This window comes from Gigantopelta aegis, chromosome 10, assembly GCF_016097555.1.
Source record: "Gigantopelta aegis isolate Gae_Host chromosome 10, Gae_host_genome, whole genome shotgun sequence".
NCBI classification, from domain to species: domain Eukaryota; kingdom Metazoa; phylum Mollusca; class Gastropoda; order Neomphalida; family Peltospiridae; genus Gigantopelta; species Gigantopelta aegis.
Window position 1 is genome coordinate 61,827,426 of NC_054708.1, and position 72,089 is coordinate 61,899,514.

General features: G+C 35.6%; 1 protein-coding gene across 1 annotated transcript; it reads left to right on the top strand.

Annotated features, from left to right (window-relative positions):
- The first annotated feature begins 14,929 nt into the window (after positions 1–14,929).
- On the top strand, positions 14,930–59,075 carry LOC121383736 (glycerophosphocholine phosphodiesterase GPCPD1-like). The gene is made up of 17 exons (XM_041513833.1): positions 14,930–15,099; positions 21,890–22,050; positions 23,175–23,213; positions 34,917–35,068; positions 36,761–36,832; positions 38,791–38,901; positions 39,365–39,533; positions 41,026–41,155; positions 44,628–44,682; positions 45,509–45,601; positions 46,456–46,530; positions 47,666–47,702; positions 48,453–48,571; positions 51,933–52,063; positions 52,386–52,521; positions 53,544–53,710; positions 54,806–59,075. The coding sequence occupies exons 1-17, from the start codon at positions 14,930–14,932 to the stop codon at positions 54,909–54,911; spliced, it is 1,923 nt and encodes a 640-aa protein (XP_041369767.1). The 3' UTR covers positions 54,912–59,075.
- Positions 59,076–72,089: the final 13,014 nt, after the last annotated feature.

Sequence of the window (72,089 nt, forward strand, 5' to 3'; positions counted from 1 at the left end):
ATTTAATGCTGATTGTTGAATCTTTTCAGAAATATTTCTTAAATAGACGATATGTGAATGTATTCTGAAAATAACAACGTACTGCCTGTTCTGGTGTACTTTTTAAAAGACTGTTAACCAGGTTGTTGTTGTTGTTGAAATCATTTTAACGTGCATATATACCACGAAAGTTTCATGCACGCCTGTCCTGGGCTCAATCTCTGGCCTTTGCCAGTTACTGAGTCCAGGCCAAGGGGGGGGGGGATGAGTTTGAAGTGGGCAGAATTTTGAATAAGTATTTAGTAGTGTCCAGCGACTGCGCGGACCGACTAGTAGACACCGAAAATGGGCCGTGTTCTGACTGGCTGAATTTCGATTCCTTCGGGTCTAACTAGAAAAACCTAAGTCTACGGAGATTACCTGCACCTAACATCATGTCCGGACTAAGAATTTAAACCCAAAAATAAGTTTGATTGCTCGGCCGAAAAGGTTTTAAGGTGATTTGAGCAATTGAACGGGCGCCAAAGTAAAGTGCGTTGGACTATTTATAAAAAAATAAACATACGAATTTGGAAGCTCGATCGAAACGTGTTTAAAGTCCAACTAAGCCCAAAAAGGAGGTTACCTGTCCTAGTTAAGGTTGGCGCAGCAGGATTCATGGCGAGTTGATGGACTGTTCAGGCTTGAAGTTGGGGAGTCCTTCGGTCAAGACCTTGATGTTGCGGTCGATGGCTCCTGGGTAGATGTCTCGTAGGACCATCTTTAAGATGCGGTGGATGGTCCCATTTGACATCGTTGGCATCAGGAGCCCCTGCCTGTACAGTCCATCCTGCTGGGCTGTCACGTAAAGCTTTTCTGAGTTTAGGGCACCTTGCAGCTGGTACTTCCCTTGTCCGGTTGGAAGTTGGCGCCAGTACTTGTCGTCCCAAGGTCCCTTAAGGTATTTGTTATCGGTGAAGTCGCCGATAACCGCCCCCGTGTACTTGTGTGGCAGTTTGTCACAGACGAGAATCCAATCGGAATCATCAGACGACATCGGCACGGTGGTCGATGACATCTTCCTCTTCTTAAACTCTCGCTGGTCTGCCGCGGTGTCAGCTACAACAACTGCCGGAGGTGGTGGTGGGCTCGCCGGTGGGTCATGAATGACCACGTGGCCCGTATCCATGGTTGTCGGTTCCTCAACAGAAGGGACCGCCACTGTCAGTGGAGCTGACAGCTTTGGTCCCCCCTGGATGGTTCCTGGCGGGTGCTTCGGTTTGGTTACTTGGTGCTGCGCAGACTGAACCGCCCCCGGTGGTTTAGCCACCGGGTTTGGATCACCCCGCGTCACTCCAAGTCCAGTCCTCCTCTTCGGAACAGGTGGGACCGCCCCTAGCGGTTGAGCCGCCAAGTTTGGTCCCCCCTGTGAAGTCTTGGGTCGCCTCCTCCGTCTTCTGCTGGGTGCGCGGTTCTTCCGGTCACTGCCGTACATGAGCATGACGGTCGCCGAGTCGCCATTGTGTTCGATCCTGTACTTGAACAAAGGCCCAAGCGATCGCAACACAGCCCCTAGGGTGGGGGGGGAGAGTAATCTCCACGTTCTCCAAACACAACTTCATCTCACGAGAGTCAGTGCAGAAGTTAACCAGGTAACACAAATATTCAGTCAGGCATGACTGTTTAAAGGCGGTCAGTCGCTTACAAAAGAAAGAAGTGTTTTATTTAATGACGCATTCAACTCATTTTATTTACGGTTATATGGCGTCAGACATATGGTTAAGGACCACAGATTTTGAGAGGAAACCCGCTGTCGCCACTACATGGGCTACTCTTCCGATTAGCAGCAAGGGATCTTTTATTTGCGCTTCCCACGGGCAGGATAGCACAAACCATGGCCTTTATTGAACCAGTTATGGATCACTGGTCGGTGCAAGTGGTTTACACCTACCCATTGAGCCTTGCGGAGCACTCACTCAGGGTTTGGAGTCGGTATCTGGATTAAAAAACCCATGCCTCGACTGGGATCCGAACCCAGTACCTACCAGCCTGTAGACCGATGGCCTGCCACGACGCCACTGAGGCCGGTTTCAGTCGCTTACATTACAATTTTTTGTTTTCATACCCACAAGTGATCATTCAAGCAGTTAATAATATGAAAATACTTCTTCTTATAAGTGGACTTTCTATTTGTTAGCCATATAAAAGCATGTATATATAGCCCAGTGGGTTGAGTGCTCGCTTGGAGATGCTTGCTTCACCTCGGTGGATCCATTAAGCTGACTGCATTTATTCCATCCCAACCAGCCATTTGAGAGAAACTGCATCTAAAAGATCCCGTGTTGCTAATGGAAAAAATGGTTGATGATTAATTAAACAATGTTATCTAGTGTTGTTAAACAAAACCCCAAAACACCCAGTTTTGACCATATGACCTGTATTTCGCAAGTAATTGTGAACCAAAACACTTCAATTTACACTGTGTGCATTCAGAGGATATTAAAAATGATAGACAGCAAGTAACAAAGTCAGTACATCAATATTTAATGTATTTAGTGAAAAAGACAGAAACTGTAAATATGTATGAAAAATGTATGGTAATAAACTATAAAGATAAAATCACACTGGTATGTTGTTATTAGTAATTTATTCAAGCCATCTCGGTAAAAACACAGTAGTTCTAAAAAATGTAAAAACTATCCATGTCTGGTACACGCACCATCAGCAGGAAAACGGCTTCTAGGAAGGAAGGAAGGAAAAGTTTTATTTAACAACGCTCACAACACATTTTATTAGCGGTTATATGGCGTCAGACATATAGTTAAGAACCACACAGGTATTTGAGAGAGGAAACCCGCTGTCGCCACTTCATGGGCTACTCTTTTCGATTTGCAGCAAAGGATCTTTTATATGCACCATCCCACAGACAGTATAGTATATACCACAGCCTTTGTTACACCAGTTGTGGAGCACTGGCTGGAACAAGACATAGCCCAATGGGTCCACCGACGGGGATCGATCCTAGACAGACTGTGCATCAAGCGAGCGCTTTACCACTGGGCTACATCTCGCCCCACGGCTTCTAGAGACATGTTTAATAACAATACAAATGAGGTGGTGCTTGGTTACATTTTAGGTGTATACACTAAATCATAAGTCCAACACAACTTTGTTTCCCAATTATCCTTTTTAAATGTACTTATTTCCATTGCTTGTGGGATCTGTATTCAACGACAGAATGAAAAATACATTCAATATCAACAGCAAATGTACTTTATTGGTTTAACTGACCACAAATGCGTGTTAAGTAGTACATATCATTTGTTACATAGCAGTTGTAAAAAATAAAACAACAACAAAAAGAGACATGTTACGTCTAATCCTGTGCATTAAGAAACGTTCGTATTGGTCATATTTTTGGAAGTAATTTCTTCCCAGGTGGTCCAAGGTCTGCCGGTCTCTTCACAACAGGTTTTGTAACAGAAGGAAATTAACTATATTTTTGTGATGTAAAGTTATTGTAAATAACTGAGAGATGCGTTGGTCATCCTTGGTCTCGGTCATATGATCATCCAAATTAAAAAATTGATGTTGCGCGCATTAAAGAAATTGTCGTCATGTAGGTGATGTAGGAAATACCTTTCACAAACTGGACTTGGGGCATGATTTCACGAATAGTGTCGTAAAGCGGCTACCACTCTGTGTTACACCATGTGATGTTGTTAGGTGTTGGCTTGATGAGTCCTTTCTGGAGTATTTGATACATAAACATAGTCTTCCCACAACCACTCAGGCCCACAAAAGCAGCATTAGATTGTATTGTAAATGGAAAAGGTTCTCCATATTATTCAGTTGGTAATCTTGAGGTTGTTAACTATGGGAATGACAAAGACCTTTCAGGAGGAGGGTGAAACTGAGGAGTTTCTTGCTGGTGCATCTGTTGCCAGTGTCTTTGCATATTATCATATCTGGAAAAACTGTTCCCATACTCAAGGCATGATGTTGATCCCATGATGGATATTGGTCAAATGAAGTCTGAACAGATTCAATCCACTTAAAATCAGATGCTCATATATATTGATGACCGTAACCTACAGTTGTCAAAATGTGCAGTTAGGTGTAATGTTGGTGTAATGTTTCTAAATAATATCAGTTTTGCTGATGATATGTCACTTCTTTGCATTAAGAAAAATGTTCACGATTTGCGAGAAATTTGCAGAAGATTATATATTATATATAATACAATGAAAAATGTTTTATTTGTATTGAGCCAGAAACTGAAGTTTATCGATGTGCCTTCGATATATCTGTGTGGTGATGTACTGAAATTTGTTCACAACTATAAATATCAAGGACATATATGCAAAAACATGAAAGACGATAAAGACATTAAACGACAGTATAGAGCCATTGGTTTACGTACAAACATGTTGTTGCGGTGATTTGCAAAATGTTCAGATTCTGTTAAAACACAATTATTTGTGAGTTATTGTAGTAATTTGTACATGGGTGCATTATGGGTGAAATTTACGCAAGATACCATGAAGGATCTTAACATAATTATGTTATAACAATGCATACCGATGGATGATGACCATACGACGACCATACAGTGTAAGCAAGATGTTTGTCAGTCATCGAGTAAAGGGGCGGGACGTAGTAGCCCAGTGGTAAAGCGCTCGCTCGATGCGCGGACGGTCTGGGATCAATCCCCGTCAGTGGGCCCATTGGGCTATTTCTCATTCCAGCCAGTGCACCACGACTGTTACATCAAAAGACGTGGTATGTGCTATCCTTGTGCTATAATGCTTGTGTCAGCTTAGAAATATGTTTTTAATATGAAACTTGCCTATTTTATTTTTGCTAAGGTTCGTTGGAAAGTCTACTTGTTATCGGGCTAACATTAGGTTTTGTTTTACGCCAACCTCTAGATTGTTCTTTACGGTAGTTTTAATTCCGTCTACAGTTGTCTCCCTTAACGGTACTCATTTGTTTATGGTATTTTTCGGGCATTTCTCGGACTCGTCACGAGGCAGTCCGTGTCTAATTTGTTGAAAAATGGCAGTTACCCAGGGTGTAAGTTATCATATATGTTTTATTTGTTTCCCGATATACTAGAGGTTATAATCGATTACATTGTTTTACTACGAATTACGTATTTTAGCATAACTACTCGAAATAGAATTTGAAATGTGGATGTGAGTACCCGGATGTAGAAAGTACAAGCGAGCGCTTATGCTTTTTAGCATATAATTAAAAGTTAATGTTGTTTTAAAGGTAATTTGAATTATTTTAGACATTCCTAAGTATTTGTACATGTATGTAACTTTGAGTGCAAAGTGTTAGATGCATTTCTATAATTTGGTGTTGAATTTTACTTTCAGCCTTTACCTCTTGATTCTTCTTCATTAGAGGGCTATCGTGAAATGATAATTAAACCTTACAGAATTCAAACTGGAGTTTTGTCTTGAATTGATAGCCCGGGGTTATCTGCATGTCACCTCCAGGGGCAGGGCATGACAGTAAAGGACCCTCGACAAACTGAACAGGACCGGATCCAGTATCCACAACAGGAAACACAATATTCACATTGTGACAACAGGAAACAGTATTCATAACAGGAAACACAGTATTCACACTGTGACAACAGGAAACAGTATTCATAATAGGAAACAGTATTCATAACAGGAAACACAGTATTCACACTGTGACAACAGGAAACACAGTATTCACATTGTGACAACAGGAAACAGTATTCATAACAGGAAACACAATATTCACACTGTGACAACAGGAAACAGTATTCATAATAGGAAACAGTATTCATAACAGGAAACACAGTATTCACATTGTGACAACAGGAAACAGTATTCATAACAGGAAACACAGTATTCACAACAGGAAACGGGTTTGGAACAGAAAACACGGTAGTATCATGTCAGACACCTTCAGCATTGAAGACGTGAACCAGTTGGCTTACAACATAACAGAACAGGAAGACCCAACACCCAGGTCAAGTCGAACTCGAACATTAACTGTTAAAGGAAAAGAACCGTACGCGAATCAGAAAAGTGTTTTGTGACAAACTAAACCAGGTTCAAAGTGAGATAAGTATTCAGGTGGCTAATTGTGAAAAATGTACAAATGACATAGTGTTACTTAATCAAGAAAAACAGAAACTTTCATGCAAGTTCAGTGATTTTCAGGAGATATTCAACAGGTACGTCACTTTCTTGACTAAGTACAGAACAAAGGATAGCAACGATGAACGGGTTTTCCATACGTCTGTTGTAGAAGATTATAGACTAATGGTAGAGAATGCTGCTTTAATTGTGTTAGATCGTATCAAAACATTAAACGCAAACAGTTCATCACAAGAAATTCGAGATGGAGAACAGGTTGTTATTGACTCTCATCATTCGGGTAGTATTAAATCTTCACATCATTCGGGAAGTGCTAAATCTTCACATCGTCCAGCTAGTGCCAAGTTTTCACGCAGAACTCGATCTAATATTTCTTCTGTCAGTTCATTGTTGGTTCAGAAAAGAGCTGAGGCTGAAGTGGCTCGTACATCTGTTGAATATGCAAAAAAGGAAGCAGATATACTTAAACAGTGTGCTCGGATACACGAGAAAGAACAGTTGGCAGTCGCACAGAGTATTCGGGGAAAAGCTGACTTAGATGCAGACTTGAAAATCTTGAGACAACAGAGGGAAGCAGCCTTGGCAGAGGCTGAAGTCAGAGTTCTGCAATCTGCCTGTGGATCTGATGATGTGTCCAGGTATTCTATTGAGATACCCCAAGACAATCCCGAAGATCGTACAAGAAAGTACATTGTTCAGCATTCCCAAATAGTTGACCACAAAAGCACCCTTGCTTCAAATGATCAGCCAACCACTAATCCACCACCCCAGCCTCAAACTGTTTGTAACATTAATATTGAGGATGGAATTTCTTCGGTTAGTGACAGGATCAGCAACGCTAAAGAGGTTTACCCATCACAACTCAACCCTAGGGCTGCAGCCTATATTATGCCTACAGAACAATAGATATTGTACGCCACAGAATTTTCTCGCTTTTTATTGAAAAAAGAACTTCTCTTTTCAAGACTGACAAACTTCGATGACTGTCCAACTACATATACAATGTGGAAGTGTGGATTTCTAGGCATTACCAAGGAACTACAGGTCACCGCAGCAGAAGAGCTAGATCTGCTGGTGAAATGGCTGGGACCAGAATCGTCTAAACATGCTATTAGTCTCTGTGTTGCTAATACCCAAGAACCTAACAGAGGGCTCAAACGTGTTTGGCAAAGACTTGATGAAAGGTATGGCTGCCCAGAAATGGTAGAATCTGCTCTAAAGACTAGACTTTCGAACTTTCCGAAACTAACCAACAAGGACAACAAAAAGTTATATGAGCTGTCAGACCTTTTGTCAGAGATTGAATCTGTGAAAAGACAAGATAGTTATAGAGCGCTTTTGGGTTACCTTGATTCTTCATCAGGAGTACGACCTATCATTAGCAAGTTGCCATATGGTCTCCAGGAAAAATGGACTTCTCATGCGGTAAAATATAAACAGTCTTACAACGTCGCGTTTCCACCATTCGCAGTACTAGTCAACTTTGTTGCAGAAGCAAGTAGAGTTAAGAATGACCCAAGTTTCGTGTACGATAGTTCACCTCTTAGTTGCCCCAAAAAGGATGTGTCAAAAACTGTGCCACATTTTCAGTCAAAACCAAACTTTGTGTCAGCTCGCAAAACCGAGGTACCACAAAATGTGGTGGATAGATCTGCAAAGTGTTTAGTGCATGGAACGAATCATTCTCTTACGCAGTGTAGAGTTTTCAAAGCAAAACCCAGGGAAGAAAGGGTACGGCTACTAAGACAACATGGAGTGTGTTTCAGATGTTGTGTATCTAGTAGTCATATGGCGAGTAATTGTAAAGAAAAAATAAAGTGTGAAAACTGTGGAAGTACCAAACATACATCAGCTATGCATGTTGATAACTTTGATCCAAAAAGTGTTCAGTATTCTAACAGCAATAGAGATGTTGGCGGGGAGGGAGAGACGGTCAATAAAGAACTCCAGAAAACCCCTGTTGCATCTAAGTGCACCCAAATTTGTGGGAAAAACTTTAACGGTAAATCTTGTGCAAAGACGATATTGGTTAAAGTTTACCCAGAAGGTAAACCAGAACAGGTTATCAGGACATATGCATTGCTTGACGATCAAAGTAATGCATCGCTTGCTAGGTCAGATTTGTTTGATCTCTTCGATGAACATGGTGAAGAGTTTCCGTATATTCTGTCATCATATGCTGGTGAAGTCAGTTCCACTGGTCGCAGAGCCAATGGCTACATTGTAGAATCCATGGATGGTAGCACTGAGTTGGAACTTCCACAACTTATCAAGTGTAACCAAATTCCGAATATAAGGGATGAGATACCCATGCCGCAGGTAGCATCTCATCACAATCATTTAAAGGACATCGCCGATACATTCATCCACTTGACGAAAGAGCACAAATCCTGCTCTTAATAGGTAGAGATTTAATGGAAGCGCATCACGTGCTTGATCATCGAATTGGGCCGAACGGATCTCCTTATGCTCAGAAGCTAAGACTTGGATGGGTGATCATCGGAGAAACGTGTCTAGGAAAGGTTCATAAACCTGAGTTTGTGACTGTAAGCAAAACTAACCTGCTTGCTGATGGCCGAATGTCTATTTTCACACCCTGTGCTAACGCATTTGAGGTTAAGAGAACTTCTACTATTGGACTTGGGAGCACAGTGTTTGAACAGACTACACATGATGAACAAATTGGCATGTCTGTTGAAGACAGAGAGTTTCTTGATATTATGGACAAAGAGATGTTTAAAGGTGTAGAAGGAAATTGGGTGGCACCCCTCCTTTCCGGTCATCCCGACCTCGGTTGCTTAATAACAGGTCACAGGCTATGAACAGAGCTAAGACATTACATTATAGTCTAAAGAAAGATCCCGTCAAAAGACAACATTTTGTAGATTTTATGGAAAAGGTTTTTGCTAATAATCATGCAGAGATTGCTCCACCTCTGCAGGAAGATGAAGAATGTTGGTATTTACCAATCTTTGGTGTATACCATCCCAAGAAACCAGGCCAAATACGCGTCGTCTTTGATTCATCGGCACAGTTAAATGGTGTTTCTTTAAACAACGTGTTGCTACAAGGTCCTGACGTGATCAATAGTTTGTTAGGTGTGTTACTTAGGTTTCGAAGAGAACCGGTTGCCATGACAGCAGACATTCAGCAGATGTTCTACTGTTTTCATGTTAGGGAAGATCACAGGAATTTTCTAAGGTTTCTGTGGTATAGCGACAATGATCCTGATCAAGAACTTGTTGAGTATCGTATGAGAGTACATGTGTTTGGTAATAGTCCCTCGCCTGCTGTTGCTACACATGGACTTAGGAAGTCTGTGAGACTTGGAACAGTGCCATCAGAGGTAAAGCAGTTTGTAGAAAGAGATTTCTATGTTGATGATGGTCTCATATCTTTGCCTACAGTTGATAAGGCAGTGAATCTGATGAAAAGTACTCAAAAGGTCTTGTTGGCAAATGGTAATTTGCGTTTACATAAAATAACCTCGAACAGTGACAGGGTTATGAACGCCTTTCCGACAGATGACCTTGCCAAAGATCTTAAAGATTTAGACCTTGGTGTGGACTCTCTACCACAGCAACGTAGCCTTGGTTTGATTTGGGATCTTGAAACAGATACTTTTGGCTTTCAAGTGTGTTCAGAAGAGAAGCCTTTCACTAAATGGGGGAATCCTATCAACTGTTAACAGTCTCTTCGACCCTATTGGATTTGTTGCTCCAATTGTAATTCGAGGAAAAATTCTACTCAGAGAGTTGATTTCTAACAAGTGTGATTGGGACAACGAACTTCCTATCAATAATCAACATGAATGGACTAGATGGAGAGATTCCTTGAAATTATTACAGGACTTGCACATTCCGCGTACCTATGTCCCAGTCTCTCTGGAGGCTGTTAAAAAGAGAGAAGTACACATCTTTTCTGATGCCTCAGAACAAGCTATAGCAGCAGTAGCTTACTTAAAGACCACAGACTATGAAGGGAACCACCATCTTGGTTTTCTTTTAGGTAAAGCGAAGGTAGCCCCTAGAAATGGTCACACTATACCACGTCTGGAGCTTTGTGCAGCTGTGTTGGCTGTCGACATTGCAGAGTTGTTGTCGGAGCAGTTGGACATTCCACTCGGTGACTTCCATTATTACACAGACAGTAGAATCATTCTTGGTTACATCCACACCAAACTAGAAGATTTTATGTCTACGTCTCAAATCGAGTACAACGCATTAGGCTGTCTTCAAAGCCTGAACAATGGAGGTATGTTTCTACAAATTGTAACCCAGCTGATCAAGCGACTAGATCGGTACATGCATCTTTAATGTATAGTTGTGATTGGCTCAATGGCCCATCTCATCTCTTGGGAATCGAGTAGACAGGAGAAAAAACATATCCTCTCCTGGAACCAGAAGTGACAAAGACATAAGATCCGTGGTCATCCCACTTGCTACCACTGTGAAAGAGACATTTGGTTTACATAATTTTGAACGTTTTTCATCTTGGAAAAGATTGGTAGGAACTATCGCACATCTCAAACAGATTGCACATAATATTCATGAGAAGAAAGTTACGAATCTCAACTACAACGATGTAAACTCTTATGTTGAAGAACAATTCATCATCAGAACTGTTCAAAAGAACTAAATTGTCTCAAGAGAAACAAACCACTGCCAAAGGTTAGCTCCATAGTCAACCTCTATCCATTTATAGACGAAAGTGGTCTACTTAGGGTAGGTGGTCGCCTTAACAGGGCAGAATTGACTGTGAGTGAAAGAAATCCTCTTATAATTCCAGGACACAGTCACATTGTCACTCTTCTGGTGTGGCATTTCCATGAGGCTGTAAAACACCAAGGATGCCATTTCACTGAAGGGGCTGTAAGGTCCGCTGGATATTGGATAACGGGTGGTAAGAAACTGATTTCTTCACTGATATACAGATGTGTGAAATGTCGTAAACTTAGAGGAAAGCAAGAATACCAAAAGATGTCTGATCTTCCTCCTGATAGTTTAACTCCAAAGTCCTCCCTTCACATACGTTGGAATTGACGTTTTCGGGCCCTGGTCTGTGCTTACTTGACGCACTTGGGGCGGTTCTGCTAACAGTAAACGTTGGGCCGTCATGTTCACTTGTCTTACTTCAAGAGCAGTCCATATTGAAGTCATTGAAGAGATGAGTTCATCAGCCTTTATTAACGCACTCAGGAGATTTATATCTGTCCGAGGAAAAGTTTTAGAATTTAGATCTGATCGAGGCAGTAACTTCGTTGGTGCAGCTAGCCTTCTGAAGGTGAATGTTGTTAACGTTGAGGATGGTTCTGTAAAACAGTTCCTTTACGACAAAGGAATCAAGTGGATTTTTAATTCGCCCCATTCTTCACATATGGGTGGAGTTTGGGAATGGATGATTGGTGTCACTAGACGTATTTTGGATTCAATGATGTCAGAAAGTAGTGCTAAAAAACTTACTCATGACGTACTTGTTACACTGATGGCAGAAGTGTGTGCAATTGTTAATGGTCGACCTATAGTGCGTTTCTACAGACCCAGAGAATCCTCTGGTGCTTAGTCAATCGACACTACTTACACAGAAAACTGATCATGTGAGTGATATTGGGATAAAGTGCGATTTAAAGGATCTTTACAGAGCTGAGTGGAAGAGAGTGCAAGTTCTTGCTGACATTTTCTGGAGTCGCTGGAAGCGCGAGCACCTCACATCATTACAAGTCCGTCGCAAATGGCCAAACAGTCGTCGAAATATTACAACAGGTGACATTGTCTTGTTAAAAGGACCAAATGTTTGTAGAAATGAGTGGCCTATGGCCATTGTGGTGGAAACTATTCCTAGTGGAGACAATATGGTTCGAAAAGTTGTAATCCGTGTCAGCAAAGATGGCAGAGCTTCGAACTATATCAGGCCAGTAACCGAGATGATTGTGTTGTTCAGTGACAATGACAGAAAATGATTCTTTGGATGGAGATAGAAACTGTTTATTGTTGATTATTCAATACCTTTTGAACTAAGGATATTATTAGTTTGAAATATTTGCTTAAATTTAGCTTTTTACTGATCATTGTTTGTGATGTCATGGATAGACATCAGACGGGGAGTGTGCTGTCATGCTTGTATCAGCTTAGAAATATGTTTTTAATATGAAACTTGCCTATTTTATTTTTGCTAAGGTTCGTTGGAAAGTCTACTTGTTATCGGGCTAACATTAGGTTTTGTTTTACACCAACCTCTAGATTGTTCTTTACGGTAGTTTTAATTCCGTCTACAGTTGTCTCCCTTAACGGTACTCATTTGTTTATGGTATTTTTCGGGCATTTCTCAGACTCGCCACGAGGCAGTCTGTGTCTAATTTGTTGAAAAATGGCAGTTACCCAGGGTGTAAGTTATCATATATGTTTTATTTGTTTCCCGATATACTAGAGGTTATAATCGATTACATTGTTTTACTACGAATTACGTATTTTAGCATAACTACTCAAAATAGAATTTGAAATGTGGATGTGAGTACCCGGATGTAGAAAGTACAAGCGAGCGCTTATGCTTTTTAGCATATAATTAAAAGTTAATGTTGTTTTAAAGGTAATCTGAATTATTTTAGACATTCCTAAGTATTTGTACATGTATGTAACTTTGAGTGCAAAGTGTTAGATGCATTTCTATAATTTGGTGTTGAATTTTACTTTCAGCCTTTACCTCTTGATTCTTCTTCATTAGAGGGCTATCGTGAAATGATAATTAAACCTTACAGAATTCAAACTGGAGTTCGTCTTGAACTGATAGTCCGGGGTTATCTGCATGCCACCTCCAGGGGCAGGGCATGACAATCCTGTCTATGGGACGGCGCATATAAAAGATCCCTTGCTGCTAATCGAAAAGAGTAGTCCATGAAGTGGCGACAGCAGGTTTCCTCTCTCAATATCTGTGTGGTCCTTAATCATATGTCTGATGCCATATAAACGTAAATAAAATGTGCTGAGTGCGTCGTTAAATAAAACACATTTCATTTCATCGAGTAAAACACTTTGGCGCTTTACTTCACTCAACAGCATATCCGCTGAAGAGTAGAATCGAAACAATGTCAAACGACCTACTTGCCCACCTGCGGTATACAAGTGTGTAAGTCAAATCTGTATGTGTAAATCGCTGGCACAAGCTACTGTATACTATGTAATTAGTTTTGTATGTGATGTTTAAGTATGTTCTATAGATCACTGATCTGAAATAAAAAATCTATTATTATTATTATTATTATTATAAATAAAATGGGTATTTTAAAAGTTGTGCAAAGAGATGTGACACGTGTGCACATTCTGTAGAAATTACTTCACTGCAGGCTCCTTGGGATAAAAGAATATGGAAGATAGGAGATATCTTTCCTGCAAAACCCCAAATGTTATCTATCTCATACGATACACTATCCACTCTGATACCAGCTGGTACATTGGCTCCACAAAGAATCTAAAAGCAAGGCGGGCAAACCATAAATTAGTTTATAATCTCAAGAAAACAAAAAAATGTACTATATCACAACACGTGAATACTGTTACCCACCCGAAAGATCCTAATCTAACATTTCTACATATCTGCGCTACTGACTTAGTTGACAATGAAGCACTTCTACTTAAAAAAGAGACACTCTGGATGTGTAATTTGGGAACAATTTTCAAGGGACTTAATTCCAGAAAAGAATTCTCGCACTTATGAAAAGTAATTTGGACTGAAACAGAATACATGCATAAACTGTTTGTTTTAAAGTGATTTTTATTATCATTACAGTTTTACCACCCCCACCCCCCACCTCTTTCATTCATTTAATTAGCTTTATTTTATTTATTTTGTTCTGATTTATTCACTCACTCATTCATTCATTTATATTTGTTAATTAATTCACTCAAACAATGTATTCACCCACCCACTATATCCGCCACCCCCCCCCCCCCCCCTTTGTATCACTATTATATGACCTTTGTTAATTTTACCAATAGTTTACTATGCAGTTTTTACTTGGCTTTTACTCACTCCTACATTCTCAGTTTCGTGATTGTTTACCTTGCATTAATTAGGTTTATTTCATTTATGTTTTCATGCAGTTTGGTTTGACTTCTTTTAGCTTCGTTTTGAAGTAAGTTTCTTTTAATGTTTTAAGATTATTTTATTAAATTTTAATAAATATATATTATTAGCTGAGCTAGCTTAGTAATTATTTTTATCTAAAGTTACGTTATATTCAGACCTAATATTAGTAAGGTTTTTATTTTATATATATTGTTTGGGGTTTTTTAATACTGTTTACATATTATATTCAAGTAACTTTTCGTCTTTACTACTTGTAAATTATCCAGTTAAATTCCTTTTATGTATCCAGATTGTTTTTGCTATTGGTTTATCTATTCATGCATTTCGCTGCTGCTAGTGAATGATATATATATATATATATATATATATATATATATATATATATATAGGCCCTACGCATATGGTCTATAATAAACCCTTATATAAATATCGTATTTCCCCATTCTATATGTATAGCATGGGTCATAACGTCCTCGCTACAAGATGGGGCAGGGTGTAACTGAAACGAACAGCTTCATTTCTATTACTGGTACTTTACTTCTAATAAAAGAAGTTGTTGGAAACGCTGGGGGAGCCGGCTGGCCTGCAGTGACCACTGCTCCACTGGTTGTTCGTCTGGTTCCGGCGGTTGAGAGGGGCGACTCGGCTTGGCTGGTATGGCACTCGGGGGAGTGGTCGCCTTCCTCTTGACAACAGCCACCTTCCGGGCCTGCGCCTCAACGGGTGTCGCCGGTTTAATCGGCGACATGTCCGGAAGCGCTTGCGAAGGATTTGGTGCAGGTGGCCGGTTGTACGGTGTGACGCAGATCTCTGTGTCGAACTCCGTCTCCGGCTCTTCCGTTGGCAGAGAAGCTGGAACATCCGGGGCCGGAACCTCCGGGGCCGGAACCTCTTCTTTTCTTGTCTTCTTGCTCGGGTGAGCGGTGTTCGGCGGTCGAAATATAAGTACATTAAAAATTTACACAATCTTGCAACCACTTAAAGGTGACATATCATAGTTAGTGTGAGCATCTGTTTGTGATAAAAATTCTCCAATAAAAATTTATTTTCTACATGTAGATACAATTATTTCCTATAATCATTTATGGGCATATAGTTAAAGGTGTCTTCTTTAAATGTTAAATCAAAATTTTATTAAGAAAATGATTTGCAATAGCTGTCATTGTGCAACATTGAGATAGCACTTTTAATACTGGTACAATAGATCACAAACTCAGAATTGTTCTTTACAGTTTTGCTGAAAAGTTACTTATAAATGACTACAAAGAATTTTGTTTTGGAGAGGGATATAGGGGTAAACCATCGTCAGAAACAGTCCCTCACATATTGTACATAACAGCAATGAAATTGATACATGCTGACAAAAATTTGTTATAGTCTCTTCCAATAAAGTTCACAAATCACCTGTTTACTGACATTTTCTTTTAATTTCAAGAATAAACACCACCTTATACATCAGTGAGAGCCCAAACAAGTAAATGCTAAATTAGGTAGAGTATCACTGAATAGATAATTACAAAATATTTATTTGTCAGTTTATTATGTAAGAAATAATCGATGAAAATCATTTTTATTCTATTTCCGACAGTACTTTAACTTACAGTAGACTCAAGCTTGAAAGTTTAGAACAAAGAACAGACGCAGCGCAAGAATGCGAGTGCTGTTGTTAGGTGCTTGTGCAAGTGCTGTTGTTAGGTGCTTGTGCAAGATTCATGCATGTGTTTTTAATCAACATATCACAAGTTAACAAGCTGACTGAAATAGAGCACCTAGAATAAAGAAGTTGTATATTAAAAAAGTAAACGATTAAATTAAAGGAGCACTATCATTTTCAGAATTACCTGAAAGAGACATTGGATTAATTAGGTATAATAAACATTAAAAACATAACATACAATAATTACCTGTAAATAACAATAATTATATTATACCGAATTGTTTATTTCATTTATATAATTTACGTTGTAACGAACCACCGAAGTTATATGTAAAAAAAAAAATCCATGTTACTGAGATATTACAATTAACAGCATTATTTATTTACTTATGAATGGGAACTCCTCCCCCACCCATTCCCTTAGAAAAAAACAAAAAACAAGAACATTTATTAGCATAAAGTGTACATGTATTACAGTTTAAGGCTTACCCCCCCCCCCCACACACACACACACACACACACACACACACACACACACACCATATTAGTAATTTTTTATTTGGGTACTTTGTTAAATTTATTTATTTCATGATACTGTGTTCCTACTCTCGAGTACCAAATAAACGTACACCTACGTTTATTAAATTTGTGAAAAAAAATTGGTGTCTACGCTTATTCAGCACCCTACATTTAATTACATCTTTAAAAAATGTAAGCTCCTACGCTAATTCGGCACCCAACGCTTATTACAATTCTTAATTTATCAAATGGTACCAATTTTCCGGAATCGCGGACGGAATTCCGGAATTCCCAATTTTCCGAGTTATCAAATAAAATGCCGACTTTTGTGGTCAAATAATACATTTATTTATTTATTTATTAATATACATACATTGTTTTTCTGTTTAATTGATCATTTGAACCATTAAGGCACAACGAAGTATGTTACTCTACGACAAAATGTAAACACACGTTTACGAACATTGTTGGCCGCCATTTTGTTTTTATCGTTTGGCTCGCTTCGGTTTTATTCGGTTGGGTAAATTCCAAGGATGCGTTCGATTGAGTGCTCGCCTGTAAATCGATGCAACAGTTCTTGCAAGCACTTTATTATATAAATTAATCAATTACACTTCAACACTTCATCTTTTCACCAAACACTGAAGATGGGAGTACCGAATTCTTAAAGGTAAATATGACTTTTTAAGCTATGTATACTAGAGTAGATAAAGTACAGTTCCTTTAGGATAAGGGGAACTGGCCCAAACTTGATCAACATTCTTTCCTCTTTTTATACATATATTTTTTTTTACATTACAAATTCCACTCATTTTAATTACAAATTCCACTCAACCTTTTTATTTTCAATTGCAAATAGAGTCTATTAGAAATTAGCGATAAAAATTAGAGTTACATCCCCTAACTGCTGGCATGGCCGTTGACCACAGTTGTTTGTGAATCTTCAGCTGAGATTTATGCATGCCAGCCCAGGCATCATAAGTGTCCCCACCTATGCTTTAAAAATAAAGAATGTTACAGGTAAAAATTAAGTTGATGAAATTATGTCTTGTTATAATTAACCATGTGTTAAATATAGGAGATGAATCTAGCGAGCTGTCATCCACCCTGATTGTTTTGGTTTTCAAGCCTGGAACTTTATGGATTTTTTTTCAAAGCTGCAATCTATCCTCACATTAATTATCATAATTTCATTTAAACGTACAAACACACAGTTTTAATTAATTGTGTGTGACAATAACACAGTTGTAACAGTTAGATAATAGAAACATATGTTTATAGAGAACACATTTTTTTATACTATGGAATTTACTACAGGTTATTTATTTCTGAGCCGCTTGTTTTCTAAATTAAATAACAATACTTGAATAGTATATTTTTGTTATTTCCAAAACACTTATTTTTATTTTTACATGAAACCAAATTCTGTCTTCATTACTAGTCAATTTTTACAATTTAGATAAATTTCCAGACCCTATGCTAATTCCGCACTCTACTCTTATTGGTTTTTAAAAAAAAATCCACACCCTATACTAATTCCGCACCCTACTTTTAATTGATTTTAGACAAATTTCCAGCCCCTATGCTTATTCAGCCCCTATGTTTATTAGGCACTCGAGAGTAAACTTTTAAAATATTTTTTTTGCAATTTATGTCATATTTTATAAATTAAATAAATAATTTAAACATTTAAAGTATTTATAAATAGTGACATGCAACCTTTAAAACTAATAAGACTGTTTACCGTTTTGCATATTATGGTTGCACTGTACTACTATTAGTATTAGTGTAAAAAACAAAATGGCAGCAAAACAATGAACTTTTGTTTTTCCAATGTTTACACTTTATAAAGTTACATAGGTAGGTATTTTGATGTCATGGATGGGTCAAAGAATACTGGTTGCCAACTATTTGTTAGTGAAATATTGCATGTGATAGCAAATTGAAAGAAGTGACACGTAGATGTTTCTTTTGTTTTTGTACGATAGTAGATTTTTTTTTTTTATTATTTTTTTTTTTTTTTGCACCACTTACCATCGGGATTACACAAAGTAACTTTTACTAGCCCGAATCCAAAAAACGCTGGCCTCGGGCATCAGCCAACCCCAGCAAAAAGTTTCAGTTTACGTGGCTTCAGCATGACGATAATACTGACACAATGTACTGTGCCTATTGTAGAAACATTAGCAAGCATGTTGCTGGCACAAATCAAATGAGGGGAGACATTTTTTTTGTATAACCACCATCCACAAAATAATATTTTATTTAAACGGTAGGATACGTAGTAAAAAAACATAGCAGTCATATGAGGCATAAAATTATAATTAGTCCCTCCCCAACTCCCTCGTGATTCAGTTCTGAAATGGTTCTCATTTCAAATTCATGATTGAGTGAAAACTAAACAATTTCATTGTTTCAAACTATTTAATCCAGCAGCATCAGTCATGTATAATGTTATGATGGTTACAACACATGCATAAATAATACAAAAAGATTAGTGTGGCTAGTAACATTTTAAGCTTGGCGAGTCATTGTTTTTTGTCCACTAGCCAGAGAAGAGTAAGTTATAAAACTGAGCGTAGAACACTGACATGATATATCCTGAACCTATAAAATTCCGTCCCGTTAAGAGGAAATTGCTACTGTGCATTCCATTGTCAATGAATGTAAAATTCTCACCAGGAAGTGAATATATTTAGGTGGATTTTTTAACACCATCAAAACCCGTCCCATGTGAACCAACGTCAAAAACGTGGAATATATGAAAGACAAGACCACATACTTCATAAAATTGAGGCAACAGCAACACAACAGATTGTCAACGAAGCAAATGTAAATGATTTATACAAGTTTTGGGTGAACATTGGTTGTTGACCAGCACCACTGTGTTCGAGATTAGAAAGTTCTATTGCTTTTTGTTCTTTAAAGCAGGGATTCTAAGTTCGAGATTATGGTAGCCCCACTCCCATGGCTAGTGATATTCAATGTTGGGCTAGTAAATAACTACTATTGCCATGCCTGATGGCTAGTGAAATTTATTTTGTCAATTTATGTTGCAGTTAAGACTGTTTTGTAAATATGAATATCCTGTCCCCACCCCAACCCACCAATGTTAGTGTTTTCAAGCTCTAGTTCATCCCTCTTTAGGTGACATATCTGATTATTACTATTATTTAGTAAAATTGTATTAACTTAAAGTAAAGAAAGGCTGATGAATTTTTAATTGTGACTAGTGTGTGTGTGCTAACCAGTTTTATATGTGGCTAAAAAAACAAGAAAATGCTTTCTTCTTCAAACAGTAAAACCTCCCACTACTAATGTTATTTCTCAATAACAATTGTGAATGTGACACAAATAGCCTTTCATACATCCCCTCCCCCCAACTTTAAGTATGTCAGTTATGTGACTTGTAACTAAATATAGATATAACTCATGCAGATGACGTCATTACCGATCTGTCAAATCTAGTCTCTTCATTTATAAAGGTTTTAATATATTATTAGGGCTTCTAGAATTTTATAAAAATCTACTAGCCATGGGATCAGTGATTTTAAAACTGTACTAGCCATGAATAAAAATGTACTAGCCCTACTTTAAATAAATACAATTTTACTAATAGTAATAATCAGATATGTCACCTAAAGAGGGAGATTGAGCTTAACAATCCTTACATTGGGGTGGGAAAAGGGGGCAGGATATTCATATTTACAGAATAAGTAAATGCAGCATTTGACAAGGGTTTTTTTTCCACTAGCCGTTGGGCTAGTTATAGTAATTATTTACTAGCCCAACACTGAATATCACTAGCCATGGGAGTGGGGCTACCATAATCTAGAAGCCCTGTATTATAAACCATTGAATATGGTTCCTGTATGCAATAATAGAATTACTGCTACTGTACAAAGGAGAGAGAAAAATTGTTACCTCTCTCCCTACCCCTCATTTTCTACTTTGATCGATGAATGCTTGGTTACTTGATACATATGCAGTGTATGGTGTTGTTCAAGGCTCGAAATTCATTTTGTTGATTGGTAAGCAATCTTTGTTTCTCAAATTTTAATTGGGAGGCAAATGTTTGAAATTGAGATGTGATCCGAATAAGTTTCAAGAATGTTGTTGGTAGATAATTCTTCCATTATTGGTGTGCGCACCAATACAACAGTGTTCTCGCTGCTCCATTTAAGCAGGGCGGTCCGCCCCGCTATTGCATTTTGCCGCCCTCCTTTTACGTTCTCCGCCCTCCTTTATTTTTCGGCGCCCCTCTTTATTTTCCAGCACCCTACTATATTTGCACTTATCTCCGCTATTTCCAAATGCACACTTTTTTCCACACATAAAAACTCCCAAAACCCAATGATCAGTCTGCACACTGGACATCAAAGGAAACAAGCTGCGTTGTGTACGAAAAAGCAATTGATGAAACATTGACGACATTTACCATACAACGTAATTTAACAGCCTCTATTTTGTACCATGCCTGTATCCATTTGTTTGTTTAATACAAACAAGAAAAGTTATATTTTATTTGAGCAATGAAAACATTTTTAATTTTTACGGATTCGGCAATCTCCGATTGAAAAAAAACAACTCGCTTATTTGATGCCAAATTTGTCAAGTGATCAGAACGGTCTTTCTGTCTTTTGTTTCCACTAACTATCATCTGATATTTTGTCCTCAGTTGCAAATATAATTGGTTGTAACTGATGATTTTTACTTTCTGTCATTTCCGTCATTCTGTTTATTCAGCAGTTCTTTATAAAATATAAACTTCATTTTGGGGGGATATCACCGCTTATAAAAACAACGGAAGTGGTAGTGTTTATCATTAAAATAATTTATCTTGTGTGCCAAATAATATATACACCGTCTGTACAAAAATGAAACTACTTTTTATCAGCTGGCGATAATATTTTATCACAGTGATCGATTCATTCGATGAAGATGGAAATAACAAAAAATGTATTCGACATCAGGGGATCACTTTACAAACATCTTTATTGTTTTTCGTATATGTATATTAAAAATAATAATATTAAAACTTTGATCAGTTCAGCAAAACCCATGAATGTCAGACCGATAACATCTTCGGTTCAATTAAAAGACGAGTCTGCTTGTATTTAGTATAAACTTTTTTGTAGGCAAAATAAGAAGTATGTTTTTCCACAAAGTCAACCAAGCTCCCCCCACCGACCTTTTTTTGTTTTGTTTTGTTTTGTGCTTTTCATTTATTGTTGTGTTTTTTTGTTTTTTTAATGGTGTGGTGCTGCGCGGCCGCCCTCATTTAATTTTCACCCAGCGAGAACACTGAACTGATTTTCTTGTGACCAAACACTACTTGATATGATGAAAGATTTGATGAGTTACAAAATTCCAATTTACATGTACACAGTGGTGTTTTTTTAGTGTGGGTGTTTCCTTCACAAAATATGTATATTTAATTATCTCAAATGTAATGAAATGTCAAACTTACTGTTTGGCACCAGCATCTTTAAAATATAGAGAGTTTTATGTGTATTTTTTTTACTTTCAGGGATGTCTGGTCTAAAGTTATACAGCTTAATGTTGCAGAGACCATTGAGTACCGCTTTTTTGTTGGGCGTTTTCTGGAATGTGACAAAACTGAAAATGGAGTTGAGCTGACCATTGTCCGGTGGGAAACTCCTCTTAATGCACGTTGTCTTAAAGTGAATGGTAGGTTGTATTATCACACTACAAAGCTTCCATATTGTTAACCAAAATACTATAAAGTGTTTTAATATTTGACATGATTTTTGATTCATATTATTAGTCAACTTTCATTATCACGGCCATGTTTGACCTTTTGCTTATATTGCCGTTATATAAAGAGTTTGCTGGTATAACGATCTTGTGAAAAGTTATCTCCCATAGCTTGGATATTTAGTTTACCAATTAGTAATACTATAATATGTAATAAATTACTTTTAAATTAATACTATCAAAGAAACAACATGTAAAGATGTAAAGATCACACATTGTATGAAATGGACGTTTGTTACCGAAACTTAAATATTTCATTGTAACGATCAGATTAACATATCAGGGCTTGTAGACTTTTATAAAATCCACTACAAATTTACTAACCACGATTAAAAATTCATTAGCCCTACTTTACTTTAAGTTAGTACAATTTTAATAAATAATAGTAATAATCGGATATGTCACCTAAAGAGGGAGATGGAGATTAAAAAAACTAATATTTGTGGGTTTGGGTGGGGACAGGATATTCATATTTACAAAATAGACTTAACTGCAACTAGCTGTCGGGATGGCAATAGTAGTTATTTACTAGCCCAACACTGAATATCACTAGCCATGGGAGTGGGGCTACCATAATCTGGAAGCCCTGGTAACATTGAAACACATTGGTTCCCAGTAAAAATGTGTCGGTACCCAAATATTCCGTTGTAATGAAAGAAATGTAAAGAAACGTTTTATTAAATGACAGACATGTGGAGTCAGACATATGGTTAAGGACCACCTATGTAATGAGAGAGGAAACCCGCTGTTGCTACTTCATGGGCTACTCTTTTCGATTAGCAGCAAGGGATCTTTTATATGCACCATCCCACAGACAGGCTAGTACATACCACAGCTTTTGATATACCAGTCGTGGTGCACTGGCTGGGAAGAGAAATAGCTCAATGGCCGTTGTAATGAATACCGGTACGTTATATAACGAGAGTTGACTGTACTACACACAGATAAACACAATGGTACAAATTAGGTTATGAATTCTTGTTGGTCTTCTGATACAAATAACCTAATGGTAACAATGTTTTAATCTCCACTTTCAGGTCCTCTGTCATTGCCAGTTGCCGAGTTTGGAAACTTTAGTAAGTACTTAGTAGTGTGATGGTAATTAGTAAGACGTAACATAATTATTTATACTGGTGAAGATTACCATTTGCAGTGGTTGAAATACTTCTGTCCCAACCATTTCTGTTTTGCCGGTCAATGTCACCACAGACTGGACAATTTGTTATCTAACCTTTGGACTGGCAATTATTTTGCATGTATAGTAAAATATATATATCCATACCAAAATATTTGTAAAGTTGATTCCAGCTCAGATGTAAAAGATTATAAACCATGCCATTTAGAATAATGTATATCTTGGTTATTTGTAACAAAGACATTATTTACAAGCAGAGATCTGTGACCAGATTAATGGAATCATACAGAGGTTATTGGCCCACATTTTTTAATGATTTGCTGATGTACCGTATATTGCTGTGTATTAGCCGACTCCTTGGATAAGCCGACCTCTTAGTTTGATCCTAAATATCTAGTACAAAATCATCGGCCTTGTGTATAAGCTGAAGTCATCTTTTGACAAGCTGTATGTTGTATCGATTTCAATAATACTGTCAACAAATAGACTTGTGTTTTTCTTGTTCATTATATTTATTTTCCCTTTAATTATTACAAACACGGTAATCGCGATCGCAATCAATGTGGCAATGCTAACATCTACCATGCCGTGAAAAATAATTTAGAACTGATAAAGCATAACAGAAAAATAAATAATTCAAGCTGTAACAACATATCACTGCACATAAGTAACTAATTTATTCACTGGACAGCAAAAAGTAAAATCATTGAGGCACGTTTAATCCCCCACCACACACAGAAACAAAAGACCATGCGGTCCGTGACTGCAGTTCACTGGATATGGTATGGTCATGTGACAATAGTGGGAGTAATTATCGTCATGAAATTCATGTTATGTTTTTTCAGTCGGTAATGTTATTAATGAGCTTAATTTATTTATGGCATTACTTTACAGTTTAATGCACCTGCCCAACAAAACAATAATATTAGAAATATAATACTTGTTTGAAGAAAAAAACATCGTTTTGTATCTTAAATTTGCTATATGAAAGACTGGTCCCAGCACAGGTCAAACAAAGATGGCGGACAGTTGGAAAGAATACGTTTTTCCCATTAAAATGACAATAAAACAAGTAAATTTTTTATTATTATTCATCAAACTTATAATGCATTCAAGAACAAAAAACTGCATAATATTGCATGATGGGGTGTTTTATTTATACTATGCAAAAATTATTATTACATAATCTGTGAAAGGCTAAGGGTCTGATCAAAATTTATAAGTGACGGTTGGGAGTATTTTCGATCGGAATTTTATGATCCAATTTGTTGCCTCCATGTATAAGCCGACTCTCTTCTTTTGAAAAGTGTTTCTAGACTTCAAAAGTCGGCTAATACATGGCAATATTGTCGTTGGTTAATTTATTTGTGGATGATAGCAGTATTCAAATGTAAATAGACATTGAATAATAATATGTAAGTAACAAAGACTATCGTATATTGCTGTGTATTAGCCAACTCCTTGTATAAGCCGACCTCTTTGTTTGACACTAAATATCAAATACATTATCATCGGCCTCGTTTATACAGCAAAGTCATCTTATGTCCCGTACATTGTATTGATTTCAATAATACTGTCAACAAATAGACTTGTGCTTTTCTTTTTCATTATATTTTTTTCGCCTTTAATTATTACAGACATGGTAATTGCTATCGGATTGCTAATGTCTTCCATGCCATGCAAAAATAATTCAGCACCGATAAATCATAACAGGAAAATAAACAATTCAAGCTGTAACAACATATCACTGCACATAAGTAATTAAATTATTCACTGGAGAGCAAATAATAAAACTCATTAAGGCTTGTTTAAACCCTGTTTTCCCCCACACAGAAACGAACGATTCTGTGCTCCGTGACTGTTGTTCACACTAGTGCAGGTGGCGAAATCATGTGATCCAGTCAAATAAGAGCTTACAAATGATACAGACAGAAGTGTTGGGAATGAAGGAAAGTTAATATAGGCCTAAACTGATTAAGACTAGTTCACTTGTCATATGGTATGGCCATGTGACAGCTGTGGGAGTAATTATTGTCATGAAATTCATGATATGTTTTATGTGCACAAATTATTGTTAACTAAGCTGTGAAAGGCTTTAAAGGTCTGATCAAATATATTATTTTTTATAAGTCGAGGTCGGACGTGTTTTCAATCAGGATTTTAAGAACCAATTTGTTGCTTCTGTGTTTAAGCCGACTCTTCTTTTGGAAAATATTTTTAGACTTCAGAAGTCGGCTTACCATGTTTTGTTTGAAAACCAAGTATAAAGCTGTATCCTAACTGTCCGCGAGCGATTTGTTTTTAGAAATCATTGATTTGAATCGCCGTATCCTAACCACACGTGTACAGTTCAGTTAGGATATGGCAATTGAAATCAATGATATCTAAAATAATTTCTCGCGTCACTCGCAGCTGGTTAGGATACAGATTAACTGACCTGATAACAAACAAGCTGACTTAACTTGACTTGATTATTATATCACTAATTAGTAAAATGCTGTTTCATTTTTAAACAACAACTTCCCAGGCAGTGGGTCTGGTGTAACAATGAAAATGCTATGAAGTCGGTACCTTTGATTACTCACCCCCACCCCCACCCCCTGCCCAGTGGTGGAGCACTTGTACTCACAATATTTCCACCCGTTTGGAATTTACTTAGATACATTGATTAACAACCACAAATACCATGATCTAAAATATATAAAAACACATTACATTAGCATATGGATTCAAGAAGATATTTACCGATCAATTGATTTGTACTTAGTTTAAACAATATTTATTGCCATCAAAATGTGGTTTGGGATTGGCCAACAGGCAAGAGCCTATATTAAGGCCTCTCCCTACATTTATAAATACAAGTTTGATACATCAAGATGACAGAAATAGTATAATAATTTAAATAAATTCAAATTAGCTAAGATGAGAAGAATGGAAGAGAGAGAAGAAAGGAAAAATAAAAATAGATAGTTGATATATTATTTAGTCACAGTTGGGAATGGAGAAGGAGGAATAATGAATGGTTAGTTATCGAAACGTTTGCTATTAATTATAAAGTCTTGAACAGATTTAAATATAACACTATTTTCGTGGGTACTAAAATTTGGGTCACCAAATAATAAAGTCTTGCAATTAAGATTGTGATATTTTGATTTGTACTTAAATGGACGGTGAGTCAAATATGAGCCTTGTGTGTTGGAAAGATGCATACCCGGACCACCAAACCATAGTGACTGTTTAAAAATTGAAAAACATGTAATTTTGGAACTAATAAAAAAACCTTGATTATTCCTGCTAAATGAGGACAGCCATTTTGTCTCTTTTTCTTTGCGTCCGATTCTCTAGCTTGGAAGGGAAGTGACATCAACTCCTGTATGCACAGTGTAAACACAGTAATTTACAGTACGGTGCATCGCTTTGATCAAGCTGACTTGTAAAACAACATAAATGTCCTTCTATTATAATAAACTATTTAACTACATATATTTGAATGTGCATTAACAGAGGGAAATGGGGTTACAGTTTTTATCCATGTTAAAAAATATCATTAGTCCTTTTGGTATGTTTGAGCTCAAACAACCACCCATGATAACCAAATGATAATTTTCATTAAATTGACACTTTGAGACTATGTAATTGGTCATTTCTTTGATTTTAAATGGGACAGTCTAAATAATCGAGAGGTTTTACAGAAATGAACCCTGTTGATTGATAATGTCCATTACCATTTTAGGGGTGACAGGTTATTTGTTGGGTAACGGATAACATTTTTTCAGCAATATGGTGACACAGGTCACTACATGCTAATAACATACCGTATATCTTCGCCTGTAAGTCGATCTCGGCTATAAGTTGAGTCCCTAATTTCAAGCCCTGAAAACATATTTTTTTATTGACCCATTTATAAGTCGACCCATGAAAAACAACTTATAAATATTGAAGTATTTCTTATTTTCAGCACAGAACAATAATGTACAATATTTGAACAAAAGAAAATTAGTTTACAAACTTCGGTTTTCACGTTTTGTACATCACAATCAAACTACATGTATAGCATCAAAATCAAATATTCCCTTAGTAGATAGTGAAAGCTGTTTGACTGTTACCGTATGGCACTGTACAGCATGGTTTTGTGCACAGACAACAACTTTATTTATAAACACTGACAACAGATCACTACGATAAAACTGAAAGTATCAGTTTATCACATGTTTTGCTGCCATATTAATACATGTAAGGAAGATAACTCTGGAAAGTACACTGGTTTTTGTACCAAATGATGTATGTCCCTATTGCTCTAGTGAACTGCAGAGATCAGTCTAAGCTGTTTTAAGGGAAAGCTCAGTAATATTCATGAAGTTAATCACCGACAAAACATTGTTTGAACAACCATTAATGCCAGTGACCAGATTTTAAAATAAACTCAGGCAACAGGTAATTAGTATTGTTTACATTTTTGATATTAGAGATGACTGTTATTTTAACTAAGTGGACTGTTCTCTTGGCAAGTGAGTGAGATCGCACGCCTTTTTGCATAACCAAAACCCTTCTAATGCCAAAAAAAAAAGGTTATAAAAAATAAATGTGTCAAATTAATATTGGAGTATAAATACAGGGCATACTTCAACAATAAAACTTATAAAATAATCCCCAAAACGGTAATATTTTTGGGTGAATTTTTTTTACCCTCTTATAAGTCGACCCCCAAGTTATAAAATAATTTTTGGGTGAAAAAAATTTGACTTATAGGCAAAGATATACGGTAAGTGACTACAATTTCTCTATACCATTAAACAAAGACTAATATTAGGACGTGCCATGACGCATCAGAATGGCATAAAAAAAATGCATCACAAATTGACAATACCATGTGATGTTAATAATACTAGTATGTATTCTTTATGTGTCTAGACAGTGGCAAATTGTCTTGTCTGATTGCCTATCAAATTTACACCTGCCAATCAGGAGTCACTGGTGGAGGTAACTAAAAGAATAGACCAATTAACTAAAATACACCGTAGGTTACTGCATGGATAAAACATTATACATCGTTGGACAGTTATTTTGATTTGTTTTGTAGTCAGTTTGACAATGGTGGTTTATTTCATATTGGAAAATAATATATATATATATATACTTATTGCTAGCTTACTGGGATGGATATTATTACAGAACATTACGACACATGCCTGTTTTATCATCCTGCAAAAATCAGGTACGTTTATTTCTTCAGCTGTAAGACTAATTCCTGATGTGACGCTTTAAGTATTAAGTAACCACTGGATCGCCAGAGGGCTGATTCACTGGGATGGAGCAAAATAGTTGCACCCGTTATATATGACAACCGTCAGATTTATACCATTTTATAACTAATATATCAATATTCTTATTGATATTAAGCAATAATGTGCATTAAATATCGTTGAATAGGTCTACCAGTCCAAAAATCTTGCTCAAGCAATCCTTTAAAACTGAAATAGAAACATTCACTGTTAAATGAGCACAATGTAAAGATAACTTTATGAAGTTATACATACTGTGTATTACCATGTTATAAGTAAGTTACTTTTCTTATTATTTCATGTCTCCTTTCTTTCTTTTTATTCAAAACATAGATACTCTGTCCGAAGTTGACCATTTATTTTTTTATTTAAAAAAAAAAAGCTTTATAAATTTATAATATACAATCGTGTTTGATATGGCAGGTTTTGATTCGGGCTGGCAGAATTTGTAGCTTGCTCGACCAAATGTCTGGCAGACATTTCAGCCAATTTCGAAACCTGATCCAAATCGAAACCAGTTGACACCGATTCAGTCAGTAAGCTTATTAATCCCGATCTGCTTCTTTCACTTGGCTTTATTTGTTAGATAACCCAGTGTGACTGAACAGAGTCGATCAGGTCTTTAGTAAAATGGGCAGGTCACCAATGCATAGTTCTTATATTCTTTAGACCTATAGTCCGTCCTATCCTAAAAAACAAAAAACAAATTGAAATAATTTCAGTTTTGTTTGACGTAAGAAGAAAAGTAAAAATCGGAACTATTTTGTGTCTAATTTAGAAAACAGTTGGCTCAGAAAGAAATAACTTTTTTAAAATTATTATTATTATTTTTTATTAAATTTTTTTTGTTTTGTTTTGTTTATTGTCCCCAGAAACATAAGCAAGGTCAAGGTTGGGGCCTAGAATCATTGCTGTACATGGTATTATTGTAAATACATAAACGATACATGAGAGAGAGAGAGAGAGAGAGAGAGAGAGAGAGAGAGAGAGAGAGAGAGAGAGAGAGAGAGAGAGAGAGAGAGAGAGAGAGAGAGAGAGAGAGACAGACAGACAGACAGACAGACAGACAGACAGACAGACACAGACAGACAGAGAAAGAGGGATGGGGGGGGGAGACAGACAGACACGGATGTGTGGATTAACAGGGATGAAGCCGAAGATCGACGAAAGGGAACACAAACGGCGTGAGCTGTATGCACACATACATAGTATTCAGTAAGATGAAACAGATACTGAGATAGGCCTAACATGATACTGTAAAACAGGATATTAGCAATGCAAAAGCCTTACATAACTGAAGAGAAAATATTCTGGAGACTAGGAAGAAGAGTACTAGAAATAGAAACAAAGAGTGAGAGAAGAAATAAATAACTTGTAGTAACTTCCATAGCATGAAAAAATGTGTTTATCATTTGACTTTTAAATGGAAGGGTGCTGAGGGCCTTGCACCTAATTAGGTATGAAGAACATGTATGACCTATTAGATGTGTGAATACCTGTGTACTTTCAAGTGTCAAAAGTTATTACAACCAACACTCAGTTGTCATACATTGTCAATTAAAGCATAGCAGCAATTGATTTAAGGCATTTCGACATCAAAACACTTACACATCTATGGAGTAGCGGCCTACTACACTATATGTCTCTGGGGAAACCCCTGAATAGTAAAAATGATGATGATGATAATCAACATTTAAAAAAAATATATATTTAACTAAAATGGTTTCCACTAAAAGCACCTTAAAACTAACATCATCCGGAGACTAAACAAACAGACTGGTGGGCATACAAACCAGTAACATATAAAATTATATTGTAAAGGGTTAATGAGAACAATGTGCTTCACCAGATGTTACAAATAAAAAAAATCCACATGATCCCACATAAAAGTACCGACTTTAATGTTTATTTGTTAAACCAAAGCCAGTCAGGACTGGTCAGTCAATTGACAAAAGCCAAAATAGCCACAGAAGCTTGACACCCCTATCTTTAGTAATTATCAGATATACACACTGTGTATAGGGCTCGAATTTTATACGGTCTTCCACAGCAAATTTTTTAAAAGTATATTTTGTAGCAAATAAACATGACTAAATGGTTATTTTGCTATATGTAGACATATTTCAAATATACAAATAATGTATACTGGCTGATTATGTACGTCAGGTACATACATTTTGCCATCATTGAGAAGCCTTACCGACTGCACAAAAGTGGTGCCGTCATTAAGTTCGAACCCTGTGTGTGTGAGAAATGTGTTCTGATCTCACGACAGTTATTTATATTCTGACTGGAAAAATGTAAATTATAAATTTTTATTTTCTAAAATGTTTCCTGAAATTCAAGGGAGACAAGTTGATACCATAATTTACCAGCAATAGGATTTTATACTTTTATCAACTTGTGCTGATAAATTATGATATCACAAGACACTCGGGGAGTATCCTCTATTTTTTGTACATATTTTTCAGCGTGTTGAAGGTGAGTCGAGATGTTTTTGCCAGGAGTCGGGGAGTGTAGCTTTACTGTCAATTTTGTCACCAATCTTAACGAGTGGATATATCTTTCAATTTCAGGTTGTCCAATCGAGGTAGCCGGTCTGAATAATCTACCCTTTGGAGTGTTCTAACCAACCACGGAGACTTGGATGACCTTCAACATTGATATATTTTTTCATTATAATCAAAATATCATTTACAGTGTTTTAACATGAAGCTGGTGGATGTGAAACGTGACATACGTCTTTGGGCGAGATCTTCAAGCATTTACCTTTTACAAAATATTTAGTTTCCCCTCCCTATGGTTCCAATAGCTTGGTTAAACAGATAAAGAAACACACACATATATGTATATGTGTTCATCTATCCTGGATTCCAGTTCACACTATACACTGTAAGTTTAATTTTCATTGTTTTTACCCATGAACCCCCAAAATTATTGGATTTTGTGTATAATGATGCACGGTCGTAAGCTATCTATGCAGCATGCTTTTCTGCTTTTAAATTGACTTTTTAAGAAAATGAATTTAAGCTTGCATATTATGTAAATATATATTATGATTTATAAAACCCCCATTAAATTTGGTATTTGTAAGTTTTAATAAAAGTATTTAAAGAGATTAACTCTTTCGCTCTTTATATTAAAACATTTTAATCTTATGAACCATACCTTTGCCACTTGTACACTGTATGCAGTGTTAGGTAAACATTATTTTTTAAAAAGGGTGTTAATTGCTAAAACAAATGGCTGGAGTGATGGGATGGTACTGGGTAATACTGTTCATGATGATACAAGAGCTTCACAAAATACCCTGCCCAGAAACATTTTACAGATTTCATGTCTTACAATTTTATTGTCGATCTGCTAAAAAATATATTTTTATTGCAGTTTGAAAGTTTTATTTGATACCACAGTCGAAAATAAAATTTATTATTGCAGGATGCAGATTTGTTATGTGCTTTTTTATAGCTGATTACTGTATTTTCCTGTGTATTAGGTTTCATTGTTTCCTTTCAAACAAATCTAACAAAACACTACAGTGAGCATTATATATAACTCGGGGGGGGGGGGGGGGGGGGGGGGGGGGGGGGGGGGGGGGGGGGAAGAAATTCTGGGTGAAAACATTCTGCCAAGACACCACCATGAATATAATTGTGTAATAGCTTGATCCTGAATATTTTTTTCCTATTTATTCAGTATATTAAAATAATAAACCAAATAAACTAGACCCCATCAATTCAGACCCCCCCCCATTAATTTTATAATTAGAATAGTACTATTAATTAACCACATAGAAAAAATTGAGGCACCAGGATCCATATTCACAAAAAAGTGTAAATTTACGTCTACGACTAGCACTTACGTGTGCCGTAGATTTACGTTTACGTGCAAGAAGCACCTTATTCTCAAAGATGGTCGTAAATGTAAACGTAACTTAGTTGGACGTAAATCTACGATTTAACATTCTCACTGGAGTAATTAATAAAAACACATTAGAAACGATGGCTACTGGGTAAATAACAAATGCGCAAAACGCAATTTTGTTTGTCGTCTGCTAACAATAACATTGCGAACAGTGAACCATGGCATTTTGGTATTGGTAGGGATCCGCGTTTTGGTACGAACTTGAGGACATTTCTTAAAAAGGAAAAGATAACTCAGGAGAAATTGGCCAAGTCGAAAACATCCGTTCGATCACGAACAAAAATACGTTCAATCCGTGGGCGTTCGCCATAGCAAACTGCTTCATTTATTGGAAATGCTGCTAGTTTCCGTAAATAATAGTAAATAACGGCGATCGTGCTTGATTTATTATATGTACACAACTTACGTGCAGCGTTAGTTGCAACCTGAGGCACTCTTATATTTACGTCCAACTTTACACGTAACTTACGTTTTCGTGGTTTCGTGAATAGCTCTTCAGTCGTAGATTTACGTTTACGTGTAAAACTAGGCTTACGATATTTTGTGAATATGGGTCCTGAACCACATGATATTGATAACCAATTCAGTCTTGCAAATGCTAATTTAAAAGAAGTCTCGCCAACAGAGGAGTTAATGTAGCCCATGTTAACTTTTCCATCTAGGAGCCAGATGGCGCCTACTTGTATTTTTATATAGATAGAATGAAATGTTTTAGTCAAAACAATTGGAAAAAAATGGTTGCATATGCGAAAATGAGTCGCAATGTAGAGGGCTGTAATGCCTGATTTTGTTTAATTTTTACTCTGAGCAAAATCATTTAAAATAAAATACACAAAATGATTTGGCAGCCACAGGTACATTTGGTGTCTCTGCGATTATGGACATGGCACAATAATCTGATATAAAGTGTGAAAACAATGTAAATGCCAACAAAATGTAATAATTTGAAGACGGCAATTTGAATACAGTGACTTCTAGTAGAATAGAAATACATGTATTTAAAAACAATCATAAAAAAAATGGATGTAATATTTCATTAGTTAATTCTTTGTTAGTGCATTTAATGGTTTGTGTTTAGTTTTAATAGAAAAAATGGTATACCTTTTTATTCATTTCAGTTTTGTTTGGTAAATCATTTGGTGCACAATGTTTTATTTTCAATGTGTTTGTTTGAGGGAGAAGGATAATGTTACGTCTAGGGTGATAATTAATTATACAGCAGAGCAAATAATACACAAGAAAATACAGTATTGAAAAGCTTTCAACAATTATTCCTCTGTGTTTCTAATGTAACCATTTTTTCCATCATAAAAAATTGCATTTACTTTGGTAACAAATTGATTGATATACTGTACAGATTGTAAATGTGTTAGAGTGTAGTCAGTTCATTGCTTATATCCACATACTATTCAAGCACTATGGTCAGTTAATGAAATTTTTTATCCAGTAAATGTTTATTATTCATATCGTAATTATTACCTTTATTGACACCCAAAAGCTGATTTATTTTTCATGCTGGGATGCCATTAAACATTGATTCATTCATAATTAATGTTTTGTTTTTCGTAATTTTAAAATGTTTTTCATGCAAGGTATATATGTGTAAAATAAAGTTGGTCTGTTAAGCTTAAGAAATTTATACTTTAATTCATGATGTCTGTTGAGTTTTATCCATGATCTCTATGTTGTAATGGCAAATTATTCAGTCAGTAAATTTAATATATAATAATAAATTGCATTAGATGTCGATACTGTCCTTTATTTAAAGTAAAACTACGGTAAGTTTGACAATTACACAATGTTTGACTTCTTGGAGCCAATGAATTTTGTTGTTATATTGACATTTTATCTTTTCTTTTATTCTTCAGCCAGATTTAACATTGTTCCACATAAAATGTCGAAACTGATATCCATTCAAACTTGGTTATATCGCTGGTGAACCAACAAGCTTGTGTTTGGTTTAAAAAAATATATATATACAATGAAACCCCACCTAATGACCACCCTGGTTCTAAGACCACCTCACTATAAAGACCAATATTTTAAAGACTGGAATATTTCCTAATCATTTTATAATAAAAAATACTCCGGTATTAAGACCACTCATACTTTTACGGATTACAACCATTGGACGTTTTCAATACATTTTGACCCCACAAATGCGATCACAGCCTCATGCTCACAAATAACGGAAGCAGGCTTGACACATGATTATTCTTGCAATTCAGTGTAAATGGCACTATTATGACCAATTTTAATAAGTCCCACCAATGGTCGCAATAGCGGAGTTTCACTGTATAAATGTAATGGTGGTTGGTTAAAATTATTAATAAATTTCTAGACCTTGAGATAACCTGGGCTCTCGAGATTCCACAGGTCGGAATAACGATGTTTGACTATGATTAAGAAAATTCTGATTTCAAGACATTGTGTTGCAGATGGGTTCAACATGGTCACCAGTGGTTGGCTGACTGGACAGACATGTATGCAGCTTCGTATCCATGACGATCCCATTGTGATGTGGAAGTCACGCTACAGAAATCAAATGTACCGCATAAAGTGTGTGCCTATGGATTACAGACCAAACAAGGTGAGCTTCCTTTTCATTCAGTGTTAGTTTGTTGTAGGTAAAAAAGCTAAAAACCGGAATGCCACTACTTCCCACCCCCATCCCACCCCCCACAAAGTTGAATATCCCTAGAAATTTATGGTAGCAATCAGCATGGACATTCGGGAGTGAGAATTTTCTGTGAAATTTGGTGAATTTTACGATGCTTGGAGTCGATGTTGTCAGTCATCTAAATCCGGTTAGAAATTTGTTCAGAGACGGGTAAGGTATATAATAAACTCTTAACATTAGTCATTGAAGCACAAAATCATAAACATCCTTTTGACATTAGTTATTTCTGTATTATTTACTTGGTATTTACTGTGAGCTCAGATTGAGTTTATTAAAAGAAGAAGAATATTTGATAATCCAGAAAATAAAGTGAAAGTTCTGTAGCCTGATTCTTGCACCCAATGTGAAGCTTTGAGATACCACTTTCAGACCAGTGAGTTCCGAATATTGTCTATGTATAGAACAATATTGAAAAGCGAATAATGTGTGGGTATAATAAAGAATAGACTGCCTGCCATAAACTAAACTATACACTCCTTCCAGTTTAAAAAATTGGAAGAATGTGATTTATAAGCAAGGTGTTAGATATCGATAGAATTGAAGCAAGTTTTTAGTTTCACTTTTTTTTTTATCAAACACTGAATTAGTGGAAATGTGTCTACAGTCCATCCCATCCTACTATAAAAATGTTTTTTTGTAAATAATTTCAGTTTGTATTGACCTAAGAAGAAAAGTAAAAGTATTTTGGAAATAAATTTTAAAAATACTATTTTTGTGTGCCATGTAGAAAAAATCGGCTCAAGAAATAGATAACGTGTAGTAAATTCCATAGTATGTAAAGACAATCTAATTAAAATTAGATCCACTATTACATGTGGATCTAACACCAGCCAGTTGGAGCTCATGTCCACCAATCAAAACCTTACTTGCAGAATCCTGCCAGTGATTTAAAAATAACAACACTGCGTAGTCCCCAATGTCCAGGTAACATTTCGTCTGTAAATAATACTTTAAATATTGACCAATCACACTTCGCCTTTTATAACGTTATTTGGGAGCATACAAATTCTAAAATTATAGGGCGAGTCTATTTTAGTGGCCGCAGTACAGTGAACCATACCAATACGTACAGAGTGGGTTATCAGTCTTCAATTTTACATTAAAAATTATTTATTTATTTATAAAAAAAAACCCCAACTAAATCAGTCTTCAGTTTTACATTATAAATTATTTATTTTATAAAATAAAACATGTTTTAAGGCATTCGTAATTCACACGAAACATGTCGTATACCCTCAGGATAATTCGGAAGTTTTCAAATTATTTTTAAATCACTGGCAGGATTCTGCAAGTAAGGTTTTGATTGGTGGACATGAGCTCCAACTGGCTGGTGTTAGATCCACATGTAATTGTGGAGCTAATTTTAATTAGATTGATGTAAAGAAAAAGAGGCATTCCTGTGTGAAGGACTATATTGGTCAAGTCTCTATAGTGATTGTAATTATTTTTAAAAACCCAAGTAAATTATACAAATAATTTGAATTGGAATTGTTTCAAAATTCTTATAATCTGGACATTATACTGAGATTCTGAACCTTATTTAATGAAAGCCAATTGTTTCTGGTCTTTGAATTGATGTACATGAGATGATTTGTATGGCAGATGTCACACTCGGATGTAGAAGAAGACAGCATAGATGGACCTTTATGTTCAAGCACAAGAACCACAGTTTTGGTTAGTAGCAGATCATCACAAAATAATGTTTTTCATTTTCACTGATGAGTAATGTGTTTATGTGAAATGAAAATGTTGTTTTCATAGACCATAGTGCAAAGTTACTTTTAATATTAAGAGAAATGGGGGTCATTAAAAATGTTCCCAGTTCATTACATAGCTTAATCAGTGGCTAGTAGTGTATCAAAGATACAGTCATAGTTGCAGTGGATCTTTTATATGAGTTTTATTCACAGGATGACACAAACCACATTCTTTCATATATTAGTCATGGGCCCATGCTAGTAAAACTTTTGAGTCTATACTCAATTCTCTAGTGACGTGACATGCCTGTAAGCTGTATGGCATTTAATAATCATGGTGCCTGGTGTACTCATAGGAATGACGAATAACTAACCCAACGAGTCCACTGAGAAGGGTATGTGGAAGAGAAACCTGTCTCTTTATTAAGTTTTGCATTTTTGTGGTCCTTAACCATATGTCCAGCGTCATATAACCGTAATCAGAAATTGCTACAAGATAGCATTATGATTTAAATAGAGGATTTGTCACAAGTATTTTTTAATATGGAAAATATCAACTGAGTGTATGTTCATTGGTATTTGTTGAGGCTCTGCCGAGACAAATACCGATTAACTGGACAAGGTTGATATTTTACATACTAAAAATTAAAAACACGAGTAAATTCTTTTTATCCTAAAACACTTCTAAAATAACATTTTAATTCAATATTTAGTAAATTACAGTACTAAAGTCGCCTCCATTGGTAATATGACGTCATCACAATTAGCACAAATTAGTTTGACGTCACACATTTTAACTAAAGCGAATAAAAACGTTGTGCTCAGGTATACAGGTCTTGTTGGCTTGTAAACAAATGACCCATTGACAGCAACACAACATTACCTAGAAACCTTGCAAATTTGCATATTCCTTTAAATTTGCATACCATTATTAACCAGGTTAATACACTACATTATCACATGGCTTTATGACATGGATATCATGTTATAAGATAAATAGAGGATAATAAACAAGTTACCAGTTATTATCAAATTTATGTCTCGAGTAAAATAATTTTCACTTGTCACAAGCTTTAGCGAGTGACACATGTCACAAGCTATAGTGAGTGACACATGTCACAAGCTATAGTGAGTGACACATGTCACAAGCTGTAGTGAGTGACACATGTCACAAGCTATAGTGAGTGACACATGTCACAAGCTATAGTGAGTGACACATGTCACAAGCTATAGTGAGTGACACATGTCACAAGCTGTAGTGAGTGACAAGTGAAAATTATTATGACGAGGGACATAAATTTGATAAAAACTGGTACTTTTTTTTTTTAAATGCCTTTATTTTCGATATAACCTACATCGGCTACACGTCCATTTATATAGAAACTACGTAAACTACTTTACTGTTCTGGATATTGCTTTAACTTTGTATTTTATTCCCGTTTCACAGATCATTTTCAAAACCCAAAGTTCTATATATATATTCTGTAAAAAAAAAATCTATAATGAATTGCAATAAACAACCATTTTATTACAAGTTTAACACTGAAATCAGAAAGATGTAAATGCAAATGCTTTAAACTACGTGACGTCATTGTGTGTGCTTTGCCAAATCGTGATGACATATTTAGTACCGACAAGGTGATTGGTTCGTTGGTGTCAAATCGTCAAATAGCAGTGTATGTTAAACCAATGCATGAAAATTATTATTTATGAGTGCCTGCTGAGGTAATAAATGATTATATGTGCTACCCTGTTTGTGAAATATTACAGGTAAAGATGAATAAACTTTTGATTGATGTAAGCATGTAAATAAGTTAGGTAAGTAACCTTATTACCCTGTAGTCTGTTTGGTTTGAATACTAGCTCCAGATTTTATTTCTCTTTTTGTTTCAAGTTAGGTCAAGTAAATACTACCTTAATTTCTTTCCATTTTAGGTATTAAATGATCGTGAATATAATTCGGGTTCTCAGGATGCATATGGAACTGTGTTCAACAATGAAGACTACCTTGTTTTCAAAGTACAGTCATTTAACTGCCAGCATCTTGTGAGTTGATTTTTTAAAATACTTTTCTTAATATATCTATAACTTTTGAAAATAAACATGTCTTTTTTCTGTCCCCTACCCCCAAAATAAATAAAAGAAGAAAGAAAAGAAAGCTGTTTTGTAATACAACCTGCCATTGGGTCTCTTTCATAGTTACGTAGGTGTCAGAAAATGCCAGCGGCTTGGATAGGGGGAGCAGTGAAATTAAATTTTCAGCAGGGGTGAGTGGGCTATGCATAATCTTTGTAGTTGTAAGGACCAGTGCACCCATGCACTCTCTCTTAGAATGCCTATGAGGTGCTGTAAGTTAAAAAATATGTGTGGTGTATTTCTGTCTTATGGTCACTCAGAATAAGCCCAAACTAACCGAAAATACAGTGGATTTTGTTGTGTAGTGGTAACATAAAACTCAGGAAACAAGTCAATGTATATTTTTATATTTTAAAATTCTCTCTTCTTCCAGGGCTTTCAGTTGGAATTTTTCGTGCATGACCCCAAACTTCCTCCAGATGAGGCACCCAAGTACATTGGATTTACTCACATTCTACCTTTGGAGCAGCAGAGATCTTTAGGAGTCCGACTTCGACTTCCCATAATGGGTCTTCGACACAAACCAATTGGTGAAATTTATAGTAAGTAAACCTGTCTTGGACACATCCACCAGGGAATCTCGGAGAATGTGCCCAAGACAGTCGTGCTTGAACCTTCAGTGGATGTAAGCACAAGTCAAATGATTGATTGATTAAGTAAATAATATTTCAGTCATCAGCCATTATAATGACAATAAGCTGCTTCTGATTGATATAATTATTGTATAGATGTTAAGTTTTAAAACCTATTCTATTTACACTAATGCAAGGGTGCAGAAATGGAACATATTTCACTAGCCAGCCGGACCAGAACCAACTAAAATTTACTAGCCCGCAATAATTTCTACTAGTCCGCCAGTCTATAGAATAATATATTATTATTAATATTATAATATACAGTGTCTTCACTTCAAAGGATATATATAGATATTTTGACAAAGCATATTTAAGAAAACCTGGTAAGTGCTCAATATCATGTGGCAAACAAAATCAAAAAAGAGAGATCGTTAGTCAGACTGATAGTTGCTTTTTTTAACTTGTCCGTCGGAATTTTTACTCACATTTGGCGAGTGGGCGAGTACTTTCTGCACCCCTGCTAACGCCATCATTTGTACTGCTTTATTTTATAGCAGTTAACTTTTAAAACCCATTCTAGTCATACTAACACAATCATGTCAGTTGCTCAGAGTTAGCCGTTAATAAAAGTAGCAACTACTTTTTAAAATTTCTGTTTGAAAGATTCATTGTATTAATCTTCAGCTTTAGGCTACGATATAGCACATTGATAAGAGTGCTTACCAGAGGTGCATGGAATCAATCACCTTCACTGTGTCCATAGTTGTATTTTTTCCCCCATTCCAACCACTGCCCCATGACTAGCACATTAAATACTGTGGTATGTGTCGTCCTGTCTATGCAAAGGTGCAGCAGCAGATTTGTTCACTTATTCTTTAGACTCAAAATAACCATATGTGTTAACCACAAAATAGTTGCAGTTTGAACGTGGCAGGGCTCGAACTTAACAACAGCACCAATGCCAATTGCCGTCGTTGAGCTATAAATTGCCATAGGTAGAGAGCATTACCGATGGTACTTTTGTGCTGTCGGTAAAACTCCTCAACAATTGCAAAATATATACACCTGGTGTACATAATCTGTCAGTATTTAAAATTTTCACATTTGAAATATGTCTACATACAGCAAAATAACCTTTTAGTCATATTTATTTTCTGCAAATGTCACTTTTAAAAAAAAAAATCGGTGGGCTGTTTCACCCATGGCAATTCTTTTTAAAATTGTACTGGGAGATAAATTCTTAAGTTCGAGCCCCAAAGTGCTGAGGTTGGATTCTTCAAACACTGCTTTTCTATCATTTTATTTTGGACTAGCACTTCTGTACCTTAATGTAAAGATGTCATATGGATTGCTTTGCTTTTCAAGTCAAAGAACAAAACCATAAGCATTTGAACTCCCAATATTTACATTAGTGACTTTTTTAGTCTTCACCTTTAATGGGTGATTTTTTATTTTTCAGTTGATTATTTACTAATCAAACCTTTCACGACACACAAGTGTTACATGGATGTGTCCTACCAGGGCCACTGGGGCATGAAAGGGAAAACACTCGACATCGGACATCGTGGAATGGGAGTGTCACAAAAACAGTAAGTTTGTACATCATGGAATGGGGGTGTCACAAAAACAGTAAGTTTACACATAGTGGAATAGGGGTATCACAACAACAGTAAGTTTACACATCGTGGAATAGGGGTATCACAACAACAGTAAGTTTACACATAGTGGAATAGGGGTATCACAACAACAGTAAGTTTACACATAGTGGAATAGGGGTATCACAACAACAGTAAGTTTACACATAGTGGAATAGGGGTATCACAACAACAGTAAGTTTACACATCGTGGAATAGGGGTGTCACAAAAACAGTAAGTTTGCATGTTGGACATTGTGGAATAGGGATATCACAAAAACAGTAAGTTTACACATCGTGGAATGGGGGTGTCACAAAAACAGTAAGTTTGCACATTGGACATTGTGGAATGAGGGTGTCACAAAAACAGTAAGTTTGCACATTGGCATGGCTGTTAACTGTCCGTTGCGAGACGGATTTCTGTCATCGGAGAAATTGTGGAAATTATTTTTTCAGGCAGGTTTTTTTTTTTTTTTTTTTTTTTTTTTTTTTTTTTTTTTTTTTTTTTTTATAAATGAGAATCACTTCGGCTGTTTTCGGTTTCCGTAATGTCAACCCGATCGCTTTGGACGTTTTCTTTGCCCCACTGACCCATCCCAGGGTATAATCTACCATACATTTTGGGGCCCCATTCCCCTAACGTAAATTCCCAATCCAATATCAAACTTTTCCCCAATTAGACCCTTCGACCCAACAGTTTCCCAATAAAGATTCCCAAAGTTGCTCTTATCGTGGACACTTGAACTCATAAAAATGTTTACAAATTTAGCTAATTGTATATTTAAAAAAAAAAAACTGACATCGAAAAAGTTTCGTTTTGGTTTTCCGATCGATTACGAACACGTGACGAACAACTCTGACCTGGATATGCAAATTAGGTGTATCCTGTTTTGATACAGTCTGTTGTCTCATAGTTTTTAGTAATAATGCCTACATTGTCTGATATAATACATTTTTGGTAGAAGAATACAACTTTTTGTTTTAATCCATCCATTTGCGTTAACACATATTTGGGATCGTCCAATCCGCTATTTATTTAGTCCGAACGGATGTAAAAAGTAAAAGTATTCACTTAATGGGCATCCTGCACTACCATTTGCTGTGCTATTTTAAGCAGACGATCTTATTTTGTAAAAAGGTGTGTACATATGTTTCGTTGGGTTTTTTTCAGATATTTTATTATTATTATTATTATTATTTAAATCATGTTTGGTATGGTTTTTGTAATTTAAACCCCCCAAAAACCCGTTACCACAGTAGTTGTAAATTAAGTGAAAAAACCCTAATTTAAATATGCTACTCACTCCCTTTGAAGTAATGGCCGTACCCGATGTCACACCATGTGACGAACAGCACGTGCGAGTTTGAACACTGTTACAATGTAATAGTTCTGCTGGGAGATTATTAGATTGCGTATTATAGATATTGAAACTTAATTAAATTGATCCGGTGAAAAATTAACATTTACCGACCAGTGGTATGTTACTTCTTTATTATTTACGATTGAATAACGGGGTCATTCGAGAACTACGCAACGTGCACTAAGGAGAGTGGGAATTATGGAATGTGTGACAAAACGTAATTTAGGGGTGAGGGGAGTTATTGTGCAGTGTAATGTTAATTAATAAAGTAAAATGCAACCAGTCATTGCCGTTTTATTTTAAATATATGTGTTACTAAAGACCCCAAAGTAAAATATGACACGGTCACAAAATGTTACACGAGCGAGAGGGGTATTAAAACTGCAAGATTTTGCGTTACATATTGATAAATGGACACAAAGATCAGAGGACTATTCAATGTTAGCTTAATACAGTATCAGACATTGGCTTTTACCCCAATTTTTAATGACCATAATGAATTTGCAATAAGACTAGGGTGACCCGATGTAAATGTATTTGAATATTTGATGCGCCGTCCATTAGCTGGCGGTCAAGCCTAAATAAATAATATCAAGTAATAATGCAAACTTTAAAAAAATGCCCGTAGCTTATGAAAGAACACTCCAGCAAATGTCAGCCTAATAGGACTATTTTTATTAATATAGGTTCACTGCAGGACCCATCAAATTAATGTTTTTGTCCAGTAAAAAAAAATAACAGGGTTTGGGTTGGGAGAAATGTGGACTACAAGTGTTATATAAAACACTACCATTTTGAATGGTGATATAATCATGGCACTGACATCCGCCATCTAAACCCTGTACCTTGAAATTTCAATCACAATATTTTACTTTTGTTAACAGCCATGCATTGGACATTGGAATAGGAGTATCGCAAAAATAGTAAGTTCATGTATTATGCACACTTTTTTTCCACAAAAAATACAGGTTAAAAATAGGGGTGGGCATTATACATAATAGAAAAAAAAAAATCTTTAAAAAATGTCCAGTGATCACCCATAAAAAATTGTCGATTGGTAGTTTACGGTACTTTACAGGTAAAAATGTTAAAAATGTTAAAAATTGCTTTTCACTTGTGATGATTGTAATAAATGTAAAATAAATGTACAAAAGCATCCAAATTACCAAAACAGACAGTAAATATTTTTTATTTTCATGAGATTTAATTTGCCCATTTCCATCAAACGGAAATATATGACTATTATAAAATTAAAAATCTTGCTTATTCATGTTCGGCACGAGAACCAAACGTAATATTTTTGTTTTCATTTATTTATTAGTCATTTACAGTGTATGGGTATACAATTTTGTTTCTTGTTTCTTGAATATTTTCTTGAATTCTGCTTTCACTTTTAGATAATTTTGGTGACAAGGGGTAAATGGTACATCTTGCATTCACCGTTGATTTTGTGGTTTAAAAAAACGGTGTGCATTATATTGTGGTGCATGTTTTTTTTTCAGGAATAAACATTCAAAGTGTGTGTGTGCGCATTATACACCGGTGTGCATAATACATGGGGAAAATATAGTAGTTAAAATTTGACGTATCATGTTGTTTTGACATATTTTGTCAAATATAACTTAATTAATCAGGTGGGTTTCTCCACTGTCAAAAATATATATATATATATATATATTTTTGATACATGTTTTATTAAAATATTATTTTTTAATTTTTTTTTATCTTAATGAGTAAACCTCTATTTCTAGATAGAGGTTTATAAACACATTACTTCTGTCACAAAATTTTATTAATAGTTCTGTCTAACATTTAGAGTGAGTCCACTTGATCAGTCTGCTGTTTCAAGTTGATTGTTGTAAAGAGAGAAATTTTGATAAAACCCAGGGCTAGCAAATGCAAACTCTTTAAAACATATGACATCATTTATGACCGAACTCTAAAATAATAAAAGAAACTATCGGTCCTTGATGTTGATCACAGACAGGCATTGTGTTATTTTTTTTATTGGATGTACAGTGGTATTGGAAAGGGCTATTGAATGTCGTTTTGCTTCTTTTTTTTAGCATAGAACTGGTACATGAAAATACTCTGGCATCATTTTCTGCTGCAGCTATTCATGTAAGTATTAAAACTGAGTAACCCAGAAAGCCAGCCAAGTTACATAAAGCTTGACTATTTTCCTCTTTGAGGTACATTTCTTAATATATCGCCTTTCCTTCTGGGGCAAGACGTAACCCAGTGGTAAAGCACTCGCTTGATGCGTGGTTGGTCTAGGATCGATCCCCGTTGGTGGGCCCATTGGGCTATTTCTCGTTCCAGCCAGTGCACCATGACTGGTATATCAAAGGTTGTGGTATGTGTTATCCGGTCTGTGGGATGATGCATATAAAAGATCCTGTGCTGCTAATCGAAAAGAGTAGCCTATGAAGTGGCGACAGCAGGTTTCCTCTCTCAATATCTGTGTGGTCCTTAACCATGCCTGACCTATGATCTGCCATATAACCTTTCCTTTCCTTCTTTCACTATAATATTTTTTTAAAACCCGATGAACAAATAAACTTACAATTAGTTTCTTTGTCCATCATTTGTTACAGCCATAACTGATTATTCCTAGCCTCAGTTGTGTAGTGATTAATCCATCAGACTTAAGGCTGGTAGCTACTGGGATCATGTACCGCCTAAGGCAGTGGGGTGTTTTTCCAGTACTGGCTCCAACCCAGAGTGTGCACTGCTAGCTTCAATGGGGAGGTGTATGGCCACATGCACAGAGTTACACTCCCTTAATGGGTGCAATTACGGATACGTCTTTTTAGTGTGTGACTCTTTAAGACTCTGGGAATATCCTCTACATATTTTTAATTGTAAATATTATATACAGCTTGTTTTTAACTGGGCTGATTCAGGTTGAAAAAAATTAAAATAATTTAAATCTTATTCCTTTCAGGGTGCTGATATGGTGGAATTTGATGTTATGCTAACAAAAGACCATGAACCACTTGTGTTCCATGATTACACTGTTCACCTTTCGTACAAGAAGGTAAATAGGATAGGTCTTCATTAAATATATATATAATTAAGGTATATATATTTTTGCATATCGGTGAGATAGTCATTAATACCATTTCACTGAAGAGCATAATCTAGCTTATTCTGTCTTGTTTGAGAAATTCTGTAGTGACAAACCACTTGTTGTATAATCGAGATCAGTGAAGTCTTTTTCATAGTACAGTGAAACCTGGCAGTGACACCCACAGATCCATGTAAAACGTCTGTTTTTGGGGGATATCCTGTTTAGAGAGGTTCTGTTGCGTACTGATATTTCAAAAGAGACTGGGTTTACAGAGGGTCTGGTTTTCAGGGTTTCACTGTATATGGAATTCATTTAAAAATAGATTGTTTTCATGTTGTATTCTAGAATATAAGGCATTCACAATGTTCGTTCTAACGAGGGATCAATCGCCGTTGGTGGGTCCATAGGGCTATTTCTCGTCCCAGCCATTGCACCATAACTGGTATATTAAAGGCCATGGTATGTGCTATCCTGTCTGTGGGATGGGGCATATAAAAGATCCCTTGCTACTAATGGAAAAAATTTAGCAGGTTTCCTCTCTAAGACTATATGTCAGAATTACGAAATGTTTGATATCCAATAGCCGGTGATTAATAAATCAATGTGTTCTAGTGGTGTCGTTAAACAAAACAAACTTTAATTGTGAGACAAAGTTGATTTTTACTGTTTCAGTATATTCATGAAGTTAAATATTTGTTACTCTTTTCATCCAAATTCCTACGTTGTTTTAAATGTTGCTAGAATTTGTTAGCCGTATAAACATTGTTTGAATGAAGGTAGCTTAGTACTTGAATGATTGGTTAAATATGTTCTTACTTCAGGGCTTTGATGAAGAAGCACAGTTGTTTGAAATACCCATAAAGGATCTCACTCTTGCACAGTTACATTCTATGAAGGTAATTGTTGATGCCTTATAAGAGGCTTTGTTCACTTCAAAGTTATTAGTTCCCTATCTGTCCAACAAGAGGGTTCTACAGGTGTTACTTCTTTTTCATAATGCCTCAAAATAATAATTTCGACGACAGTCACTCTTCACACTCCCTTGTTTTGGCTTTATACACAATTAAAGGTCTACATTTATCAAAAATGTAATTCACTATTGTTTAGAATCTACGTATACCTTTTACCATATATATGAAGTATCAATAAAATAAATGTTACAAAATTTACCCGTTTTTAATATGTTCGCAATAAAAATTTGCGTTTTTCCCATCGCTTGCCAAAAAGCCTCTGAGCTCCAAGTCACGTGACCCTGTGATGCGCTAACCGCCATAACATGAAAGCACGATTTGCAGCCTTTCAGACATTTTACAAGGAAGTAGAACACGTGTATTTTTAAAACGCGAAAATGTTATTCTATTGAATTGTATGTGTGGGATATTATTTTGAAGATATCTTTCAAATGTGAAACATGGTGAACCATTGTTCGGTGTATGGATGTACAAAAGCTGTAGTTAAAGGCACAAGAAGTTTGCATATTTTTCCGAAAGACAAACCGACATTGTTTACATGGAAGCGGTTCTTAAACCAAACATGTGCGTATTGGAAAGGACCGCCAAGATGGGATACAATTTGCAGTGACCACTTCACACCTGGGGATTACGACAATTATCTAAGATGATCGATGAGAATGGCACCAAAACTTCTGTTAAAGAACTTGTCTGTTCCAAGCCTGTATTCCTCCGGTTCAGCCTATTTGCAGCCTGTAGCCTGAACGTCACCCGGAGACAAAACCAAAGCCTGAATGTTAATGCCGAGGTGTACATTGTTCATATTTGGTACAAAGATACACCTCAACACGATGCATTTATATATGTTAAAAAAAAAAAAAAATGTAGGAAAAATATTTTTTACAAAAAATCGCATTAACATTCGGTAAGCCTATCTGTTTTTGTCTTTGGGCGATGTTCGGGATTTCGTTATGTACAGCCCGAACATGAAAATGTGAATTTTTTTCTAAAAAATATTTTTGTTAATTAGTTGCTTTATTGGATGTATAGTGATAATTGTTTCCTTTTTTTTTCTTTGTAGTTATCTCAGCCTTGCTGTGTTGCCGGATCGCAGATTGGTAATATTTTTATATTTGTGATTGTATTTCATTACGCTTTATACATGCTGTGTTTGGCACACATCTCAGCAATCTGGGTGGGACATGCCGCTGGAAATTGTGAGATTGGCAGTTTCATTTGCCAGCACTTATGCAAATCTAGTTCTGCATAACGCCCCATTTTTTGTTTGCAAGTTATATTTCGGACATCATATACTTGGTTGCAAGTTGTAACACAGAGCTCTAACTTAACTGCGACATCGAGGGTAATATGAATTGCCATAGCCTATGAGCTTTACCAATGGCAATGTTTTGCTGCTGTTTTGCCATTAATTCAAGAGAAAAAGTTTTGTTTTTTATTTTGTTTATTTCTTGTAAAAGTTATTGGTTTAAAATTGCTGTAGGCAGGGTCAAAATTGCCATTGTTAAACATTTTGTCCATGGTAAAAACCTTTTCAAATTGTTGTAGGAATTGTTATGTTTGACCCTTGTTGAGGATTTACACCTGCGTGGGGTTGTGCACTCAGTTTTGTTTGGAGCCCGATTTTTACACCCACTCATGAAATAATTTGCTTCTAAAAAATTGCTGATATGGTAAAATGCAATTATTTTCCTCGTTGATTTGGTTTCTCATGGTAATCTTTGAAGTTTCTCCTATCATCATTTGAACACTTTGGGCGTGGAACTGATTTTGAATTTGAGTTTAATCGCTCTTTAAAATGTAACTATATGAAGTGATGAAATGTTAACTTGTGGATCTATGTATTTTAGATCTGTCAAAAGAAAACGACGAGCAAAAAAAGCCATTTCCCACACTGAAGCAGGTTTTGTTGGAGGCTGACAAACGGCTGGCCTTTTTCATGGAAGTAAAACATCCACTTACGGTCGAGGTAAGTAACTTTGAATAATAAATTGCGTGTTCGTACACAAAAATAATATGTAACTTTAAATTTTAGTTTTCTAATGTCATTGGTTGAATTATGTGTCAAATAGAGGTATGTAAAATCAGGCCTCTGAACATATAAAATTTTGCAGAACCCATTTTGTTTTTGCTTAATCTTTAGACTACTGGATTAATTTTTAACAAAAACCACGTTGAGTGGGTACAAGTTAATAATTTTTACTCACATATATTCACTTAAATGTTTTATAAATACATGAAATAAAGTTCATATATGAATTGGTAAGTATTATTTTCGTGTCTTTTTGTAATTTTTATTATTTTAGATCGGCTAATGGTGATTAAAATTTTTCAAAAAATCGAAAAAGTTGCGTTTACTTACGGGCATTTGTGGCCAGCTGTCCAGTATTTATGTCCATTATTCCTGATAACAGTGGTTTTCTGACCAGAATTTCTTTTAAAACCCGAACTACGATTCATATTACAATATTTTGTAATTTTCGTTGTTGGTAAATTAATCAAATTTATTATCAAATTAGCTGTCACAATCAGCTATCGATCCCTGAAAATGACCGCGACGTGCCGCCATTGTTGTCAAGCGAAAATACTTGCCAAAAACCACTTTTTGAACTCAAAATTTCAAGGTATTTTCAACTGAAAAAATCAAAACAAGAGCCACCATTTTGAAAAAATATCTTTTTTCTTTAATTATATTTCTGTTTCCGGTGAGTGTCGTGTGCAAAACGGCGGGAAATATGAATTGGGGAATGCAATGTATACAGTGTACAGTATATCGACTGACGTGACGTCGGGTGAGATATCTCGCCTGCAGTACTCAGAAGGTTAAAGGCACTCAGTCACTGATTTAGAAGGCCTTATTTCTCTAAATATGAATTATAAATGGAAACTACATTCATTTGGAATACCAAACCTCGTTATTGTATCATCCAAAACATTTTAATTGAACCATGATCCAGGAAATTCCATGACATGCTTCATTTTTAAAATTTGGAACTCTTTTTGTGAAAAGTCATAAAACATACGGCAAAACCAACTCGTAGCACACTTGATGAGACTATATATACGTATAATATGTTCTTGAATTTTATATAAACGACCGCCATGTATAGAGACTTGGCAAATGAGTGCTGACTATATACATGGCAAATAATTAAAAATATATTATTTCATGACAAAATAAAGGTGAATATGCTGAAATAAAATAATAAACAGTCGGAACATGCACTCACAATTGTTTTTAATTATTATGATTAAAAAAACTTTTTTAAAATTCTGTCTTTTTGGGAGGGGTTTTACGGAGCTACCGTACACGGTACTACTGCAGGTGTGTGTCTAATGTTAAGTCGGCCTGTTTCAGGCAATTTTTTCATTTTTAAAATGTGAAAATCTAGAAGTTTTGAAGTTACGACAGTATTGTTTTCACTGTTGTAATCTACTTCTTGAGTGTAATAAATTTTTGAAACTTTTCAGATAGATTTTGTAAATGACAGTTATACATATTTCCGCAGTTTGTATTTTTAAATCTATTAAGGTGACATAACTAAAATTTGTATGTTATAATTAATCATTTACTGCTTTAATAACATGTAAAATATGAACCAAGTGCAATGTTTGTTAATATGGCATTTAATGAAACAGCCAAACTTAAATACATTCTGCACATGTGGCTTCAGTCGTATGGCCTAAGACTGTTGAACAATGGGCAATAATAAGAGGTCGGCCATCAAGAACTGTACTGTGGTTGTTCTTAAAGGAATGGTGAGGTCTGGTTTAAAAACAAAAGAAGATTATTGTCGTTTGTAAATGAAGTTCTAGCCCGATTTGGCCGATATATGATAGTTGGTTAGGTGATAGTATGTACGTGTATGTGGGTTAGGGTGGGTAATTATTGCTATAATAAATAACTATGTCTGAGTAATAGGTGACAGTATGTATGTTGGGGGGGGGGGGGGGGGAGGTATTGCTGTAATTAAATAGCACATAACTATGAGTAATAAGTGTGGTGGTGTGTGTGTGGTAATTATTGTAGTAATGAATTAATATATAAATATGTTTGAGTAATGTACAGCTATTATAGCTTGGGAATCCGTCATTGCTCTTTGTGGTTATATTTATTATTATTATTATTATTATTATATAATTTGAAATATGACTACATACAGCAAAATAACCTTTTAGACCTTTTATTTGCGGTAAAATTCACTTTTTAAAATATTTATGTAAGTAGCCTCAAAATTGCAATCGATGAAAAATTAATAAGTTCAAGCCCTGTTGTTAGTTTATGTACTGTCCGTAGTTAGTTTCTCTTTCGGATAATCTAACTCAGCAGTACATTATTCGGGGGATGCCTGTCCCGTGACTCAAAAATAATATGTCACACATGGATCATCGACATAATTCAGTTATTTTTAATAAAATATCAATAATAAGTGGAATATGGTGGTTATGTATTATTTTCAATAAAGTACTTTTAGGTACAAATCAAATGTATATATTTTCAGATAATACTTTGTTTGGTCATTAATTAGGTCAACCATTCGTGACTGAGTGCCTTTAACCAGTGAAGACCATGTAAATGATTTCCTAAATATAATGCGCAAACAAAAAATATGTTATGCAAAAGTAGACATGGGCAAGGGACCTGTAAACGAAACAGTTGTTTTTGAAATTTTTAGAGGCTTCAAAATTTAAAATAGGTGACCTAATTGTATGTCTGACACAGAGGGAAATTCTGTGACTATCTTTGACTTGCCCAAGCAGGTACTGTGCCATATAAACTCTGCTTGCTGCTGCATATTCACTGCTTAGCCCTTGACATTGGCTAAACAGGGATCGAATTTTTTTTTTTTTTAAGAAACACTTCCTTCAGAGAATGTATACTGTACCATAACAATTGCACAACAAAATAACTATAAGCGTGTACAATGCTGCTCGCCTAAGCAGTTACCTGGTTATAGCATATGAGTCCATTAAGCAAAGATGGAATAGCCACGTGAATTTCACTATTCTGTGTTTTATTGCAACTTTTATTACGGAATACTGGAAGATTTTATTTACTATTCCGTTTTCAAACTGAGTATTTTTGTAATAGTGTATATTTCGGCCCCTGCTAAATCATAAGAATAAAAAATGTTTTGGAATTCATTGATATAATGTATAACTACATTATTTGGTGTGGTTTACAGCCAGCAGCAAGGCAAAAATAATAAACCACTGAAGATATAATACAATTATTTTGGTATGTATTTGATCAGTGTTTGGAAGATCAGATGCATATTTGCCTATTTCCAAGATTCACAACATGTACATACATCTTTACTTTTTTTCAGAGTGGAAAGGTTGAGTTGGATCAGTATTTTGACCACAACCTCCACATTGACAAGATTTTAGAGGTTGTCTTCAATTATGCAGGGTCAAGGAAAATAGTCTTTGCCAGCTTTGATGCTGATGCTTGCATCATGTAAGTTATAAAATATTTTTTTTAGATTAAGTAATGGATAGTCGAAAATCTAAATTAAGTTTTTATGTTTAAATATGTTTTTTCACAAACTAAGTCACAGATCAGTGAAATTTAATTCATAGTTGCATTGTAAAATGTTTAAAATAAACTGAAGCTGTATTAAAAATAAATGTTGCATCAGAATGTCCTTGATTTATGTCTATTTACTGTTTTTTTAACACCATACATTTTATGGTAGGCAAGAATAATATATAATATATTCTGCAGTATTGTTGTTTCCTTTGTTCTTTGCATTTTCTTAACTATATATACCTTCTAACAGACTTCAGCAGAAGCAGAACCGTTATCCAGTTATGTTTTTGACCTGTGGACAGACTGTGCGCTGGGAACCATACAAAGATTTCCGTTGTAGAAACTTTCCAGTTGCAATCAGCTTTGCCCTGTCAGAAGGACTTATGGTTAGTCTGTACATATCAAAATTAAGAGGTGTTGGGAAAGAGTCATTGAATTACCAGTTGTAGAATAAGTGATCAGAGCAAAATTCATGTACTGTGAAACATCTTAAAACTGGACCCTCTGTAAACCAGAATTCCATCAAAACCAGACATTTTTAAATATCAGTATAGAAGGGAACCTCTCTAAACTGGATACCTCTTAAAACCAAACTTCTTACATTGTCCTGGGGGTGTCCAGTTGTGAGAAGTTTCACTGTAATATATTAAAACCTGTGTTAAGCAGCCATCAAAGGGAGTTTCAAAAAGTGGCCTTTTAAGACAGGTGGCTTCATAATATGGGCAAATGTAGACTATTTTAGACTGTTAGATGATTTGTGGCCTCTTAAAACAGGTGGCTACTTTAACACAGGTGTTCGCTGGAGCAGGTTTGACTATATTGTTATCTGGTTAAAATTGAAATATGGTTGCACAAAAATATTGCAATCATTAAATTGTGTGAACTAAACAACATATGATACTACATTCCTCTTTTGCAAATTAAAATCACACCTTTTTTTTTTTTTAAAGGAGAAAAATATTTTTTTTTTTAAAGTTACCATAACATCTTGTTTTTACATATCTGAGAAAATATTTATGCATTTTATGGATGTTAAGTAACATATTGCTGGTTGTTTGGAATTTATTTTGCATAGTATCGTCTTTTCAAAAAATGTCAAGTTACTACATTTATTCTTGAGACTATGTTGGCAATTAATCAATTAGGTCCTTTCAGAATTGAGCAATTGATTCAAACTTATCTATAGTCTGTCCCATCCTCCTACAAAAATATTTTTTGTAAACAATTTCAGTTTTGTTTGATGCAAGAAGAAAAGTAAAAGTGTTTTGGAAATGACAAAAAAAATACTATTTTTGTGTCCAATTTAGAAAACAGTTGGCTCAGAAATAAATAACTTGTAGTCAATTCCATAGCATGAAAAAAGGCGTTTCCTGTGGGATGGACTATAACATTGTTTGATTTATTTTAGGGCGTGGGTTTGAACCTGGAAATTGTTCTTCAAGACAAAGACATGTCGGTGATGAAGAAGGCTCATGAAACCGGACTGGTGACCTTTGTGTGGGGAGAGGAGGCCAACAACAAGGAAATGATCAAGCAGCTCCGGCGACACGGTGCAGACGGCATCATATACGACAGGTTTGATTTTATCTACTCCCTCCCCCCCCGCCTCCTCCCATATAGGACAGGTTTGATTTAACTACTTCCAATACCTGCCCGCCCCCTACTCCATCCCCTCTCTCCTGTGTAGATAGTGTAACCCCTGCCATGGAGATTGCCGTGGAATTTTTCATTCTCCAGGGCACTATTTTTGCTCTGGACTATATTGGACATAGCCCAGTGGTAAAGTGTTCACTTGATGCACGGTCGGTCTAGGATCTATCCCTGTCGGTGGGCCCATTGGGCTATTTCTCGTTCCAGCCAGTGCTCCACAACTGGTGTAACAAAGGCTGTGGTATGTACTATCCTGTCTGTGGGATGGTGCATATAAAAGATCCTTTGCTGCTTATCGAAAAGAGTAGCCCATGAAGTGGCGACAGTGGGTTTCCTCTCTCAATATCTATGTGGTCCTTAACCATATGTTCGACGCCATATAACCGTAAATAAAATGTGTTGAGTGCGTCGTTAAATAAAACATTTCCTTCCTTCCTTCATATTTTTTTTTTTTTTTTGACGGCATGTTTTTTTGCTGTGGACATTTTCCTAATTGCAGGGGTTGTAGTGGATGCAAATTGTGGTCAAATGGTATTATAAGGTCAAAATAATTGCAATAGATTTAATTTTGTTACAGACATGTTTGACCTTCTGCATTTGACACTCTAACCCCCATCTTCACTCTAGTATATACAATAGGTTTGACTTTTGTACTTTATACCCTTACCCAGCTCATTCGCTCATCATCCTCTCGAGTACTCTCAGCCTGTTTCTATATATACGACAGATTTTATATGCTGATTTAAGATCCGTCCCCATTTTACCCCTCACTATATGAGTTTTTGATATTCACAATAAAACATTTTCAACATACAAACAGCCAAGCCAAAGAAAAAAATCAGAAATAAAATCCATTACTAACATGATGCTTTATTTAATCAAATATATATCTTAAATGTATTGTTTGCATGTAAGACTTAATAATTTAGCGACTAAAGATAAAAGTTTATTGCTGTCACTTGATGTTATTTATTTCAGTTTTTTAAGTATTTGTGATTTACACTGAAACTATATTTTCAGAATTGATTTCCACAGACCTCGTGATAATGTTCAGTTTGAGTTGGAAGACACCACCAACAAGACATTGATGAAGGAGTTTAAAGATGTGGGTCAGATCTCGAAGTAGTTCTGTCGAGTTCAAACATCTATTTTGGGCTTGGCTGTAATGAGTAGTGATACACAAATATATTTGTTTGATGTCGCAAAATATTTGTTAGCCTTCATAATAAGGGTTTGAAATATTAACTATTGTTGAAAAACAGATTATTTTATCTCTATGCATTGATTAGGCCTTTAAAAAGATTGTTTCTGGGAACCCAACTATACATAGGAAAAAAGAACAAAGTTAAACCTTTTTTATTTAATGTGTTTTTAATTTGGCTTTTATTGACATGTAGGTGAAAAGAATACATACATAACATTTTGTCTGTACCCATAGGGTGAATGTAGTACAATAAAAAGGGAAATTAAAAAAAAGAGAAGACTACCTGGGTGTTTTTGGCACGTTCCTTGAAACACTTTTTTTTTTCAGTTGCTTTTTGTAGTTGGTGCAAAACTTGTGTGAGAAACATTTGCTCATTTGGATATTTAGTATATATATATATATTTATATTTTATATATATATAGATATATATATATATATATATATATATATGCAGATATCACTTTGTTACATGCAATATTTATACCAGTAGTTCAATTATTTAAACATGTTGTCATAATAACTGTTTTATGCAGGAGATCAAATCTTGTGTTGTACTAGATATAAGCCAGTAGAATTAACTTTTGTTGAGAATTGCATGTGTTGCACATATTTGTTGCATTATTTTCTCAGTTTGAATATATGTGTATGATGTACCTATAACAATTTTATTATCATAGAAAAACAAAGAAGTCTTTTCCATCAGTAAAATATGTTTTAAAACAACAATTGAACCACATGGACCAACATTTTATTTTAATCATCTATTTATTCATTTTTACTTAAGAAAATACCTGCACAGTTTTAGTAAATTGGTTTGAAATTTGAGTTAAATTCATTCCAGAGATGTTAGAATGAAATAGTAATTTTGGATAACAATTTTGTTTTTGTGCCCGGTGATATGTGTTCTGGTATTATTTTGGGAATCCCACGTTTCTGGTTGTAAGCACTGCTGAAAATACTGCAAAATTGAAGTTCATAGAAAAATGTATATCGGTTTTTCTTTTAAGTCATGTGATACCAGTTTTACCAGTCCATGCACTAATAAGAAAAGATTGTGAACAGATTGGAATTACGATTTCCTAATTTGCAGTGTTCGACAAATGTTTGATAAAATCACTAGCCATCACAGAGGCTTTGGCTAGTGCCCTATGTAGTATACTGTATAATACTTTATTTTCACGTGGAATTTATTTTCGCGTTTTTCGCGTGTGAATGAAATTCGCGAAAATATATTCTACGTGAAAATAAAGGCCGACTAAAAAAACATAGTCTCGTTCAACTATAACTCATTAGTTTCTAATTATCGAGGCTAATAGTAACAATGCAATGTCCCTCCTGTCATGGAAAAAAACAACACAAAACACAAAATCTGCTTAAAACTTTAAATCAAGAACACGATGCAAAGTACATACATGATAATAAAACAATACTAACATTAAAAAGCTTTATGCCGTTTTCCTTCGCAAGTGCTAGCGATCAGTTCATCAGATAGTGACTACACGTGTTGAACAACGGAAGTTACACATGTTAAAATGTGGAATTGAAAAAATCCGGACTAGGCTTATCACAGATATTATTGATAGATGTTCAGATTCAAAATGTTATTTTTATTTGTCACAAAGGCCTGCAAGTCTGAAGCCTGTTCATATTAAATCCGTTTTTCCTTTCATAGTTTCTGCCTGTTCGGTGGCATTATTGGCAGCTTCAAAAGATATCGCTTGTTCTGCAGACAAACATTCTTTAGGATTTGGTAAACCCGATAATTTTGGTTTCTGAACTGTATTCAGTCACTTGAACAACGACATTTTAGAACTTTACCAATGCAGATACATTTTCGAAATGAATGTAAGCGCTACATTCATAATGCACGTCGCGACTTTACACTAAAGATTTTGCCTGTTAGCCAATCACAAATCGTTTTTAATTAGTATTTTGACGGCAATTTATTACTAGTATTGTTACCAATCAATCGTTTCGTTTTGTTTTCGGTTTCGGTTTTTACAACAATTATGAGGATTATGGAAAAACTACGGTCAGCACCTTCTCTTAAGTTTATAAGCTTGTAAATAATAAAAGTCTTGATTGGTTCAAGTAGGAAAACTGTTGTTTTATGGTTTTACTCATTACAGCAGATCTCTACTGTGTACAGTAGGCCTACTCGTGTGTGCATATTATGGGGTTTGTTCTACAGATTAGCCTCACAACCGGTGAACCGGCAAAACTAAGTTCCGTTTTCAAATCAAAATTATTCATATCAGTACTACTACTTCTATTTTTTTTCTTTTTCTTTTCTGTTTTTTTTTTTTTAGGGGTTGGGGGATTCGCGAAAATAAATGTTCGCGAAAATAAAGTATTATACAGTAGTAATACAGTTGTTAATTTCCACTAACCCAGACCAAAAATTAACTAACTAGGACCAAGGGCTAGTGGATTTGTCAAACTCTGCAATTTAATGTTAAGTTATTTGGCAAATTAGTGAATGATGCCTTACACTCTGTTAGTATTGTTCTCGGTTGAAGTCGCTTTTTTAGCACTGGTTACAGAACGACTATAGGTTTCATCTTAATAAGAAAACAAATGCAGGTTTATTCAACATTTCATTTCTTAAAATCATAAACATATATAAAAGAACAAATGGTGTAAGTTTTAGAGAAGACATATAGCCTAACAAAAGTGAAAAGAACTCTTTAATTTCAGCATCACCATACCACACTTTCACTTGTACAGTTCTTTTTTCGATAGGTGTGGGGTGTACTCCATTGTGGCCATATATTTCAGCACTATTCTCAGTTAGCTGCTAAAAGAGATACTCCACCACGACAGACATCCACGTAATACAACATTGAGGGGAGTGATTAATTGCTACCCTAACTTTGAGCCATTTAAGATGCCATCATATTGAGCATTGATATTTAATGCTTTTGTAGTTTGTACTGTTGTTTTTTAAATTTACATGCCAAGGGGAGCTATAAATGACTGTACTTGAACTAGTCGTAGAGAAGTGATGAGGAGTCAGAGTGATAGCTCCCCTTAAATGGCAAATTCTGTCACTGAGGTTATAACATAAATCACGAACAAGTGATGAAAACAATAAATTAATCATAGTATAGGGATGTCAGCATAAACGATAATGACATATAGCCAATCGTAAACTAACCATAAAATTCTCACTTATTTTTCCATCCTGCATTTATTTTCTTCTAATAGCTTACATGTTTTTATAAATGTCCACCAGCTGACCAGTTGCAGAAATTATTGGTTGAGTTGTTGCAGATTGGTACTTTCTGAAGTGAGTCCAGATGTTATAAATGTCTCCAATCTCTATGCATTTACAGTATGTACTCGTTTATTATTTCTTTTCAATATGACATGTGTGTGTTTACAGGTGTTCAAAAATATGATGACAAATTGTAATATTTATCTCCCCATTTTTTTGTACATAGATCATATTCATTTCAACAAGTACCTATGCATTGCTTCAATAATCAACAGGCTACAATTTGTAGCTCAACTGATTTTGTTTTGATATTTTGATCTTGTGGTACAATGTATTGAGAATAAATATATTTTAAATATTTACTGATCAATGTTGGACATCTTAAATGATGTGTTTAATAGGGTAAACCTGTATTCACAAATGGCTGGCTATTTATTCTGGACCTACCAGTGTTTCTGCCAGAAAGACATTTTTGGGTATGGCGCTATGGAATTGAGTGCAACCACAGTCGACGGGGTATGAGGGGCTCTCCCAGAAAGAAAATGGGTTACTTTAGGGTTAGGGTTAAGAAAATCATACAGTAATTAATTTTGTCAAATGGTTAACTTAAAAGAGAAACATTTACAAAAACATTTGGGTATGGCACCATACCCGTTTTACCCTCTGGCAGAAACCCTGGTTACCACTGAGGGCTTTTCCAGCAGTGATCACATTGAGGTGGGGGATCGTGGATAACAGGTGTTTGTTTATTTTTTTCTTCCCTATTTCTTTCCCTCCATCCCTCCGACTATTCTTCTGCTGCATGCCAAAGTCATGTCTATATATCCTGACCATGTATAAAATAAAACACTATTCAAGGCAAAAAAACCAAAAACCCCCATGACACAACCAGCCTAGTAATTAGCATCTATTATATTTTGCCACCTCGGTGGATCCATTCAACTGATTGGTCAAAGGCCATGGTATGTGCTTTCCTGTCTATGGGAAAGTGCATATAAAAGATCACTTACTGCATTAGGAAAAATGTAGCAGGTTACTGTGTGTCAGAATTACCAAATGTTTAACATTCAATAGCCGATGATTAATTAATCAATGTTCTCCAGTTGTATTATTAAACAAAACAAGCTATTATGTTTTAATAAAGATAGTGGGGGGGGGGGGGGGGGGGATGTAGCCCATTGATAAAACTCGCCTGATGCAGAGTCTGGGATCGATCCGTCGGTGGGCCCATTGGGCTATTTCTCGTTGCAGCCAGTGCACCACAACTGGTATATTAAAGGCCATGGTATGTGCTATCCTGTCTGTGGAATGGTGCATATAAAAGATCCCTAGCTACTAGTGAAACAATGTAGAGGGTTTCCTCTCTAAGACTGTCAAAATTACCAAATGTGACATCCATTAGCTGATGATGAATGAGTCAGTATACTGTAGTGGTGTCGTTAAACAAAACAAACAAATTTTAATAAAGATAGAGTTACTTCCTCTAGCCTGATGTGATCCTGTTGGAATAGTTAAACTTAATTGTATACTTGTGTATATTTCTAATGATTCTGCTATGTTAGCAGATTATGATATCTCTACTCTAGCTGAGCTTTGAATTTGGGTTTTATATTGCCTTTTTGGCTTGTTTCAATTTTTACATACCACAGTTCATTAAAGCAGAATTCATATATAATTGTAAATATAACAGCTTTGGAATTTCATGTTCATAAATTATTCATATGTATTACTTACCTTAGTGCTTTACAGCACCAAGAAATATGTAATAATACTCAGAATTATTTTACATTTTTAAGTAAATTTTTAGGTATCAGTTGAGCTACTTTTAATTAATAATAAAAGCTCGCAGTTTGTCGGTCATGATGAGCAATTTGTAAAATCGATCAAAGGGTCGATGTGACAGGTGACAGGAAGTTCTAGAACACAAGAATACTGCTTTGATATGTTTCTGGTACCTAATATCATGTGGCCTACAATTATGAATGGTTGATTGCCATATTCTTGCTAACCTAATTATGTGTTTATTTAATCAGTCTTTGAAACAGATAGGGGTGGGACATCTCCCAGTGGTAAAGCGTTCGCCTGATGCACAGTTATTCTAGGATTGATCACATTGGGCCCATTGAGCTATTTCTCGTTTAGCCAGTGCTCCACAAATGGTCTAACAAAGACTGTAATGTACAGTACAGTATTGTCCCATGAGATGGTGCATATAAAAGATCTCTTGCTGGTAATCGAAAAAAAGAGTAACCCATGGTGTAACGGCAGTTTTCCTCATTGTCTGTTCCTTAACCACGTCTGATGTCATAGAACAATTCATAAAATGTGTTAGTGTGATTCACTATGGGTGCATACCCTTTGTAGAACTGTATGCTTCATCTTTATATGCAGTGTTATTAATTTACAATCACTATAAGATTTCAGACTCTTTCACGTGGGTTTTTTTTTTTTCCATCTTGGTTTATTTCTATCAGTTACAAGTTCAGGGGAACCTTCCAAAGCATAATATTGAACATCATGGTTTATTCCTAGTCTTTATTTGGAGTGTTATCCATTTACAATTATAGTAAAACTTGAAATTTATTTTTAGTATTGGGTTATTTTTAGTCGGTTACAAGTCTGCATTGTGGCAAATGTCCCTTAACACTGAACAAAACGGATATTTCATCCATTTTATCTTGCATGGGGAAAACACTTGGCAGCTTAAAAGCTCTGTCTGAAGAATAGTTTCAAAACAATGATTGGTTGTCCCCTCACAGCCAGATGAATTACAGGATTTGATTTAGAAATATTTCACAATTTTATTTTGTTATACTTGTATGAATATAGTCTCAGTTTACCACAAGATTAACATAGGCACCTATTACTGGTTTTGGGGTGTTTTCTTTTACTGTAGTGTAGTGATAGATTGCAGTGTGGGGTGGAATGTTGATTGTTATTATGTTTCGTGTTTTGATAACATAAGTGTAATATTTATTATTGTCTAAATTCACAAAATATATTATGTTGATATTTTTTATATACCTAATAGGTTTACTGCTGTATAGCACATTTTATGAATTGCATTAAAAAATGTATACAAAGGTGGTTTAGTCTTTATCGTTTTGTTTTATTTGGACATGCATAGTTTGTTATGTTTTTCAAAAACTAATGTAGTTGCGTGGTCCAAGCTATAGAGGCTTATATGATCTTTATAGCACATCAGCAAATCTGTCTGTACAATATTTTTATATAGGGGTTATTCTTCAATTACATAATTTGGCATTTTGTATATCCCCCATGTAATGTTTTGTAAGGCTAATACAATAATGAGAACTATAAGCTGTAAAAGAAATCAATAATGAGAACTGAATAGACTAAAGGAAACCAATAAGGAGAATTGAACAACTGTAACAAACTAATGAGAAATGAACAAACTGGAAAAGGAAACAAATGGGAACTAAACGCACAGTACCAGAAATCAATAAGACCTGAACAAACTTACAAATCAATAATGAGAAATTAACAAACTGTAAAGACAAATGAATGAGAACTGAACAAACTTACAAATCAATAATGAGAAATTAACAAACTGTAAAGACAAAATGAATGAGAACTGAACAAACTTAACAAAGAAATAATTCAAACTGAACTAACAGAAAGAATGAAAGAACTGAACCGTATCGGAAATCAATCATTTAATTAGAATTTAGAACTAAACAAACTAGCAGAATCCAATAATAAGAAATAAACTAGCTATTTAATAATTAACAAAAAGCAATAATAAGAAGTGAACAAAATATAAAAGAAACTGGTGATAAGAAATGAATGAGAACTGTAAAAGAAATTAATCATGACAACTGAACACTATAAAAGAAACTATTTTCTTCACACTAATAAAGTAACCGAAATTAATATTTTGAACTTTAGAAACTCGAAACAGAATCTAATTAAAAAAAAACTCTTAACAAAAACAATGAGAACTCGACAAACTGTACAGGAATCAACTGAAGAGAACTGAACAGAAATCAGTAATGCAAATTGGACAAACTGAAACAAACTAATAATAAGGACTGAATAAAATGTAACAAACATAATGAGAGATGAACAACCTAACAGGTCAACAATGCGAATTCAATAAATCATTGAACACCAATCATGAGAACTGAACAAACTAACAGAAATCAATAATGAGAACAGAACGAACTGTAGCAGCAGTCAATTATGAGAACTGAACAAACTAACGGAAATCAATAATGAGAACAGAACAAACTAACAAAAACTTGTAATGAAAAATGAACAAACTAAACAAAAACGAATGAGAACTGGAAAAAACAGAAACCAATAATGTGAACAGAACAAACTAACAAATGAATGAGAACTGAACAAACTGTAACAGAAACCAATAATGCGAACTCGACAAATTGTAATATATACTAATAATAAAAAAATTAACAAAATGAAAACAGAAAGGAATACCAGCTGAACAGACTAACAGAAGCCAGTAATGAGAACAGAACAAATTGTAAACTAATAATGAGAAATTAACAAACTGTAAACGGAAAGAAATGAGAACTGAACGATCTAACAGAAACCAATAATGAGAACTGAACAAACTATAAGATATACCACTAAATACGAACTGAACAAACTAACGGAAATCAATAAGGAGATTTGAGCAAACTAATAGAAATGAACAAACGGAACAAACTAGCAGAAACCAATAACACAAACTAAAAAGAAACTAATGAGAACTAAACAAACTAACATAAATCAATAACATAAACTAATGAGAAATTAATAAACTGTAAACCAAAACAAATTAGAACTAAACAATCTTAACAAACCACTAATGAGAACTGAACAAACTGAAACAGACATAAATAATGAGAACTGAACACACTATAACATAAACCAATACTGAGAACTGAACAAATGGTAAAGTAAACTAATAATGAGAAATGAACAAACTGTAAACAAAAACGAATGAGAACTGAACAAACTGTTAAAAAAAACAAGAATGAGAACTGACCACAATTGCAACAGACATAAACTAATGAAAAATTAGCAAACTAAGAAACGAACACAACATACTGTAACATCAACTAATGTGAAATTAACAAATTATAAAAAGAAACGAATGAGAACTGAACAATCTTAACGGAAACCATAATGAGAACGGAAGAAAGAATAACATAAACCACTAAATGCGAACTGAACAAAGTGTAACAGAAATCAATAAGATTTGAGCAAACTAACAGAAACGAATGAACGAAAAGGAACAAACTAGCAAAAACCAGTAACAAAAAGGAACAAACTAAACTGAAACGAATGAGAACTAAACAAACAAACAAACCAATAATGTGAACAGAACAAACTAAACTGAAACGAATGAGAACTAAACAAACTAACATAAATCAATAATGAGAACTGAACAAACAGTAACAGAAACAAATAAAGAGAATTGAACAAATTGTAATGTAAACTATAATAATGAGAAATGAACAAAATGTAAACATAAACTAATGACAAATCAATAAACTAACAGAAATCAATTAGCACTGAACAAGTTGTAACAAAAACCAATTATGCGAAATGAACAAAGTGTAACAGAAATCAATACTGAGAACTGAATAACTGTAACGGAAACAAATAATGCAAACTGAACAAACTAACAAATCAATAAGGATATGTGAGCAAACTGTTACAGAAACGAACAAACAGAACAAACTAGCATTTATACCATTTACAGAACTGAACAAACTGTAACATAATCTAATAATGAAGACCGAACAAACATAAACTTATAATGAGGAATGAACAAATTGTAAACCGACACGAATGAGAACTAAAACTAACAGATGTCTGTAATAATAACAGGACAAACTGAGATAAACGAATGAGAACTGAACAAACTAACAGAAATAAATAATGCGAACAGAAATAAATAATGCGAACTGAACAAACAAAATCAAGCGTACGAGACAGGGGACAGGGGGGAGAGGCAACTGCTCCATAGAGCTGAAATAAATCGTTAAAGGGACAGACTCTAGTTTCAGCCCATGAAATACCTTCTAAACATAGGCTAAAACTCGACTCCATAACTGTTACCTCTCAGACGCGCGTGCGTTTTTTAAAATATGAGAAATGCATTTTGTGATATTAAAAACACCAGGATGACCACTTCGAATGTACGGAAATGGATAATTTAAACAATAAAATCTAAGTAAAGTATGATTTCAGTTACCAAAAACAGCTCTAATAGTAGAAATATGCCTTAGTGTTTAAAAACTAGGCTATGTCCCTTTAAAGAAACCCTTTTGGTATCGGCCCGGGAAGTAGAAAAACGTATTTTGGTTAGTATGGTTAGCAAGCCGAATAATAAATGTCATGGGAAGCAGAAGGGTCTAATTGATTTACATGTTTCTTCATTGCTGTATGAGACGTGTTTTCTTTACCAACGAAATGAGGAAGCGTACACGAACAGGATTAGTAGCTATGGTTGGGGGTTTTTGGGGGTTTTTTGTTGTTGTTTTTGTTTGGGGTTTTTTAATGTGAAATGTGGGTGTTTAACAGCTCAGTTAGCATATAAAATCATCGGTTTGTTTTAAAATTATTGTTTTGTGATGCTAAATATATAGTTGTCATTTTTTAGTTTTTGCAGCTATTTCGGAATCTTAGATTCATGCATTTCTCTTTATTAGAAAGTGAATGTGAGCACTGAAATACATGCTCCATTAAAAAAACCCACCTGTATTTGAGGTAAAAATAATTGTTTGGGGGAAAATATATCGAATGTAAATATTGCTATTTCTTACTCTTGCCTGCCTTTTTATGGCCATCTTGAATATAAAATATGATCCAATATCTTAGTTAGCAAGAGGTTTTTATAAATGAAGTCCATAACCCATAAACTTCAATCACTAACACAAAAATCTCGTAAAATGTAAAAAGCGATAAATTGTGATTTTCTTGTTCTAGCAGCTACAGTGGCGGCCGTCTTGGATTAAAATGATGTTGCGATGCCCTAATTAGATGGGAATGGTTCAACATGAATCCCTATAGACTAATGCTAAAATTAATAAATAGTGTTGTCCAGATTCTGGCATTTTCGTTTTTAATTCGTGCAAAAATCAGTCTACCCCCCCCCCCCCCCCCCCCCCCACCCCATGATACTTTCAGCTACATTCTTGTAGCAAATTAATACTAAATAATTGCATTTACTAATAGATTCACACTAGATAAGCATGGAACTAAGCTTACTAGCGTTATAAACACCCACTGTACCACACTTTGGTGTCGGTCTCTTTGATTTTACCCGTGGTTTATTCCATAGTTAGACCACGGGCGTGTCTGACCTAAATTTTAGCGATTGCTGAATGGATGAAGAAAGTTACGCCTACAGATCACATATAGTTCAGCAGGAAGTAAATTAGAACATTGTTTTAAAAAGTAACACTTTCATGAACATTAGTAATAAAGTTACAATACAAATCTGTAATAGGCCAGGAGCATTAGCCAAAATATAACGAGCACCGGACAAAATTGGTAGAAAGCTGAATTTTTCAGGACAGTTCCAGAAAACCATACCTAGGCCAACATTACAAAGTTCTGTAAATTCTACCCTGTGGCATTTTAAAATTCAAGATGGCCACCATCACGTCAGAGAAAAATGGGAAAACTCTAAAAACATCATAACTGCTCAACCACTAGCCTTAGAACAACGATTTTAATGTGTAAATTCATATTTGACGTGTGCTGAATCCAATGAAGCTATATACATTTGTCATGGAGCTAAGTTAATTGGCATAAATTCAAAATGGCCACCAACGAGACAAATATTTGGCTCCAAAATCGAAATATTTCATAACTTTTTAACTATATACTACAGAAATATTATATTTGCTTCTATATGCTATAAAAGACATTCCAATAAGCAATTAAAATCAACTTTTGACTACTCACAATTAGCTTACATTAGCTTGAGTCTGGGAAGTCTAATCAATAACATCAGTTTCTGCATCAATAGCATGCGAATTTGTACAGTTGTGTCCACCACAAACAGTACACACGAAGGTCCACTCCAACCCTGCCTTGTAACAGCCACACCGTTTTCCACCCCACTCCCCTTATAGGCACAGGATATAATGTTCAGTATTTTCTCTGGAGCAAGAGGCCTGTCAGTTCCGATTGGAACAAGCAGTCCCTACCTGTACGGCTATCCCCATTCATTGCTGGACAGTATGGTATGCTCTAAAGCGTCGTAAGGAAGTTGAAGGTGGACACTTACTTTCGACTTTAGGATGTTGCCAAGAACACTCTTCGTGTTTTTCCTCATAAACCCTTTATCAAATAAGGAGGGTGGCTGTTTGGCAAACTCGTAAAGGATATAAGCTTCCATCTCGGAATTATCCTTAATCACACATGTAACCCTCATGAACAATGTGCTATTCACCTCCAACTCAACACCACGGATAGTGATACGTTTTTTTAACCACTGATGCTGGTCTCTGTCGTTTCTCTTCAACTTCATTTTGGCATACGTTTGCCCAGTAACAGCCGAAGCAGCTTTTATACCAAGAGCAACCGCTTGATCCGCACTGACACACTTCTCAGCAATGACACCACTTGCTACACAGATCAGCAAGTTATTGTGCTCTCCATAGGAGAATGGAGAATGCATTTCCAGCCAATGGAGAAAGGTTTCATAGTCTTTTCCATCTCGGGCTGTGCTACTGACATGAAAGTCCACATGCTTGTCAGAGGTGTTACTATGCACACCTGTACAGTTTCGAAGGCATCACAGATTGGGATACAGCGGGACTTAACATGCACCCATTTGTTCAGTGTACTGTCTGTAATTCCTTGACCAAGTGCCATACCTCCATAGGCTTTCAGCAATTGCATCAAATCTTGTTCTATTGTTTGGTCAATGAAGTTTCCACTCCAGAATTTATCTGTTCTTCGAATGGTAAAATAACCTCTCTTGGTGAAGGCATAATACTGCTCAGCAGACATGATATCCATCAGCCCTTTCATTTGATCAAGGTAGAGATGGGCAGATATTACATATGCGATCACTTCACTGACTACATGAACATGTAAATCCCAATCCTCAGAGTGCGCTCTGCTCGGACGAAACGCCTAATGAGGGACACTTGTTTCAAATATTGAACCCAAAGTTTACCCGTTCTACTTTGAGTGGCGGCATCTTCCATCAGTCTATCCATAATATGTATGAGCTTTTGGACATATTCATCATTGTTCACAAAGTCAGTGGAACATTGACCACCCAGCAGACATTTATGTATAGCCTGGAGACGAGTGAGATTTATGCTACTGAGACATTCAGGTGTCTGTAGTAATTTGGACACAATGGCTTATGATAACAAAAAATGAGTGTGGAGTGCACGAGCATACGCATGGCCTATCATTATATGGATGACAGTATTTGGAGCATAAACAGTAGCCCACATATCTTGTAAACCACTACCACCCATTACATATCCAATTGACCCCATATACGACATGAGTAAGAGACCCCCCCCCCCCCCCCCCCCCCCCCAATTCTAACAACAATCTTATTGAGCTCTGGGAAAGACGGTATCACAATTTCGATTGCCTTCATGTACAGGGATTGGTCAAATGTGACAGGACAAACACCGAGTAAATGCTTTTCGGACAACTTTTGTGCAAAACACAAAGCAGAATAGATAGTTTCAGGTTGAGATGAGTCCTGATTAACAAATGGAAAGATCTGAATATTACTTCACCCACATGCTGAACAAAAAGAGACTTTTTGTGTTTTGCCCTATCTCCATTTATCAAGAGTTTGTTTGTAAAACCCCTCTTCAATGTTATGTATTGTGAATTATGTATTATTATAGCTCTAAAGTAATGAAATGCCTGGGTGTTTTTTTTAGCCGATTATTAGCTTTGTTGGTAGTCATCTTGGATTAGTTCAGATGGAATTGAAACATATTTGTACCCAGTGGATTCAGCAAACTCCAAACATGGATTTACACATTAAAATCATTGTTCTGAAGCCTGTGATTGAGCAGTTATGGTGCTTTTGGTTTTTCCCCATTTATCGCTGATGGTAATGGCGGCCATCTTGAATTTTAAAAAATGCCACAAGGTAGAATTTATAGTATACTTTATCTTGTTGGTACTGGTATGACTTTCTGGAGCTTTACTGAAAAAAAATCAGCTTTCTACTAATTGTTTCCAGGTTATATGCTAATGCTCCTGGCCTATAAATATAAAATAATTATTTTCTTTAAAAGAAAACAAAAGTAAATATTAAATAATTTCGCATCACTGATCCATTACATTACTTTATCAGTTGCAACATTTAAAATGGACACCTCCTGTATTGAGTGAGTTAGCAGCGTTAAAAAGAACGCCTATAGCAAGAGGTCATGGCACACCAGTCCACCCACTTTTCCATGTTACACTGTTCAGAAGGCTTGAAATGTATTTGAACACCTAAAATTCAACAATTTTCTCTGGGAAGCATGCCAGGGTCCACAAATACATGTATTTTGATCCACAGACATTCGCCCCACCCCCGCCCCCATTTTCAAATATGCTCAGCGGGCTCTTGTGTAAGTCTAGTGCACGGGACACGTTATGCCAATACTTTTCTTAACTTCTTCTTCGGACTAGTGTAAGTCTTGAAAAGTATCCCCCCCCCCCCCCCCCCCCCCCCCAACTACCTGTTAAATATATATTTGTCTGTTATAATTATATACATGACTCAAAGACAGTGTGGGTGCCCTCCCCATGTATGGGTACCCCTCAATATAAAATCATGGCCAAGCTCGTGCCAAAATTCAGCAACATTATCATATATAGGCTATTATCTACATGGCAATTATCAAGCTGAGCAAGATAATACGTTCTTCCCTAAAACACAATAAATGCATTGTATTCACCTGCTAAACATTTCATTTTTTTCCGGAGCACTTCAAATTTTTAGGATGGGTTGCGCAGCGCTCTCTCCTTGTAGGCCTATCCGCGCCTGTAATGTCAGATGAATTGGTATTCCCGACATGTTTCCCCGTATAGGCTAATCGAAGCAAGTCGTCCAAGGTGGTCCCAGTAAATTACAGAAAAACACACATTTGCTACGTCCGATTCGGACTACGAAGCAAGGTGAAATGTACCCGCTAAAATTAAATTATAAAACTTCTTTGCGACCATGGTGATGTCATGGGGGCGTGGTACAAGCTAGTTACCTCATCTATCACTCGAAATTCGTCTAGTTAGACCAGTTTATTGCGACCGTTGAGTGACCGGTGTAATAGATCTCGGTCACTCAACGGTCGCAATAACCGTGGTCTAACTAGACGAATCTCTCGGAAAATGATGAGGTAACAATAACTTAAACAACAAAACATAAGTTTACACGCAGTGTTCAACAACAGCAACACACATGTATATCCATTATCCAACAAAACAAATCCAAAACTAATTAAAATATTAAAATATAAATGATAATTAAATATATAAAGAAGACGACTACGACGACGAAAAATAAGAACAAGAACATAAACAAGAACAAGAAGAAAGCAGGCTCATAAAAATTAGGGAAGGGGCTAGGACGACGAATATTTGTTTTGTTTTTCTACTCTGTATAATTAAAGATAAAAAGCTGACAATGATCTGTGCTCCCCACTAGAGATAGTGCCTCCCCTCCCCACTTCAGATATCGTGTTTACGGATCTCAATAGAAGATGAAAAATAATAAGAAATCAATAGAAAAACTCACCGATCTTCCAAACGGTTCCATAAACTTACCGTAATAATCATGCGACGTCAAATCATTGATGACGTCAATAACGTTGGTAGCCACGGGGATCAACGGATGTTTAAGTATCAAGTGATTCATACAAAATCAGGCGCATGTGCGAACAAACAAAAAATATGCAGGGTATCACTACACAGATGCTATATGCCACTGAAATCCAGGGGCGTAACTACGTGTACGCAATGTACTCATTTGAGTACAAAATGTTTTTGCTTATACGCAATTTAGCTATTTGAGTACACCTTTTTTTCAACAATCGCACTAAATTCTCAACGTTACGTAGGCCTATTAACGCTTCACTTTAGGGGAATCCCCAACGTCATTCAAAGCTTGGGTCTCACTACACAGATGTCATCTTCCATTGAAACCCATGTTAAACTGCCCAACTTCAAGCGAAGATTGCCCATAGAACGGGTTCTCGCTGGCACTAACAACATACACCATTGCGAACATACATTATATAAGCATTTATTTTCACTCCAAAATTGAGAACATTTCCGTCTCAGTTTTTTGCTATATGACCACATCTGGCTGTAGTACCGGTCCGAACAGGTGGTTCATTAACCGATTCACTCCGGCTGTCACTTGCGCTATATACCCATGTCCCAAAAGGTCGATGCACAATATTACAAAATAACATGGGCAAAATACAGCCAGAAGGCTTACCATTAAACATACATATTGTTTTAATTCTTCACCATTTCCTAGAAGTGAATATGTGAACCATAACATGTGTCACAATTAGGAACTATTATAGTGGACCGTCATCAATGAACTCTCACCCGGAACTGATCTGTGTAGTGAGACTTTATTGGGTTTCACGAAGATATGACAGTCGTAATGACGTGATACGAATTTGACCAATACAAGCTTTTGTAAGAAAATAAGTTTTACAGATTGGAATTACTAGTGACTGAATGGCACGATTTTGAGTGGTTTCGCTATTTTCTTGAGTAGGCTACACATTTCAAAGTCTAGTTACGCCCCTGAAATCTGTGTTAAATTGCCCAACTTCAAATCCAAATTGCTAATAGAACGGGTTCTCGTTGACACTAATGACATATACCATTTTAAAGGGTGTGGGTTTTTTTTTTTTTTAATACCTTTATTTATTTTTGCTCCAAAATTAACAACATTTCCTTCTCAGTTTTTTCACTACATGGCTCACTGTGACAGTACCGTGTATGTTTAGGCATGGCATAGGAACCGGATCATTCCGGGCACCTTCTCTTTTTCATACTCATGTGTGCAAAAGTAAATGCATAATATTTCAAAACCTCATGGGCAAAATGCAGCCAGAGGACCTGGTATTTAAAATAACTAGTCCCTTTAATTCTGCTGCAAGTACTAACAGTGAACATGCACACCACAATATGTGTTACAATTAGAAACTACCGGTATAGTAGATGATGAATGACCTTTCACCCGGAAGTGAACCGTGTAGTGAGACCCTAGATTATCATCATAGGCAGCGACGTTTATAGAGGGGTTCGAATCAGGTACCCCCGGACATTTTTTTATTTTATTTTTATTTTTATTTTTTTTAAACCAAGAAAATTCGATGGGTTCGATCACCGAACCCCATGCCTGAAAACGAACCATTTTTTTTTTAAAGTTAAGGGTTGGGGTGGAGGTCATTATTGATTTCTGTTACAGTTTGTTCTGTCTGGTTCGTCTGTTTTCAGTTTGTTCAGTTCTCATTAGTTTGTTACAGATTGTTCTGTTCTCATTATTGATTTCTATTAGTTTGTTTAGTTCTGATTCGTTTCTGTTTACAATTTATTCATCTCTCATTCGTTTCTGTTACAGTTCTGTTCTTATCTTTGGTTTTTGCTACAGTTTGGTCAGTTCTCATTCGTCTCTGTTACAGTTCTGTTCTTATCTTTGGTTTCTGCTACAGTTTGGTCAGTTCTCATTCGTCTCTGTTAAAGTTCTTGTCTTATTTTTGGTTTCTGCTACAGTTTGGTCAGTTCTCATTCGTCTCTGTTACAGTTCTGTTCTTATTTTTGGTTTCTGCTACAGTTTGGTCAGTTCTCATTAGTCTCTGTTACAGTTCTGTTCTTATTTTTGGTTTCTGCTACAGTTTGGTCA

Excerpts from the sequence above, each read along its gene's own strand:
- LOC121383736 (XM_041513833.1), top strand. The coding sequence starts at position 14,930 with ATGTCCGGAAGCGCTTGCGAAGGATTTGGTGCAGGTGGCCGGTTGTAC. Across the intron at positions 47,703-48,452 it reads TGTTGCCGGATCGCAGATTG|ATCTGTCAAAAGAAAACGAC; the intron begins GTAATATTTTTA and ends TATGTATTTTAG. Across the intron at positions 48,572-51,932 it reads AACATCCACTTACGGTCGAG|AGTGGAAAGGTTGAGTTGGA; the intron begins GTAAGTAACTTT and ends ACTTTTTTTCAG.